Below are 72,089 nucleotides of genomic sequence, written 5' to 3' on the forward strand. Positions count from 1 at the left end.
CTATGTATGGACACGTGTTAACACTATTTTATTTCATCCGGCGTGACTTCAGGTCTTCACAGGAAGTACACCCAATTTTGATATTTTAAAAAATATTTTGGTTATTTAGCATGGAAGTAACAATTTAGTTATAAAAAATACAAGAGGTCATCCACACATGGTAAAAAAAAACCCAAAAAGATCTACTTCCGGTGAGACATCTTAAATATCTCAGGTAGCCTTCTTTTTAAAAAAAAAAAAAAAAAACTACACCCAAGATCTCAGAAACTGTGAGAGATCAATACACAAAACTTGAATGGATAATGGACATTTGAATGAACATGTGTTAAACGGGTTCCATTTGGTCGTACGTCACTTCCGGTTTTCACTCGAAGTGTTTAAGCAATAAAAGTTGTTTTTTTTTAACATTAGAATTTTTTTAACATTTTACTCAATGTGATGAATAAAAACATATCATAGGTAAATGTACTAAAATACGTATTTACAATTTCTTAATCACTTCTGTTCGTTCGTTTCCGGGCCCGAGATAAAAACCTTTTCTCAACGAGATATTATAACTAACAAAAACTTGAACATCCAAACTTTGAGGAAAGACAAGGCAATGTATGAAGATATGTTTACTATGTTTTGTATGATCCGGCGTAACTTCCGGTCGTCACAGAAAGTACTAAAAAAATGAGATTTTGTCTTTTTGTTTTGTTTATTTCTTGGGAATTCCTTAACGGTATAAATTATATCCATTTTCTGTTTACAAGAGAAATGGATCTTTTGTACAGATTTATACATGAGGAACGGAAGACCTTTTTGTTGCTATAGCAACAAGAGTCTAGTTATTATTATTTGTTTCCCCTTTTTGTCTTATGAATTTCTCAGAGATGTCTTGATGAATTCTTATAAAATTTTCAGGAATGACTGAAAATATAAACATCTAGAGGATTTTTGTAAAAGATTTTCTAAATTCACTTCCGTTCGTCTGTTTCCTGTCCCGCGAGAAAAAGCTTGTCACATCGAGATGTCAGAAACGATAAAGACTTGAACATCCAAACTTTGAGGGATGATAGACCTATAGTTGTAGATGTGTTTAAACATTTTTGTTTTGTTCGGCGTAACTTCCGGTCGTCACCGGAAGCACTTCAATTTTTTGTGTTTTTACGTATTTAATTTTTTTTCCGTAAAATAAAGATATTAGTATAGATCCTTACATATGTCATCTATGCGATGTTAAATCAACAAAAAAATTCTACTTCCGGTGAGATATCTCAATCATCTCAGGTAGCTTTATTAAAACATATTTTGTACCCGCGAGATCTCAGAAACTATAATTGATCAAGACACGAAACTTTCATGGATGATAGACATTTGATTGAAGATGTGTTTAACCGGTTTCATTTTGTCTTCCGTCACTTCCGGTCCACACCGGAAGAGTTCAAACAAATCGAGCTGTTAATCAGATTAACTGTTTTCCTTTGATATTTTTCGTTAGATAAAGGAAATCTAATGTACAAAAGGCAAGTATACAAGAAATATTTAATACATTTACATTGAACACTTCCGTTTTCCCGTTTCCTGTCCAGAGACCAAAAATCTCATTTCGACGAGATCTCAAAAACGGGAACGACTTGAACAACCAAACTTTGTGGGATGATAGACCTATGTATCTACATGTGTTAACACTATTTTGTTTTATCCGGCGTAACTTCCGGTCGTCACAGGAAGTACACCCAATTTTGATATTTTAAAAAATATTTTGGTTATTTAGCATTGAAATAACATTTTAGCTATAGAAATACAAAAAGTCATCTACCTATGGTAAAAAAAAAGTACAACTTCCGGTGAGACATCTCATACATCTTAGATAGCCTTCTTTTTTAAAAACAAAGTATAAATAAGATCTCAGAAACTGTGATAGATCAAGACACAAAACTTATATATATTATATCCATTTTCTGTTTACAAGACAACTGGATTCTTTGTGCAGATTAATACATGAGGAACGGAAGACCTTTTTGTTGCTAAAGCAACAAGAGTCTAGTTCTTTTTATTATTCTTATTTTTTTCCCCGATTTTCTCAGAGATGACTGGATATATTTCTTTGAAATTTTCAGGAATAATAGAAAATGATAAACGCTAGGGACTTTTTTTTCATTTTTTCAAAATTCATATCCAGTCGTCCGTTTCCTGTCCCGCAACAAAAAACCTTGTCACCTCGAGATCTCCGGTCGTCACCGGAAAGACCTCAAAAATAGTTTTTTCACGCAATAAATTCATTTTCCACAAATTAAAGATATAAGTATAAATCTACACATAAGTTATCAAGGCAATGTTAAATCAACAAAAAAATTCTACTTCCGGTGAGATATCTCAATTATCTCAGGTAGCTTTTTTAAAACACATTTTTTACCCACGAGATCTCAGAAACTATAAGCGATCAAGACACGAAACTTTAATGGATGATAGACATTTGATTGAAGATGTGTTTAACCGGTTTCATTTTGTCTTCCGTCACTTCCGGTCCATACCGGAAGAGTTAAAAAAATCGAGCTGTTTATCAGTTTAACTGTTTTCCTTTGATATATTTTAGTTAGATAAATGAAAAATAATGTACAAAAGGCAAGTATACAAGAAATATTGAATACAATTTACATTGAACACTTCCGTTTGCCCGTTTCCTGTCCAGAGACCAAAAACCTGATTTCGACGAGATCTCAAAAACAGTAACGACTTGAACAACCAAACTTTGTGGGATGATAGACCTATGTATGTACATCTGTTAACACTATTTTGTTTTATCCGGCGTAACTTCCGGTCGTCACTGGAAGTACACCCAATTTTGATTTTTTTAAAATATTTTGGTTATTTAGCATTGAAGTAACATTTTAGCTATAGAAATACAAAAAGTCATCTACACATTGTAAAATAAATCTACTTCCGGTGAGACATCTCAAATATCTCAGGTAGCCTTCTTTTTTAGAAACAAAGTACCCACACGATCTCAGAAACTGCGATAGATCAAGACTTATATAGATAATGGACATTGATTGAACATGTGTTTAACGGGTTTCATTGGGTCCTACGTCACTTCCGGTTAATCCTTTAAGCGTTCAAAAGCAATAGAACTTTTTAAAAAACTTTTAACTTTTAAAAAAACATTTTACTCAATACGATGAACAGTTACGTACGTAGGTAAATGAACTAACATATCTAATTTCCGTTTTTTAAATCACTTCCGTTTCTTCTTTTCCGGTCCCTAGATAAAAACCTTTTTTTTCAACGAGATATTATAACTAACGAAAACTTGAACATCCAAACTTTGAGGAAAGACAAAATGTATATGTATCCATTTTCTGTTTACAAGATAACTGGATTTTTTGTGCAGATTAATACATGAGGAACGGAAGACCTTTTTGTTGCTAAAGCAACAAGAGTCTAGTTTTTTTTTTACTATTTTATGGACTCAAACTTAAATTCATGGTGTTTATTCTATAGATTGAAATCTTAGAAAAAAGATTTGGTAAAATAAATTATATGTTGCTTTTACTTTTCACGCTATAAGCTCTAAACCAAGTAGGCCCTGACGAAAAAATCCGTAAAAATCACATTTTGCTACAGTTTTCTGCCTAGATCTGTCGACAATGTTAGATATCATTTAAATATTAATTAATTGATGATTGATTGAATTCGAAATAGCTTCTGTCTCTAAATTTAAACCGGTTTTAGTAAAAGAAAAAGAAAAATTCGGGGGGGGGGGGGGGGGGTTCAAAACAAAGAAGATATATTAAGCATACCTGAGATCCTGGTTAATCAGAAACTTCGTTTTTCATTTCACTTTAACAGAATCGAGTTTCTCAACATTAATCATTTCTATCTCTCATAGAATACATATATTACCGTTCTAATTGCTTATTATTGCCATTGTTTACAACAGCGATGTAGAGCAAAATCAATACCGGGTATCTAAAACGCGATGTAAAAGTCGAACCAATATTGTAAAATCCGTAATATGACGTAGTGCGATACTCGGACTACTTTAAGTGAACAAATTATTTTTGTTATGTAGGGATCCAAACAATGCGTCCTGCGCCCACACTAGGACTTGTGCTCATTAAGCGAGCCCAAGTTCCTTGGGGACCGGCTGTCTCCTTAAGGATTCCAGCACCAAATTGGCACTAGTGACACCGATTCCTAGCGCTAGTGCGCTGAGTAGACCTTAATTAAATGTGAACAATTGTTTCTGTTATCTTGGGATCTAAAAAAGGCGCCCTGTGCCTAAACTAGGACTTGTGCTCATTAAGTGAGCCCGAATTCCTTGGAAGACGGATGTTCCCTCAAGGATTCCGGCACCAAATCAGGCACTAGTAACACCGATTCTTGGCCCCCATGGTGCCGAATAGACCTTAAGTGATTAATTTATTTCTGTAATGTGGGGTTCTAAACAAGTCGCCCTGCACCTAAACTAGGACTTGAAATTTTAATCGACCCTTTGCATAACACGACCTTCAACAGGCCTAGCTAACCTTGTAGGAAATTTCGTACAATACAGTTAAAATGGAAAGATCTTTCAAAGGTCTGGCCAACACCCTGTATCCCATGTTTGGGGCTTTATATTCGATGAGGATGGAGCCCCGCAGAAGGTAATCGACTTTCATTAGGAGATGTGTTCATACGACCAGTAAAAAGGCAATAAATGTAGCAACTATTGGTGAGAATAAGAAATTTTGTATATAATATACAGTTGTGATCGGCATAGCTATTAGGAATGTTATCGAAGGGGCTGTCTTACGCCCTGTACTCCCTGTATCCCATATTCAGTGAGGATGGGGCCCCATGAAAGTCAAGTCGCGTCGACCTTTAAAAGAAATTAGGATAACGTGTCCAGTAACAGCTAGTGCCTGATGAGGTGCCGGAACCCTCGAGTGATCACCCTTCCCCCGTGTAATCCGGGCTGACCTAATGAGCATAGTCCTAGTTTGGGTGCAGAGCGCCAAGTTTAGATCCCTACAAAACAGAAATAATTTGTTCACTTTAGGACTACTCAGCGCACTGGGGCCAGAAATCAGTGTCACTAGTGCCTGATTTAGCACCGGAATCCTTGAGGAAAAACTCCTCTCCCGAGGAATCCGGGCTCACCTAATGAGCACAAGTCCTAGTCTGAGCGTTGGGCGCCTTGTTTATGCCCCAGCATATTAGAAATTATTTGTTTACTTAAGGTATACTCAGCGCATTGGCACCAGGAATCTGTGCCACAAGTGCCTGATTTGGCACCCGAATCCGTGAGAGAAAAACCTTCCTCCGAGGAATCCGGGCCCACTTAATGAGCACAAGTCTTAGTTTTGGCGGAGGGCGCCTTGTTTACATCCTTACCTAACAGAAAAAAAATTGTCCACTTAAGGTCTACTCAGCGCACTGGCACCAAGAATCGGTGTCATTAGTGCCTAATTTGGCGGGGGAATCCTTGAAATAACACCATCTCCACGAGGAATCCGGGCCCATCAAATGAGCACAAGTCGTAGTTAGGGCGGAGGGCGCCTTGTTTACATCCCTACAAAACAAAAATAATTTGTTCATTTAAAGTCTACTCAGCGCACTGGCACCAGGAATCTGTGTCACTAATGCCTGATTTGGCGCCGGAATCCTTCAGAGAAAACTCTTTCTCTTAGGAATCCGGGCCCACTTAATGAACACTAGTCTTAGTTTGGGCGGAGGGCGACTTGTTAACATCCCTACCTAACAGAAAAAATTGTCCACTGAAGGTCTACTCAGCGCACTGGCACCATGAATCGGTGTCACCAGTGCCTAACTTGGCGCAGGAATCCTTGAAAGAACACCATCTCCCCGAAGAATCCGGGCCCATCTAATGAGCACAAGTCGAAGTTAGGGCGGAGGGCGCCTTGTTTACATCCCTAAAAAACAGAAAAAAATTGTTCACTTAAGGTCTACTTAGCGCACTGGCGCTAGAAATCGGTGTCACTAGTGCCTGATTCGGCGCCGGAATCCTCGAGGGAACACCCCTCCTCTAAGAATTCTTGGCTCACTTAATGTGCACAAGTCTTAGTTTGAGCGCAAAGCGCCAAGTTTAGATCCCTACATAACAGAAATAATTTGTTCACTTAAGGACTTCTCAGCGCACTAACGCCAGGATTCAGTGTCACTAGTGCCCGATTTAGCGCCGGAATCCTTGAGGAAAAACCTCTTCCCCGAGAAATCTGGGCACACCTAATGAGAACAAGTCCTAGTTTGGGCGTTGGGCGCAATGTTTTGATCCAAACATATTAGAAACTAGACTCTTGTTGCAAAAGCAACAAAAAGGTCTTCCGTTTTGATATACATGTATCAATTTAACTGTAAGACATTGCTTCTCTCACATAGAAAAAAAAGTGGATATGATAATGATTGTGAATGATATATCAAGACGTACCTTACATGTAAAACAACGAGAATGAAAAAGAAATCAATTTTTGAAGTACTTTCTGTGACGACTGGAAGTAATGCTGAACTAAACAAAAATGTTAACCATTTGTACAATCATAAGTCAATCTTTCCTCAAAATTTGATTATTCACGTCTCTTCCAAATCTAAGATCTCTTTGAAACAATATTTTTTTGTCTCGGGACCGAAACGGACGAACGAAAGTGATTAATAAAAACAAAAGCTGGTATTTCTCGTACATTTGCTTAATGTACATCACTGTTTATCAGGCTTGAAGTGACAAAATTAAACCCGTTAAACACATCCCCTATCAAAATTCTAACAATCATGAAAGATTCGTGTCTCAATCACTTAAAATGACGAAAATCTCGCGGACATCAAATTTGTAAAAAGGAAAGCTACATAGAGATATTTGAGATATCTCACCGGAAGTAAAATTTATTTGCCAATTTAACATTATATAGATGACATATGTAAGATTGTATACTGATATTTTCATTTTATGTATAATGAATAAAACAAATTTTTGAAGTGCTTCCGGTGACGACCGGAAGTTACGCCGAACAAAACGAAATAGTGTATACACATGTAAATACATAGGTCTATCATCCCACAAAGTTTGATCGTTCAAGTCGTTACCGTTTTTGAGACCTCCAGGAATCAAGGTTTTTTGTCTCGGGACAGGAAACGGACAAACGGAAGTGCTCAATCTAAATTGTAATTAAAATTTTTTTTGTACTTGCCCTTTCTACTTAATTTTTCATCGACTTCACTACAAATATCAAAGGAAAACAGTTAAATTGATAAACAGTTCGATTTGTTTGAACTCTTCCTGTGTGGACCGGAAGTGACGGAAGACAAAACGAAACCGGTTAAACACATCTTCAATCAAATGTCTATCATCCATGAAAGTTTTGTGCTTTGATCACTTACAGTTTCTGAGATCTTGTTTGTACAAAATGTGTTTCAAAAAAGCTACCTGAGATATTTGAGATATCTCACCGGAAGTAGAATTTTTTTGTTGAGTTAACATCGCATAGAAAACTTATGCATACATTTATACTTATATATTTATTTTATGGAAAAGAAATTTTATGCGAAAAAATAGTTATTTTTGAAGTGCTTCCGGTGACGACCGGAAGTTACGACGAACAAAACAAAATAGTTTAAACACATCTACAGCTATAGGTCTATCATCCCACAAAGTTTTGATGTTCAAGTCTTTACCGTTTCTGAGATCTCGTTGATACAAGCTTTTTCAACGCGGGACAGGAAACGGACGACCGGAAATGATTTTTGACAAAATGAAAAAATCATCTCGAGATATTGTCATTCTCTTTTATTTTAGAAAATTTCAGATAAATCTATCCAGTCATCTCTGAGAAATCTTCTGGACAAAAACTGGGAAAAAAAAAATAATAATAACTAGACTCTTGTTGCAAAAGCAACAAAAAGGTCTTCCGTTCCTCATGTATTAATCTGCACAAAAAATCCAGTTATCTTGTAAACAGAAAATGGATATAATATATATAAGCTTTGTGTCTTGATCTATCACAGTTTCTGAGATCTTATTTATACTTTGTTTTTAAAAAAGAAGGCTATCTGAGATATATGAGATGTCTCACCGGAAGTAGAACTTTTTTTACCATGTGTAGATGACTTTTTGTATTTCTATAGCTAAAATGTTACTTCAATGCTAAATAACCAAAATAATTTAAAAAAATCTAAATTGGGTGTACTTCCTGTGATGACCGGAAGTTACGCCGGATGAAACAAAATAGTGTTAACACGTGTCCATACACAGGTCTATAATCCTACAAAGTTTGGTTGCTGAAGTCGTTACCGTTTTTGAGATCTCGTCGATATAAGGTTTTTTGTCTCGGGACAGGAAACGGACAAACGGAAGTGTTCAATGTAAATTGTATTAAATATTTCTTGTATCCTTGCCTTTTGTACATTATTTTTCTTTTATCTAACTAAAAATCTCAAAGGAAAACAGTTAAACTGATAAACAGCTTGATTTGTTTGAACTCTTCCAGTGTGGACCGGAAGTGACGGAAGACAAAATGAAACCGGTTAAACACATCTTCAATCAAATGTCTATCATCCATAAAAGTTTCGTGTCTTGATCACTTATAGGTTCTGAGATCTCGCGGGTACAAAATATGTTTTAAAAAAGCTACCTGAGATGATTGAGATGTCTCACCGGAAGTAGAATTTTTTTGTTGATTTAACATCGCATAGATGACATAAGTAAGGATCTATACTAATATCTTTATTTTACGGAAAATAAATTAAATACGTAAAAACAAAAAAATTGAGGTGCTTCCGGTGACGACCGGAAGTTACGCCGAACAAAACAAAAATGTTTAAACACATCTACAACTATAGGTCTATCATCCACCAAAGTTTGGATGTTCAAGTCTTTATCGTTTCTGACATCTCGATGTGACAAGCTTTTTCTCACGGGACAGGAAACGGACGAACGGAAGTGAATTTAGAAAATCTTTTACAAAAAACCTGTAGATGTTTATATTTTCAGTCATTCCTGAAAATTTTATAAGTATTCATCAAGACATCTCTGAGAAATTCATAAGACAAAAAGGGGAAAAAAATAATAATAATGATAACTAGACTCTTGTTGCTATAGCAACAAAAAGGTCTTCCGTTCCTCACATATAAATCTGCACAAAAGATCCGTTTATCTTGTAAACAGAAAGCGGATATAATTTATACTGTAAAGGAATTCCCAAGAAATAAACAAAACAAAAAGACAAAACGTCATTTTTTGAGTACTTTCTGTGACGACCGGAAGTTACGTCGGATCATACAAAACATAGTAAACATATCTTCATACATTGCCTTGTCTTTCCTCAAAGTTTGGATGTTCAAGTTTTTGTTAGTTATAATATCTCGTTGAGAAAAGGTTTTTGTCTCGGGACCGGAAACGAACGAACGGAAGTGATTAAGAAATTGAAAATACGTATTTTAGTACATTTACCTATGATACGTTATTGTTCATCACATTGAGTAAAATGTTTAAAAAATTCTAATGTTAAAACAAAACAAAAAATCTTTTATTGCTTGCACACTTCGAGTGAAAACCGGAAGTGACGTACGACCAAATGGAACCCGTTCAACACATGTTCATTCAAATGTCCATTATCCATACAAGTTTTGTGTCTTGATCTCTCACTGTTTGTGAGATCTTGGGGTAGTTTGTTTTTTTAAAAGAAGGCTACCTGAGATATTTGAGATGTCTCACCGGAAGTAGAACTTTTTTTGGTTTTTTTACCATGTGTGGATGACCTCCTGTATTTTTGTAACTAAAATGTTATTTCCATGCTAAATAACCAACATATTTTTTAAAAATCAGAATTTGGTGTACTTCCTGTGACGACCGGAAGTTACGCCGGTTAAAACAAAATAGTGTTAACACGTGTCCATACACAGGTCTATAATCCTACAAAGTTTGGTTGTTGAAGTCGTTACCGTTTTTGAGATCTCTTCGATATAAGGTTTTTTGTCTCGGGACAGGAAACGGACAAACGGAAGTGCTTAATGAAATTTAAATTTTTTATATCTTGTTTAATTTCCTATTTTTCATTATTATTCATCAAAGTAGCTAAAACTATCAAAATAAAAACAGTTTAACGGATAAACAGTTTGATTTGTTTGAAGTCTTCCGCTGTGGACCGGAAGTGACGGACGACAAAATAAAACTGTTTAAACACATCTTCAATCAAATGTCTATGATTAGTGAAAGTTTTGTGTCTTGATCACGTACAGTACCTGAGAACTTGCGGGTACAAAATATGTTTTAAAAAAGCTTCCTGAGATAATCGAGATATCTCACCGGAAGTAGTACTTTTTTGTTTATTAAACATTGCATAGATGACATATGTTAGGATCTATACTAATATTTTTATTCTATGGAAAATAAATTAAATACGTAAAAACAAAAAATTTTGAAGAGCTTCCGGTGACGACCGGAAGTTACGCCGAATAAAACAAAAGTGTTTAAACACATTTACAACTATAGGTCTATCATCCCTCAAAGTTTGGATGTTCAAATCTTTATCATTTCTGAGATCTCGATGTGACAAGCTTTTTGTCGCGGGACAGGAAACAGACGACAGGAAGTCGATTTTGAAAAAATGAAAAAAACGCCTCGAGATACGATCATATTCTATCACTCCTGAAAACCTGAAGTAAATCGAGCCAGCCATCTCTGAGATATCTCGTGGACAAAAAATGGGGAAAAAATAATAATAAACTAGATTCGATCTCGTTGCGAGCAACGAGTGGGTCTTCCGTTCAATATTTTATTTTCACATGATTTAAATTTTTAATAAAATTTTCAAAAAATTTAAAATTCATCCAATCAATTCGAGAAAGATGTCATTAGACGCAGAATTCAAAGCGCAACTTAGATAATAAGTTAAAAAATTAGTCTGATGTCATTTAAACACGATTTAATTTTTTTTTTAAAAAAAATTTAAATTCATCCAATCAATTCGAGAAAGTTGTCATTGGACGCAGAATTCAAAGCGCAACTTAGATATTATGTTAAAAAATTATTCTGATGTCATTTAAACACGATTTAATTAAATTTAAAATTTTCAAAAAAATTAAAAATCATCCAATCAATTCGACAAAGATGTCATTAGACGCAGAATTTAAAGCGCAATTAAGATATAATGTTCAAAAAAATTTATGATCTGATTAAACACGATTTAATTAAATTTAAATTTTTAATTTTTTTTTAAATTCATCCAATTAATTCGCGAAAGATGTCATTGGACGCAGAATTCAAAGCGCAACTTAGATATTATGTTTAAAAACTAGTCTGATGTCATTTAAACACGATTAAATTAAATTTAAAATTTTCAAAAAATTTAAAAATCATCCAATCAATTCGAGAAAGATGTCATTAGACGCAGAATTGTAAGCGCAACTTAGATATCATGTTTGAAAATTATTCTGATGTCATTTAAACACAATTCAATTAAATTTAAATTTTTAAAAAAAATTTAAATTCATCCCATCAATTCGAGAAAGATGACATTAGACGCAGAATTGTAAGCGCAACTTAGATATTATGTTTTAAAATTAGTCTGATGTCATTTAAACACGATTTAATTAAATTAAAATTTTCAAAAAATTTAAAAATCATCCAATCAGTTCGACAAAGATGTCTTTTGACGCAGAATTGTAAGCGCAACTTAGATATCATGTTCAAAAAATTTTCTGATCTCATTTAAACACGATTAAATTAAATTTAAATTTTTAAAAAAAATTTAAATTCATCCAATCAATTCGAGAAAGTTGTCATTGGACGCAAAATTCAAAGCGCAACTTAGATATTATGTTAAAAAATTATTCTGATGTCATTTAAACACTTTAATTAAATTTAAAATTTTCAAAAAAATTAAAAATCATCCAATCAATTCGACAAAGATGTCATTAGACGCAGAATTTAAAGCGCAATTAAGATATAATGTTCAAAAAATTTTATGATCTGATTAAACACGATTTAATTAAATTTAAATTTTTAATTTTTTTTTAAATTCATCCAATTAATTCGCGAAAGATGTCATTGGACGCAGAATTCAAAGCGCAACTTAGATATTATGTTTAAGAACTAGTCTGATGTCATTTAAACACGATTAAATTAAATTTAAAATTTTCAAAAAATTTAAAAATCATCCAATCAATTCGAAAAAGATGTCATTAGACGCAGAATTGTAAGCGCAACTTAGATATCATGTTTGAAAATTATTCTGATGTCATTTAAACACAATTCAATTAAATTTAAATTTTTAAAAAAAATTTAAATTCATCCCATCAATTCGAGAAAGATGTCATTAGACGCAGAATTGTAAGCGCAACTTAGATATTATGTTTTAAAATTAGTCTGATGTCATTTAAACACGATTTAATTAAATTAAAATTTTCAAAAAATTTAAAAATCATCCAATCAGTTCGACAAAGATGTCTTTTGACGCAGAATTGTAAGCGCAACTTAGATATCATGTTCAAAAAATTTTCTGATCTCATTTAAACACGATTAAATTAAATTTAATTTTTTAAAAAAAATTTAAATTCATCCAATCAATTCGAGAAAGTTGTCATTGGACGCAGAATTCAAAGCGCAACTTAGATATTATGTTAAAAAATTATTCTGATGTCATTTAAACACGATTTAATTAAATTTAAAATTTTCAAAAAAATTAAAAATCATCCAATCAATTCGACAAAGATGTCATTAGACGCAGAATTTGAAGCGCAATTAAGATGTAATGTTCAAAAAATTTTATGATCTCATTTAAACACGATTTAATTAAATTTAAATTTTTAAAAAATTTTTAAATTCATCCAATTAATTCGAGAAAGATGTCATTGGACGCAGAATTCAAAGCACAACTTAGATATTATGTTTAAGAACTAGTCTGATGTCATTTAAACACGATTAAATTAAATTTAAAATTTTCAAAAAATTTAAAAATCATCCAATCAATTCGAGAAAGATGTCATTAGACGCAGAATTGTAAGCGCAACTTAGATATCATGTTTGAAAATTATTCTGATGTCATTTAAACACGATTAAATTAAATTTAAATTTTTAAAAAAAATTTAAATTCATCCCATCAATTCGAAAAAGATGTCATTAGACGCAGAATTGTAAGCGCAACTTAGATATTATGTTTTAAAATTAGTCTGATGTCATTTAAACACGATTTAATTAAATTAAAATTTTCAAAAAATTTAAAAATCATCCAATCAGTTCGACAAAGATGTCTTTTGACGCAGAATTGTAAGCGCAACTTAGATATTATGTTTTAAAATTAGTCTGAGGTCATTTTAACGCGATTGAAATGAAATTAAAATTTTTGAAAAATTAAAAAATTATCAAATCATTTCGACAAAAATGTCATTAGACGCGAAATTCTAAGCACAACTTAGATACCATGTTTTAAAATTAGTCTGAGGTCATTTTAATGCAATTTAAATGAGTTTAAAAATTTTTAAAAATTTAAAATTCATCCAATCAATTCGAGAAAGATGTCAACACACTCAGAATTGTAAGCGTAACCTAAATATTATGTTTTGAAATTAGTCTGAGGTCATTTAAACACGATTTAATTAAATTTAAAATTTTCAAATAATTTAAAAGTCATCCAATCAATTCGAGAAAGATGTCATTAGAAGCAAAATTGTAAGCACAACTTCAATATTACATTTAAAAATTAGTCTCAGGTCAATTTATTAAGATTTAATTAAATTTAAAATTTTTTAAAAAATTATAATTTATCCAATCAATTCGAAAAAGATGTCATCAGACGCAGAATTGTAAGTGCAACTTGGATATTATGTTTTAAAATTAGTCTGAGATCATTTTAACACGATTTAATTAAATTTTAAATTTTTAAAAAAATTAAATTTCATCCAATTAATTCGAGAAAAATTTCATTGGACACAAAATTGTAAGCGCAACTTAAATATTATGTTTTAAAATTAGTCTGAGGTCATTTAATTACGATTTAATTAAATTTAAAATTTTTAAAAAATTTAAATTTCCTCCCATCAATTGGAAAAAGATTTTATTAGACGTAGAATTAAAGTGCAACTTAGATATTATGTTTTAAAAGTAGTCTGAGGTCATTATAACACATTTAATATGAGTTTTAAAATTTAGCTTCCCTACTCGGAATTTCCAGACAATGATTTTTCTCGTGATGCTAGACTATCATGTCCTCTATCATTCCTGAAATTTTCAGCTTTCTATCTTTTCTCGCTTTAAAATAGATGTGTGGACAATGAAAACTCATCGAAAGTGTGTTCTATATCTTGACCCCGGCTAGCTTCCGTTCTCCGAATTTCCGGACAATGATTTTCCTCGGGAGGCTAGACGATCATGTCCTCTATCATTCCTGAAAATGTCAGCTTTTTATCTTTGGACGTTTTTGAGGAGATGCGTGGACAAGACGTTTTCGTCAAAAACGTATCCTATATTTTGACCCAAGCTAGCTTCCGTACTCGGAATTTCCGAACAATGATTTTCCTTGTGAGGCTAAACGTTCATGTCCTCTATCATTCCTGAAAATTTCAGCTTTCTATCTTTGGACGTTTTTGAGGAGATGCGTGGACAAGATGTTTTCGTCAAAAACGTGTCCTATATTTTGACCCCAGCTAGCTTCCGTACTCGGAATTTCCTGACAATGATTTTCCTCGTGAGGCTAGACGTTCATGTCCTCTATCATTCCTGAAAATTTCAGCTTTCTATCTTTCCTCGTTTTTGAGGAGATACGTGGACAAGAACTTTTTAAAAAATGACAAAATGGCGGATAAGTCCGAACCGGAAGTGATTTTTAAAAAATAAAAAAAAGCGTATCAAGTTTATATAATAATATATCGATGCTGAAAATTTGACAAAAATCGGACCACCCTTCTCCGAGAAATCTTCTGCACAAAAATTGTAAAGAAAAGAAAAAGAAAAAAAAAAAACCTGAAAAAGAAACATTACAATAATAGAAGGGTCTTCCGCTGAAGACGGAAGACCCTAAAAACATTACAATCTCTATAAGGTCTTCCGTTGGAAACGGAAGACCTTAATGAAGACCGGAAGTTACGCCGGATGAAATAAAATAGTGTTAACACGTGTCCATACACAGGTCTATAATCCTACAAAGTTTGGTTGTTGAAGTCGTTACCGTTTTTGAGATCTCGTCGATATAAGGTTTTTTGTCTCGGGACAGGAAACGGACAAACGGAAGTGCTTAATGAAATTTAAATTTTTTATATCTTGTTACTTTCCTGTTTTACATTATTATTCATCGAAGTAGCTAAAACTATCAAATTAAAACAGTTTAACGGATAAACAGTTTGATTTGTTTGAACTCTTCCGCTGTGGACCGGAAGTGACGGAAGACAAAATGAAACTGTTTAAACACATCTTCAATCAAATGTCTATGTTTAGTAAAAGTTTCGTGTCTTGATCACGTACAGTACCTGAGAACTTGCGGGTACAATATATGTTTTAAAAAAGCTTCCTGAGATAATCGAGATATCTCACCGGAAGTAGAATTTTTTTGTTTATTCAACATTGTATAGATGGCATATGTAAGGATCTATACTAATATCTTTATTCTATGGAAAATAAATTAAATACGTAAAAACAAAAAAATTTGAAGAGCTTCCGGTGACGACCGGAAGTTACGCCGAACAAAACAAAAATGTTTAAACACATCTACAACTATAGGTCTATCATCCCTCAAAGTTTGGGTGTTCAAATCTTTATCGTTTCTGAGATCTCGATGTGACAAGCTTTTTGTCGCGGGACAGGAAACGGACGACAGGAAATGAATTTTCAAAAAATGAAAAAATCGCCTAGAGATATGATCATTTTCTATCAATCCTGAAAATTTCAAGTAAATCTATCCAGCCATTTCTGAGATATCTTGTGGACAAAAACTGGGGAAAAAATAATAATAACTAGACTCTTGTTGCTATAGCAACAAAAAGGTCTTCCGTTCCTCATGTATAAATCTGCACAAAAAATCCAGTTATCTTGTAATCAGAAAATGGATATGATGTATACATTTTGTCTTTCTTCAAAGTTTGGATGTTCAAGTTTTTGTTAGTTATAATATCCCGTTCAAAAAAGGTTTTTGCCTCGGGACCAGAAACGAACAAACGGAATTGATTTAAGAAATGGAAAGTAGATATTTTAGTTCATTTACCTACGGTACGTTACTGTTCATCACATTGAATAAATGTTAAAAAAAAAAGTTAAAAGTTTAAAAGTATTGCTTAAACGCTTCGAGTAATAACCTAATAACCGGAAGTGACGTAGGACCAAATGAAACCCGTTAAACACATGTTCAATCAATGTCCATTATATAAATAAGTTTTGTGTCTTGATCTATAACAGTTTCTGAGATCTTGAGGGTACTTTGTTTTTTTAAAAGAAGGCTACCTGAGATATTTGAGATGTCTCACCGGAAGTAGAACTTTTTTTTTTAGAATGTGTGGATGACCTTTTGTATTTCCATTGCTAAAATGTTACTTCAATGCTAAATTACAAAAATATTTCTTAAAAATCAAAATTGGGTGTACTTCCTGTGACGACCGGAAGTTACGCCGGATAAAACAAAATAGTGTTAACACATGAACATACATAGGTCTATCATCCCACAAAGTTTGGTTGTTCAAGTCGTTACCGTTTTGAGATCTCGTCGAAATAGATTTTTGGTCTCTGGACAGGAAACGGGCAAACGGAAGTGTTCAATGTAAATTGTATCAAATATTTCTTGTATACTTGCCTTTTGTACATTATTTTTCATTTATCTAACTAAAAATATCAAAGTAAAACAGTTAAACTGATAAACAGCTCGATTTTTTTAACTCTTCCGGTGTGGACCGGAAGTGACGGAAGACAAAATGAAACTGGTTAAACACATCTTCAATCAAATGTCTATCATCCATGAAAGTTTCGTGTCTTGATCACTTTTAGTTTCTGAGATCTCGCGGGTACAAAATGTGTTTTAAAAAAGCTACCTGAGATGATTGAGATATCTCACCGGAAGTAGAATTTTTTTGGTGATTTGACATCGCATAGATAACATTTGCATAGATTTATACTTATATATTTATTCTATGGAAAAGAATTTGAATACGTAAAAACAATATTTTTTGAAGTGTTTCCGGTGACGACCGGAAGTTACGACGAACAAATCAGAATAGTTTAAACACATCTGCAGCTATTGGTCTATTATCCCACAAAGTTTGGATGTTCAAATCTTTACCATATGTGAGATCTGGAGGTGACAAGCTTTTTGTCGCGGGACAGGAAACGGACGAACGGAAGTAAATTTAGAAAAACTCAAATCACAGACTTCTAGATCTTTTTCATTTCAATCATCACTAAAAAATTTATGAAAATCTATTAAGACATCTCTGAAATATTCACGATACAAAAAGGGGAAAAAAATAATAATAATAAGAAAGAAAGAAAAAACCTAACAATCACTATAAGGTCTTCCGTTGGAAACGGAAGACCTTAACTAGAGCAAAGCTCGTTGCAAAGCAACGAGTGGGTTTTCCGCTAATGTCGAAAGCAACGCTAGAAGTACGTCTAAGAAGCAGAGTTCTTAATCTAGTAACAAAGAAACCTAAGTACAAAAAGATAAAAAAAAATCGAATGATTCTTGGTACAACTTAACATAATCCGAATGTTTTTAAGTACGACTTAACCAAAAACCCTTAACCATTTCAAGAACGACTTAACAAAAAAAAAATGTGTTTAAGTACGACTTAACACATTTGACTTCATTTTAGGTACAAGTTTACTTTACCTTGAACTAACATCTTTTTTCTTAACCCAGAATGCAAAATTAAAATTTACATAAAAAATCAATTTTGTTTAAAACATAATTCTGAGCAAATTTTCCTCTTCACTGCTTTTCAAAGGGTTGACCTTTCGTACTGTGTGCTCGTTGCGTCATTAATTGTCAGAAACTTATCGATGTAAAGTTTACTTTACTATACCCCTGTGAATATTTTCTATGTAAAATTACTATGAACCAGACAACATTGAAATGGTGAACATTTCAAAAGGCCCCGCTTATGTTATTTCAGAGAATTCTGCTTTGACCTTGACCTATAACTTGAAATTTTTCCAGCTGGCATAGAACTTTTAATTCAATTTCATTCCCCCTAACATACATGCATTTTTGTTCAATCTGACCAAGATTAAGCTTAATTGGAAAATAATCTACTGTCTAAAACTAATTTTAAAAAGATCTGCTATGACCTTCACATTGACATACTTGGTTCAAGGTCACTGCACGCCATTAACCAATAAACTCTGTAAAGGTAAAATATTAGCCAAATAGGGGCTAAAAGGAGAGTATATCTATGCTCTTAAAATATGGATTTTTGTGTGGTTCTGATATGACCTTGACTCTTCATCTACAAATATCATTCGAGGTCATTGCATATATTTTGATCAAAGGCATCATGTGGGTGAAGTATGAGGCTGAATGGAGCAAAGGGAGAGAAGATATACTCCGGACAAGGATTTTTAAGAATATAATTCTGCTATGACCTTCACAGTTTCTTTTCACTGAAAATAGGTTCAAGGTCACTACACACCCTTTCACCCTTTACTCAAAAGCTCTGCTTATGTGAAGTCTGAGCCAAATAGGGGTAAGTAGAAATTTTACATGCTCTCAAAAAAGAATTTTTGCATGATCTGATATGATCTTCACTCGTTACCTAGAAATTTCATGCAAGGTCACTGCACATCGTTTAACCATAGAGACACTCTGTGAGTATTAGCCAGATTGGACCAAAGGGAAAAAAGATATGCCCCAGACAAGGATTTTATATATATAATTCTGCTATGACCTTAACCTTATACCTAAAAACATGGTTCAAGGTCACTGCACATCCTTCAACCAAAGGAACCCTGTGGATGAGGTATGAGCCAGATTGGGCCAAGGGGAGAGAAGCTATGCTCCTGTCAAGCCATTTCGGATTAACAGACGGACAAATTGATCACTAGAAGGCGCCCGCATAAACATGCCTTTTATTACAATTTAAAATAGTATCCATGCTATCTGCCCATGGTGAATAGTCATCAAAACTATTCATCAGCAGAATTTGATTTCCCTCCTTTTTAAGGTGGTATGGGACATCTGTCGATATTAATGTGGATTAAAGTACTATATAATTGAAAAATTTTCACCGGTTTAGAATTTTCAAATTTTACAATATTTAACCAAAAAATAGCTTTTAAAAATATTTGAAAAGGTAAAAATTGTAAAAACCCCAGCGGGATTCGAACTCATGACTTACAGGTTCCTAGTAAACCCTCTAACCCACTGTGCTAAGGAGTTAGGTGACCATTTTTGAAAAGAAACTACATGTACTTATATAATTACACTTTATTTTATTGTTTATTTCGATAAACAATACGTCACAACATGGAAGTGTCCCATATCACCTCGGAACTCGGAACACCTCTGACCTAATAAGATCGCCGCATTAAATACAAAGTTTGATTTAACTCTAATTTGTTTATCATCAAGAAATTCTGCATCGCTGACAAATAAAGTTTTCTTCTGTATAATGAAATACCAATTAACTGACTATTCGGACAATAGCAAGTTTATTGTCCCACTCCACAGCAACTATTTCCCTTGGCTTTGCCTCATTAAATAGTTGCTGTCTTGGGGGACAATAAACTTGCTATTGTCCTCATACCCAGTAAATACTAAATAGGCATATAATATCCCATCCACCTACATTTCATGTTATATAACCTCCCGTTTGTAACCTTCAATTTCACTGTAAAGTCAACATATCTGTCATAGCCGCAAGTTTCACAATTTATTTCTGCTTCTCATGTACTTCAAATTAGGGGCCTTAATATTGCTTACCAATTCCAACAAGAGACATCCCTCTAACTATTGATAATCATTAAAATTCATTTCATGAATCTACGCAACAATGATAAACCTTCAAGTACAGTCACTCTCAATTTTACAAAAATATTGACGGTACTTTATCCGAAACTGTTCCTTGTACCTTTAACTTAGTACACTAACATTTTTATGAAAAGACGGTTTGTCTTAGAATAAGAAAGCTAATGCAATTCTGAGAAAACGAATACCACATATTGCCAATTCCATTGAGGTTTAATAAAAATATGGCCATTTAAGTGAACCCACCATTTCCAATTTCCTTAAGTAAACACAGATTTACAGGGTTCTCCATAGTAAAACATCTTTACCTGACCTTTTAGAGGTCAACTTTTGTTCAACCACCTTTAAAAAGAAACCTTATTCAATACAACATATGCCTACTTGATATAATCATGATAAATTAAAAGCTTCACATCACTTAGAAATACCCTTACATGTATACCCCCACCCCCCAATCTTTTGATTTTCATAAAAAGTCATGGTTTGAAATGTTTTACCTAATTTTATGAAACGTGTGGCAATTTCCTTGAGTCATTTCTCACACATATTTGAAAACAATCATCAATGATTCTAAAATTTGATCTTTATTTGTTTATTGTATGATTTGTACCATTTTAATTAACAAATAGACAGCTGTCCTGCTTGTGATTTCTTGTTTTCATGAAAAAAGTAAGCTAACAATCATATTTAGTGAATATCTAATCTATTCTGATTTCTAGTCTCCTTCTAACCATGCTAAAACAGTAAGTTACAACCTACAAGTTAGACATCTGCCTTAAATTAGAATTAAATTCAAACACACCCAGGTAGCTGGAGACAGAGTTGATTTCAATGAAAAATGTTCAAATTTGACATGTTTTTCTACTTTTTTTATGCATATATACCTTAGAAAGGTAGAAATAGGTTGTTTCTTGTTCATTTCAAAAGCAATTATCATAGCAGATGTTATTTCAAAGTCAAATGTACATTTACATATCCTACATGTAATCTTAATGCAGACAATTAAATAGAGGGGGGGGGGGATTTTTCAATTATGTAAACACATCTAAATATCTTTATGAAATAAAAAATAAAGGAAACATAATTGCATACTTTTATTGAAAAACAAATTTTCACAGCAATTATGAATTTCTTTAAACAGCCTTAATTTTGTTTTCATAATTTCTTATCAAACACAAACCACAACATGGCATGATGCTTTCTTCAAGTTCCATTATTGTTCATGCATTATCGGATTTAATTTGAATTACCGGTAAATAGTCTGTAGAACACAAGGAATATGCATGTGGATAGAGGTGACAGGTTAATCTCAGGAGCTGACCCACAAGAATCAACAGGTACCGGTAAAAGCCATGTGGTAACAAGAGTCTGTTTTGAGCTGAAATAAAAAAAAAATAATTAGCTGTGTTTACATACATGTACTAGTAATAGCTGTGTTTACATTAACATATGCATAGTATTTCTGGAAAAAATACACTGACCATGCAGTGTAATAAGTATGACATATCCCAATACATGACATAACATTTAGGCAGTACAAGATCAAAAATTTGCATATCAAGTCATAATATAATATTAAAAAAATTTCATAGGTATAAACACTTATCAAATTGAGAGAGAGAGAGTTTGAGAGAGAGAGAGTTTATTACCGTACTTATAGTGCAACAGTCAATATTTCAATTCGTAAATTACAAACAAATATTACCCACCGAACAGCGTCAAAGTACATGTACTGGTATTAGCTTCTGGTATACCATTTTTTATCAATTCTACTGTGTTGTTTTTTTTGCAAATAAATTTAGCGAGGGTTTTTGTTTATTTTCTTATAAATTACATGTTTTAAAAACAATACTATGTGTAATAAGCATAAAACATGTATGAGTAAACTTAATGAAGAATTTTCAATAGATTATTTTTCACAGAATGTGGTACATTACATGTATGTCAATCTTTATAAAACTAGCGTATATTTCGTGCGCCATAAATTGCAAGTTTTTTGTAAATATCATTTACTTGCATGATAGGTATATATGGTCTAACCAAAATTTTCTTCATAAAGCTACAGCTGTATGTACCACATATATGTTTTGTTACAAGTATACATTTTATTAAAAAAATACCCAAATTCCAATAGTTGAAATTAACTCAACTCATTCTCTGATAAGTTCATTGTGTTTTGTGCGTGCATATTTTATTTGTCTGCTGCAACAGCAGCCAATAAGCGGTAAGCTGAATCCACAAAAAGAAAGTTTGTGTTTTAGGAGCGGGTAAATTGTTTATGCGACACTGTCAAGAAAACCACACCAAATAATAACAAGAAACATAAATATTCACTTAAATGTATTGTGTTGTAAAGTAAAGGTTTTTAACACTTATTGTATCTTGCAAAACATGTGATGACCCTTAATCATCTGTCATATATCTGATATACGCATGTATATGTAAAAGATTGGAGAAATAACGACGGAACAAAGTGGGATTCGAACCTGGCCCTCTGAATCTCTAGTCAAGTGCTCTACCAACTGTGCTACATGTATCTGGCACCGGTATTCAAACCAGTCTGACCGTCACATTCCTCCCCCCTTAAATGATCTTCACCCTAGAAGATCACCCCTGGCAGGAGTTAACCTGTTAGTTCCAAGGGTTGGTCACAACACCAATATTGTAACAGGATGGGAGAAATAATGAAGGACCAAACCGGGATTTGAACCTGGGCCCCCTGAATCTCTAGTCAGGTGCTCTACCAACTGAGCTATCTGGCACTGGTATTCAAACCGGTCTGATCGTCACATATAAAAAGAATTATTTTAAACAATGTTGTTCAATAAAAATTAACACTCGCAACCTTCAGTTTTTGTCTGTAATTAATCAATATTGGCGTGCGATCAGTTCTCGCTGAGTACCATTTCTCACCAGTGCATTGTTACGTCATTTTATCGGCACATAAAATTTTATACGAAAATATGATGTCACAGTGCACCAGCAAGAAATGGTCCTCGGCGAGAACTGCTTGCACGCCAGTACTGCCAGTAGTCAGATTAAAAAAAGAGAATAAAAAATCATATTTAAAACATTAACAAGGACAATTTAAGTTCACATCATAACTGATAAACAAGAAAAATTATGTGAACTGGTAGAATGGTACGCATAGTTTTAACTTGTAAACTACATGTACAAGTACATGTACCGGGTTCCCGTTGGTCTGCTAAACCTCTCTAATGATACAATGATCGGCATCATAAAGATATTAAAGTCATGTTTTAACTCATAAGTCTGAAGTTTACAATTTTATTTACTTGAAGTTATGTCTACAGGATATTCATGACTACATTTGGAGTCTTCTGTACAAGAATATATGATATGTTTCTAATTAGACCCTGCTTTGAATTTTGAGTTGAAAATTCACAATCTGTTATCTTTTTAAATAGATAAATTCAGTTACCCTTTCCAGTCCCCCATGAACCTCGAGCGAGTCTAAACATCCATGAAACATGTAAAAATTACACGTAAGTAAACAAACACCATAACAAAAACATCTAACAGTGTGCACGTACTTACATGTACATCTATACTATATACTAAATTTTAACCAGTTAACAAGAACCTTTAAAAGGAGTAAAAGCCTCACCTTCTTCAGTAACATCCACATAAATCACACACTTTAATGTCCATCTTTTCTCCTTTATCACTCGTAGCTTATCAACGGCTGATCGTCGACAGAAGTGTGGCTGTCAGAATTTCCTCGTAAACGATTCACACGAGAAAAATATCCTCCTTAAACAAATATGTAGTATTGTTCCCTGTGCATGTTCATATGTTTCACAGTAAATTGAAAATGCATGTGTACACCGAAAGAATACACAACTTCTCTTCTGCATTACGGCTCTCTCTTTTCTACAATGCCGTTCGTTACTGTTTACATTCGGCGCGCGCGCGGGGGTTACAAACAGGGGCGCCCCGACAAATAGTTGCACATAGAACCTTTAGATGATGTGTGCTCATTGAATTCATAAATGATATAGATGAAAAAAATGAAATTGAATCACAACAATTTATCTAAGACGCAACACAACGTAATGCAGTAAATGCCTGGGCCTTAAAGTGGCATTTGTTCGCTTGTGTGTCTATGTAGACATATTAACTCGTTCATGTACGATTCTCGCATATTTGTTTTATGAAATTTGAAAAGAAATATAGCACAGAACTTGTTTAATTTGATACCAAATGACATTATTTAATATATTAACAATAACTGAATTAATTTTTTTTCATAAAATGATAACGATTTTTGCTATCAGAAAAATACGTGCAGGAGCTGCTGACCCCTAATTATAGGGGCCAGCCCTTTTTTCTTAATTTTTAATGAAAGCTCTCGTTATTATAAACAACTTTTGTTCTATATGTATTAACAAAATATTTTTAGTTTAAAGGTGATTATACAAAAAGCAACAAAATTTCAGACCCCCCAAAACCTTAAACTTTACCGGCAAATTGCTTAAAAACTAAAACACATTTTGCCAAAATTTTCATGCCAGCAAAACTATAAAATGTTACCAACAATTCTGCTAAATTTCATGCAACTATCTTTTGTAGTTCCCGAGATCAACTCTGGACAAAAGACCCCCCAATTTTCAATTAAAGGGCAATAACTCATAACCGGAAGTGAATTTTAAAAATTTGAAAAAAACGTCTAGAGATATTAATATCATCTACATACCCTTAAAGTTTCATAGCAATCAGACAAAAAATGTTCGAGAAATCTCGTGCACAAAATTTGCGGGAAAAAAAAAAAATAATAATAAGAAACAGTAGAATAACAGAAGGGGTTTCCGTTGAAAAACGGAAAACCCTAATAATAATAATAAAAAACATTACAATCACTAGAAGGTCTTCCGTTGTAACGGAAGACCTTAATAAAAAACATTACAATCACTATAAGGTCTTCCGTTGGAAACGGAAGACCTTAATAATTTGTTCACTTAAAGTCTACTCAGCGGACTGGCACCAGCAATCTGTGTCCCTAGTGCCTGATTTGGCGCTGGAATCTTTGAAAGAACACCCTTTCCCCGAGGAATCCGGGCCCATCTAATGAGAACAAGTCGTAGTTAGAGCTGAGGGTGCCTTGTTTAGATCCCTACATAATATCAATAATTTGTTCACTTAAGGTCTACTCAGCGCACTGGTGCCAAGAATCGGTGTCCGTAGTTCCTTTTTTGCACCGGAATCCTCGAGGAAGCACCACTCTCTCGAAGATTCCGAGCTCACCTGATGTGCACAAGTCCTAGTTTGGGCGCAGAGCACTAAGTTTAGATCCCTACATAACAGAAATAACTTGCTTACTTAAGGATTACTCAGCGCACGGGCGCCAGGAAATGGTGTCACTAGTGCCTGATTTGGCGCCGGAATCCTAGAAAGAACACCCTTTCATCGAGAAATCCGGGCCCATCTAATGAGCACAGGTCGTAGTTTGGGCGGAGGGCGCCTTGTTTACATCCGTACATAACAAAAAACATTTGTTCATTTAAGATCTGACTCAGTGTCACTAGTGCCTGATTTGGCGCCGAGGGAACACCCCTCCTCCGAGGAATCCGGGCTCACTGAATGAGAACAAGTCTTAGTTTGGGTGCAGGGCGCCTTGTTTAAATCCCTACATCACAGAAATAATTTGTTCACTTAAAGGTCTACTCAGCGCATTGGCGCCAGGAATCGGTGTTACTAGTGCCTGATTCGGCGCCGGAATCCTTGAGAAAAGAACTCCTTCCCCGAGGAATTCGGGCTCACCCTTATTAGCACAAGTCCTACTTTGGCTGCATGGCGCCTTGTTTAGATCCCTACATAACAGATATAATTTGTTCACTTAAGGACGTTCGATCCTGCGATCAAAAGTCTTAAAGTTTTTTCCTAAAGTATTTTTTTTAGAAATCTACACAATAGCTTAACCAAAATTCAAAACAAAATTGTGGGGTCTATATGCTTCATTTGGCGCTACGGTATATCTAATATGACCTTTCTGCACTGAAAGTGCAGATTGCACAAAAATCATTTTCCTTCTATATTTTATAATCGGAATAAACCATGGCACCAAATTCAAATTTATACTATTTAAAATAAATAAAATTAAAATTATCATAAAGAAGAATGTTACAATTTCTTCCCCTAATTGATATTTTGACCTTTTTGCACTGATAAAACGCTATTTTTATCAATTATAAATTCAACATGTAATGAAATTATTCAACAGTCTCAAACTTTTTGTCAAACTATGATAAACTTGTTAGAAAAAACTTAAAATTTCAGAAAATAAAACAAAAAGTATGGGTCTATTATGTAAAATTTGAGATATGGCATGAAATAAGCTGATTTTAGGCAAAATTTGGGATTCATTTTTCCTTGACTTTTATGAAATATAAGTTAAATTTACCAATATATGTCGATAGAAATATTGAAACATTGTACAATTTTGTTTTTCAAAACAAAATGAAGATATCCTAATGCACAAACTATCTGGAAATTTTGTTTGAACAGAAAAGAAGGACGATAAAATGACGGTACTCTAAACAACTGAGTTATGAAAAATGTTCATTTTCTTCTTAAGAACCTTCCGCCACAAAATATAGTCCCATACTAAACTCTGTAAATATGTAATTTTTCCATTACAATTTCATTTTAAAAAGTTTAATCGGCATTATAAAATTTGAATTTATGGGTAGAATCAATATATGATGCATAATTTCTAGAATAGAGGTGACCCAAAAAGGCTACCTAAAAAACAGAGGAACGAAACTCTTTAAGGTCTACTCAGCGCACAGGCACAGGCACCAGGAATCGGTGTCCCTAGTACCTGATTTGGCGCCAGAATCCTTGAAAAAACATCCTTTTTCCGAAGGATCTGGGCCCACCTAATGGGCACAAGTCAAAGATTGGGCGGAGGGCGCCTTGTTAACATCACTACATAACAGAAATAATTTGTTCAGTTAAGGTCTTCTCAGTGTACTGCACCATGAATCGGTGTCACTAGAGCCTGATTAGGTGCCAAAATCCTCGAGGGAACACCCCTCCCCCGCAGAATCCGGGCTCACCTAATGAGAACAAGTCCTAGTATGGGTGAAGAGCGCCAAGTTTAGATCCTCTATAACAAAAATAATTTGTTCACTTAAGGTCTACTCAGCGCACTGGCGACATGAATCGGTGTCACTAGTGCCTGATTTGGCGATGGAATCCTTGAAAAAAACCTATTCCCCGAGGAATTCGGACTAACCTAATGAACAGAAGTCCTAGTTTGGGCGTTGGGAGCCATGTTAAATCCCTTTATATCAGAAATAATTTGTTCACTTCAGGTCTACTCAGCGCACTGGAACAATTAATCGATGTCACTAGTCCCTGATTTGGCGCCAGAATCCTTGAAAGAACACCTTTTTCCTGAGGAATCTAGGCCCACTTAATGAGCACAAGTCGTAGATTGGGCGGAGGGCACCTTGTTTACATCCCTACATAACTGAAATAATTTGTTCACTTAAGGTCCTTCAGCGCACTGCACCATGAATCGGTGTCACTAGTGCCTGATTAGGTGCCGAAATCCTCGAGGGAACACCCCTCTCCCGAGGAACCCGGGCTCACCTAATGAGAACAAGTCCTAGTTTGGGTGCATGGCGCCTTGTTTAGATTCTCCACAACAAAAAAAAATTATTCACTAATAGTCTACTCAGCGTTCTGGCGACATGAATCGGTGTCACTGGTGCCTTATTTCGCACCGGAATCATCGAGCAAACACCCCTCCTCCGCGGAATCTGGACTAACCTAATGTGCACAGGTCTTAGTTTGGCGCAGGGTGCATTGTTTAGATCCCTACATAACAGAAATGATTAGTTCACTTAAGGTCTTCTCAGCGCACTACACCAGGAATCAATGTCACTAGTGCCTGATTATGTCTCAAAATACTATAGGGAACACTTCCCCGAGGATTTCGGGCTTACCTAATGAGCACAAGTCATAGTTTAGGCGTTTGGCGCCTCGTTTTCATTCTTACAGGAATTGATGTCCCTAGTGCCTTATTTTGCATCGGAATCCTCGAGGGAACACCCCTCCCTCGAGGATTCCGGGCTCACCTAATGTGCACAAGTCCCAGTTTGGGCGCAGAGCACCAATTTTAGATCCCTACAAAACAGGAATTAGTTGTTCACTTAAGGTCTACTAAGCGGACTGGCGCTAGGAATCGGTGTCCCTTGTGCCTGATTTGGCGCATGAATCCTCGAGGGAACAACCCTCCCACGAGGATTCTGGGGTCACCTAATGAGCGCAAGTCCCAATTTACGTGCAGGACGCTTTGTTTACATTCCTACAAGAATCGGTGTCCTTAGTGCCTTATTTTGCACCGGAATCCCCGAGAGAACACCCCTCCTCCGAGGAATCCAGGCTGACCTAATGTGCACAAGTTCTAGTTTGGGCGCAGAGCACCAAGTTTAGATCCCTACAAAACAGAAATAATTTGTCCACTTAAGGTCTACTCAGCGCACTGGCGCTAGGAATCGGTATCACTATTGCCCGATTTGGCACATGAATCCTTGAGAAAAACACTTTCATCGAAGAATCCGGGCTGACCTAATTAGCACAAGTCCTAGTTTTGGCAGAGGGTGCCATGATTAAAACGCAACAAAACAGAAATTATCACTTCACTTAAGGTCTACTCAGCACACTAGCGCCATGAATCGGTGTCACTAGTGCCTTATTTTGAACCGGAGTCATCAAGCAAACACCCTCCCTCCGAGGATTCCGGGCTGACCAAATGAGCACAAGACCTATTTAGGGTGCAGGGCGTTTTGTTTACATTCCTACAGGAATCGGTGTCCCTAGTGCCTGATTTGGCGCTGGAATCCTTAAGAGAAAACCCCTCCCCCGAGGAATCCGGGCACACCTTATAAGCACAAATCCTAGATTGGGCGTTTGGCCATGTTTAGATCCCTACATAACAGAAATAATTTTTTCACTTAAAGTCTACTCAGCGCACTGGCACCAGGATTCGGTTTCACTAGTGCCTGATTAGGTGCCTGAATCCTCGAGAGATCACCCTTCCCCCGAGGAATCCGGGATCACCTAATGTGCACAAGTCATAGTTTGGGCGAAGAGCACCAAGTTTAGATCCCTTCATAACAGAAATAATTTGTTCACTTAAGACTACTCAGGGCATTGGCGCCATGAAAATGGTGTCACTAGTGCATGCTTTGGTTCTTGAATCCTTTAGAGAAAACCCCTCCCCTGAGCAATCCGGGCTCACCTAATAAGCACAAGTCTTAGACTGGACGTTGTTGGTGCCATGTTTAGATCCCTAAATAACAGAAATAATTTGTTCACTTAAGTTCTACTCAGCGCACTCCCCCGCGGAATCTTTGCTGACCTAATGAGCATAAGTCCTAGTTTGGGCGCAGAGCGCAAGGTTTAGATCCCTACATAACGGATATGATTTGTTCCCTTAAGGTCTACACAGCGCACTCGCGCCAGGAATCAATGTCACTAGTGCCTGTTTTTTGCCGGAATCCTTGAGAGATTACGCTTCCCCCGCGGAGTCAGGGCCCACCTATTGAGGACAAGTCGTCGTTTTGGCGAAGTGAGCCTTTTTCACATCCCTACCTTACAGAAATAATTTGTTCACCCAAGGTCTACTCAGCACATTGGCGCCAGGAATCGGTATCCTTAGTGCCTTATTTTGCACCGGAATCTTAGAGGGTAGACCCCTCCTCCGAGCAATCTGGGCTCACCTAATAAGCACAAGTCCTAGTTTGGGTGCCCTGTTTAAATCCCTACAAAACAGAAACAATTAGTTCACTTAAGGTCTACTAAGCGGACTGGCGCTATGAGTCGGTATCACTAGTGCCTTATTTGTCACCGGAATGATCGAGCAAATACCCCTCCCCAGAGGAATATGTGCTCACCTTTTGAGCACAAGTCTTAGTTTGGGCACAGGGTGCATTGTTTAGATCCATATATAACAGAAATAATTTGTTCACTTAAGGTCTGCTCAGCACACTGCACCAGGAATCGTTGTCACTAGTGCCTAATTAGGTGACAAAATCTTCGAGTGTTGACCCCTCCGCCGAGGAATTCGGGCTCACCTAATGAGCACAAGTCCTAGTTTGGGTGCAGGGTGCCTTGTTTACTTTCCTACAGAAATCGGTGTCCCTAGTGCCTTTTTTTTGCATTGGAATTCTCGAGGGACGCTCCTCCCCCGAGGATTCCAGGCTCACCTAATGTGAGCAAGCCCTAGTTTGGGTGCAAAGCACCAAGTTAAGGACTACTCAGCGCACTGCACCAGGAATTTGTGTCACTGATTATGTGCCGAAATCCTCGGGGGAACACCCCTCCCCCGAGGATTTCGGTTTCCCTAATGTGCACAAGTCTTGGTTTTGGTGCAGGGCGTATGCAGTAACAAGCTTTAGTCTTGAGATGTTTTATTGCCTCCTTGGAGAGGGTGAAAAACTACAAAAGTTACAACATTTATAAGTACATGTACATACATCAACATGACAATCCACATTTCACATTATGCCAAATTTAGAAAATTCGAGCGTGACTCATCTACATAAATGTAAGCTGTAAAATCTTACAACCATAACATGCCAAACTTACTATTAAAGAGTTCTGGAAAGTTATCGAGACAGCAAATTATAAAATATATGGAATAAAATCACGTTAGAGAAATAATGAGATAGTCCAATCTATGTTTTACTTAATGCTAACGTCCTGCCAATTCACAAATCTCTATTTCTGCTGTTAATATGATGTGACATGTAAAAATAACTGATGCACTTAAAATGTAACATAATTATTCGACACTATAATCAATGCAAAGACATGACACTTACAGTTTATAAACATCCAAGCCGTGTTTAGTCGGTAAACAGAAAACCATGATGTGTGGCGCGAAGCCTTTCTCGTTATAAAAACATCCATCCGGATATTAGATAAACCCAAACAATCTGAAACGGGATAAAATTGGAAAATTATCAAAACAAGTAACAACACACTCCCCTTCTGATTTTGATTAGAAATCACAATTAAAACAAACTACATTAATATTTAGAAATATAAAAAAAATTGACAAAATATTCTGATACTAATCTGGTATAGATATCAAGTAAAAGTACCTAATACAATAAATCCGATCGCACACACGAATACAAACGTTTATGTCATATTTCGGTGGCACACTCACTTAACCTAAAGGAGCTTAACAAGTTGGGTGATCGGACAAACATAGGTAGTGGACGTATCCCCTCGCATAACCCGCACTTTGATGAACGAGTTCATCTTGGCTTTTGAAGGCATCTTCAATTACTCCCATCGGCCAATGGTTTCTCGGAGATTCACTGTCTTGCAGAAGCACAATGTCACCTTTATTGAAGTGGATTCCTGGCGATTTCCATTTTGGTCGGGTCTGAAGAAGGTGAAGGTACTCCGAGCGCCAGCGGGTCCAAAAGTTGTCGGCAAGATACTGCACTCTCTTCCACTGGTTCTTGGTAGCATCTTTCTGGTCGGTATTTAGAATGGCACAAACTTCAAGCATAAACGTTAATAGAACGTCATGTGTTAGATCATGTTTGTTTTGTAGTAACAAGGCATCTAGGATACGTCTACAACAACCAATCATATGATCCCAAACTCCTCCGAAGTGCGAGGCATGGGGTGGGTTGAAGATCCAAGAGATTCTGTTATTCTTCAAGTAATTTGCTACAGGGCCCTTCTCAATCAATTGGGCATCCAACTCTAGCTCTTTCACACCACCAACAAAATTGGTGCCTCTGTCCGACCTGAAATGTTTAACTGGTCCACGAATGGCCATAAACCTGCGAAATGAAGGACTGCTTAACTTCTCAATGAGCTCGACATGGACAGCTCTGGACAACATGCACGTGAATAGAATGGCCCTGGTTTCTTTGCATGTCTCGTGTCTTCCAGTAAACAATAGGCCAGGGTCCAAAGGTGTCGATGCCAACAAATGTGAATGGTGGCCCGATCTGAAACGGTCTCTAGGTAAGTCTGCTATTTTTGTTCATCCAAAGCTGTCTCTAAGTTTCTTGCATGTGACGCAACTTCTAAGCACAGAAATGATAAGTCGCCTTTCACCCACAAGCCAAAAGCCAGCTACTCGTATAGCACATTCTGTTAAGTGTCGTCCTTGATGTTGTATGTTACTGTGAAAATGACGTACTAGGAGAAGTGCAATATGATCGCCTTTGGGTATGATGATAGGTATCTTCACAATGTCAAGGTTTTGTGATTACGGAACTCCACACAAACCCTTGACATAAGTCGCTATCTAAAAGTCGGGCTCACGCTCAACATTACGTAATAATTCTAAAAATATATTGTCCAAAGAAATAACTCCTTTTAAAACGTAGTTTGGGTTTTGTACAAAGATGGCGGATCAAGAAAAGAGAATTTGCGAAAAATTCAATATTAATTGTCTTACTGAAAATTAAAGGCTGGCTATATTATGTTTGAAAGAAAACCGGGATGTATTCGTTGGAACTAAGACAGGAAGTGGCAAATCCTTGACTTATGAATGTGTACCACTTGTGTTCGGTGAAACTGCGGTAACAGTTGTTGCTCAGCTCCGTTAGTAAAAACAGGACAAGTAGAACGGTTGTCCAGCTAAGGATATAAAGCAGTATACGTTGAAGTGTCAACCGATGTTGAGAGAGTTACAAGCGGTTACTACAACTTCGTTTTTGTTAGCCCGGAGGTCCTAGTTGGAGAAGCTAAATGGAGGGATGCTCTGAAGAACCCAGAGTTTCAAAAGAGACATCGTATGATAGTTGAGGCGCATACCATCATTCATTGGTAAGATAATACAGTTAACAAATAATTTACACACATGTTTAAAAACCAAATTATGATCTAAAGTCAGATACAAACAAATCTACATGATATTTCAATAATTTTCTTCAATGTGAGATTAAATAAAGGTAACAACAAAAAGTGAGATTTTTTTGACTGTAATAAAATAATTCGAATTCTTTCAAAATAGTGTGATCAAAATCATATCCCAACAGTTATCTTTAAAACATTCATAAGTGATAAATGTTTGGAACTTTTGAGCCAGAAAGGTTTTCATCAGGCATTTTTCCATCCAACTTAATATGAAATCAAGTTATAAATCAAAGTTGAAACACCCAAAGAAGATTTGGAAGACCTCAGAGGTCCATTTATCATAATCCATATCTTTTATTTTCAGGGGTGAGGGAAAAAATCAGGAAGCTGCATTCTGCGAGTGGTTTGGTCACATAGATGAAGTGCGTTCTCTGTTTAAAAGTTCCTTGTTTGGCACTGACTGCTACTGCGTGCCCAAGTCACAGAAGAAAAATCATGACAAAATTGTGCTTTGGAAAAAATGCTTGTGTGATATCTGACATCCCTGATAGAAAGAACATTAAAATGAGTGTTATTAAAGTGAAACAAAACGAAGACTCTGATGTCATTTTTTCATGGATTATTTAAGAATTTGATTCACTCTCAGTTTCAATCGGAAGTGATGGATTTTCATTTTCAGCCTTATTACAGACGATATAAACATGTAAAATGACAAATGGATATCGATCCAAAGAAATTTTCAAGTTGAAACTTTATCCGAAGATTTTTTTTCTTCAAACAAGCATCATGGAATTTGTTGTCCCTATAAGGATTTGAACAAGTTGGGAAATCTCTGTTGGAATCTCAATAAATACAAATATTTATGAATATATTAATTTTTCTTTGACAATGAAGACTACTGTGGAATCATTACAATTCGTGGTGGCTCAATTTTTGTGGTATTCGTGGGAAGCCCCTCCCCACGAATTTACATCCTCAACAAAAACAAATTTAGAAAGAGTTATCTTTGTAACTGAAACTGAAAACCTGCGCATCCACGAAATTACATACCAACGAATAAGCCAAAAACCCACAATCGGAAAAGTGGCTCCCACGAATTTAAATGATTCCACAGTAAATCAATTTCTGATTATGCTAAAAAATAAAACACATGGTTGATTAAGAATCTTATTTTATTGCAAAGTACCGGTATGAGTTAATGGGCAGTTATGTTGGGAAGAGTGTTTTTACTCTAATTATCAAAAGGAAGAGTTATAGATGCGCATTAAACATTGTGTTATATTGGTCCATGCAGTTTCAAAGACTCACAGAGAACCTTTCATTTTAAACAAGTTTTAAAACATTTCATAACTTGCTCTGAACTTTTGATCTGAAATCCATTTGTGCAGTTCTTCAGCTTTAACTCTGGAAAATATATCACTAAATCCCCTGAAAGCATGGAATTCCCTTCCCTGGATAACATCAAAAACTTCACCATCCAGCAGTTCTGTCATCAAAAGATTAAGCTCAGAGTCTCTGTTAACAGTTGGTTTTGAACGTCCCTTTTCCTTACTTGTGAAGTGTCGTAATATATTTTCTTTCAATTCTTGCTGAATTTGAATAGAAAGAGCTATTCTCTGTGCACTGTTGTGGGTTATGTTAGATCCCTGTTCTCTTAATTTCTTCTTAATTTTCTGCACAAGAGTCTCTACCAGATTGTCATTGGGAACATTTTTACCTTTCCCACCATGTGTATTGGCTGTGCAGTTCCATTTATATTCAACTGCTTGTCTTGGACTCAAGATGGCAGTTTCGTATGCTTGCATACGCCACAACCATAAACGATATTTAGTATGGTAGGCTGCATCGGCACAAAGCATCTCGAATTTGGCATTTCGGAAAATACGATCACCATCACCGTATTGATAGGCATCTTCTGTGTCTGTGAGCAGCAAAGACAGTTTCATGAATGACGCTCGCCATACTGCAACATGATCCTCCTTTGAAAGCATTGCTGAATTTGTTGTATCCTGATTTAAAGCAAAGTCCCATTCATGTTCTTTTTCAAGGTGTCTTTTAAAATGACCCTTAGTTTTGTAAGTTTTGTTGCATGTACAGCTGTATCGATTAATCCGAGAGTCGTACATTTCTGCCAACAGTAATTCTTGATCATCCATCTCCGATACCAGATCAGTCATTTGAATGTTGATAAGGCTGTCTATAATATATTTAAATAAATTGCAAGTAACTATCGGGTAAATTTATCTTATAGATAATTTCCATAAAAAAATAACGATACCATGAATCTTTACACTGGATATATGTAACAAAATTTACCTTCGTTTAGTTTTATGTACGTTTTAAACAGCTGTTCAACCAGTTCTTTGAGCCAAGCATACTGTTCCTCAATGGATGCCAGATGTAAGAAATGAGGAATCTCAACATTAACTGGGACACCGTCTAAAGAGTCCATTCCAAACATGTGAAGACAAGCTCCTAACACAAAGGAATCCAAGCAGTCCTGAACGAAGTTCATATGTGATCTAAAACAAATAATTACATAAAATATTAAAACTAAATGCTGATATGTATTTCAGGGAAATTACTGGTAATGTCTTTGCAGTTCATTTACCTATATGAACTTGTTACTCCCTCTGGACCTTGAACATCAACTCTCCTGACAACATTTCTCAACTGGTACAAACTTCCTTGGTCTGCAGCAGACTTTAGGCTGTAAAATTGCTTGTATATGATCTAAAATAAAAAATAAAAATATCCCTTGTCAACAAACTTTAAGAAAGTGTACCATTTAAATTTTTGTAAATTATTATTAATTAGCTAAAAACTTTAAGTCTTTAATATTGTCCACAGTTAAATTTGTCTTTTAAACTGACAGATCCAAAGTTAAACAGGAAGTACATAAGTGTGAAGGGGGAGATGTTATCATGGATGGGTGGGGTGTAAGTGGTATTGTCGGTAATTTTAGAGATATATACAGTATAACATCAATTTGTACATTTATCAATTTAAGTTAGAATCAGAAAACCTTTAGAACAACTGAAGTTTATTACCATAATTATGTAACTATAATTTAAAGAATGGTCAACAAATCTCGATAGCATGATTACAAAAAAAAACAAACAAAATAATTTGATAGAAAACTACAATACACTACTATTCTAGATTTCTACATAAGCACATGCTGTAACCTCAAAATGCTGAATGACTGGTTAGTAAAAAATAACTCATTCCAAAATAGAACTCACTCTGAACAATAAAATTTTAGTAAGAAAAGATATTCCAAATGGAGGTCATCATCTGGTCAACTGGCAACAAAACCAAACAAGGAACTGTAACTGCTGACAAGAAATACCCCAAGGAAGTTCATCATCCGATGCAAACCCTCGGGTCTGTGTACAACACCAGCCAAACCATTAAAGTCACACTCAGCATTCATCATGGCTAACTGGGCACTGTAGGCTCTCTCGTTGGTCAACACATCACCCCCAAATACAATCTTTTCAATGACCTTCGTTAGGTTTTCTTCAGAGTGAGCTACACAGTGTTTATGTATATGTTGTAGGATACTAATCATGTCCTCTGACTTGTTCTCACTTTTGTCAAGCAAATCAATTATTCTGTACTCAGATTTTTTGCACATTTCATCCATATATGGGTGCTGAATACAGTCTGGGATAGAGGCCTGAAATTGCTTCAAACACTTTACATGCTTGCACAGGATCTTTATTATATGATATATCATATCATTTTCTAGGGCTTGGCAATCACCTGTATTTGGTATGAAAACACTATTTGGGACTTTCATTATCTCGGCTTTGGTGCACTCATCAGGAAGGTCTGACAGTACTCTCTTACACAACGCAATGTTCAAAAACCAATGAATGCTCTTCCTCTGTCTTTCTTTTGTCATCGACGTAGGTGATATTGTTAAATCCAGATTGTCTCCAATCACTTCAAATCTTGGGATTGATTGGGCTAGGAAACTAGAGTGTTTGGATATGAAATTCAGTGATAAGGTTCGTGTTTTCTTGTTTTCTGCTTGCGCAAAACAGGGGTTAGTTTTGGGCTGTACACAAAAAAGAGGACTAACAGCTGGGAATTCTATTGCTAATGTCTTATCTTGTGTTTTCAAAGGCAATGCACTTAATCCTGTAGTAGCTGGGTATTTAGGAATTGAATAACAGTTGGCTTGTACTAAACAATCTTCATATGATCCAGCTACTGAATAAGATGTTGGACAGTGTACAAATGACATACCTGTTTGGTATACGGTAGTTGTCAAACTCTGTGGCAAGACCACTGGTGGAATCGTAGTCTGATATTTGTCAGATATGATTGTATCTGATTCTGGAAGTGCCTCCAAACTTTTCTTAACTTTTTGTGTCATGTCTTCCATTTGGCACTGCTTCACATGGTCTTGGACAATGTGTTTAATTTTCTGTCTCTGACTGATTTCAAATTCATTCCTCTTAAGACCCATGGACTGGGGTCCAATACACAATCCCATAATAGAGAGTAATTTAATGACCTATGAAAAAGAAACGTTATAAGCATTATAAATGATGTACAGATGTTTTGTTTTCCTAACAAATGATTTGATTAATCTCAATGATACAAAATATACTACAGTTTTTGTATACAGACACACTTGGATCATTTTAAATCTAGCTATACGGTACTTAATATTTTTTGAATTGGGTTATAAAATAAATTCTATTAATATTCATACCTCATCGGTTGCTCCCCCGTGATCTAATATTTGACCTATTACATGATGGACTGCAGACATATGTGTATTTCTGTTTCTTAGCAGCAATGCTACGGCCACTGCAAGTTTGTTTTCAGTTGGCTGATTCATCACACATGCCAAGGTCTCAAGTAAAAGAGGAGCATACAGTTGGCAGTCGTTAATGATACTCTTGAAAGATAATGATTCCAGATTTTTTGGAGAAATGTTACGCAGCACTGATTTATTTTTCACTTGACAAAGAGTTTTGCATTGCTCTTCAAGTTCTTTTAGAACACACCTCTGCAATCCAGGCTTTAAAGATTCAATAGAGTATAATTTCCTGGAAATACTCGGTCCTTTGTCTCCCCTCACAATTGATTTCACAACTGATTGCCATACTCCATCTTTAATTATTCGTGTTCGGACTTTATGGTCTTGTCTGCCTCTAAATGATACCTAATAACAATAGAAATTAGATTTCAAGTGGTATTAATACTGAAAGCAAAAAATTGCAAAAGGGATTACCTGGTAGTTAATGTGTAAAGGTGTGTAAGTGTACATGAAAAGGTTTCAAAGATAAAACCATTTGACATTTGTTAGAATATCAGTTTATTATTACATGTAATTCATTTTTTTCCAAAATGATTTTCATGAACTTACAATAATACCCGGTAGATGAATTATTTATAGTATGGATTTCAGTGTATTAACAGTTTTCATATAAATTTTCTTCTGAAATATTTAGCCAGTTCACAAATATTTAGTATACTGCCATATTAATAAAAAAAATAATTTTGTCATTGATAAATATTTATACATTAGTTTAAAAAGTGAATTGGATTGAGCAGTAGTCATAGCCTTCTTTTAGTCTCTTCCTATATAAAAAAATTAGACATAAAAATAAATATAAGTATTGAGTGTTAAAGTGTCAAAATGGTTATCACCACAGACTCTGAATTTTGTCTTATATGTTCTTCTTAATAGAATTATTTTTAATACATGTGCAGATCCATATGTTTTAGTGTAAGGGTGTCCACTAAAAGTAAAAATTAAAAATTGACAATCTCATACCTTGGCTTTTCCTGGAGACAAATCAACATTAAGTCTTTTCTTGGTCCCTGAAGGTAGTTTACAGATCCGACGGGGAGAACATATCTTCAGCAAACATTTTTTTGCTTTTCTGGGCGTTGGGGAGTGTAAAATCAATCTCTTAGAGGTGTGAGATCTTTTAGGGGTCTGTACATTTGAATCTGCATGAACATATTCAGTTTCTGGCCAGGCTGCCTCTACAGCTTTAACGGGAGTGTTTACAGGGGCAACATCTACTGTATTAACGATGACATTTGCACGTAGATTACTTAGAATTTCAGATTTTTCTATTTTTAACTGGTCAACTTTATGCTTCAACTCGAAGTCTATCTTGTAAATTTTGTTCAGTGTGTTAAAGCACATCTGACACACGAACGGTGAATTTCCGTCATTTTCTTTCGGCTGGCACCGTAAAACTTCTGCAAGCTGTTCTGACACAGTGAATGATTTCCCAAAAATCAATCGGCGATATTTATTTAAACTAGAAAACTGACCAGTCAGGAAGGGCCCCGCTATGACAATTAATATAGAGAAGTGAAAAAAACTTTGAATTCCATCCTCTTTATATTAACAATGATGAAAAATAAATGCCCGGCATAAGATGTAAAGAACTGCAATATATATAAGGTGGTAAAAAAGAAATATGAAAATTATAAGTAAGAACTGTATTTTTAAAATTTCAAGATAATTCCTGAATGTCCAAAAACTCAAAATAGTAACCTTGTATCTGCATAAAACAGGGATAACCTCATGTCTTGTAAAAAAACTAAATTAAATGTGTATTTAAAAAAGATTTAAACAGGTGTTTTATAAAATGCAAGCCTTCAGTGAATGCAAATACATTGTATCACCCAGGGTTGACCTCAACTTCAAAACAAACATCAGTTGCAGACAAAGGTGTTCATTAATCTTCATATGACAGATAGAGATAAGCCTCTAAATTTTCTGCAGCAGGCAAGATAATTAATCCCAGGGGATTAATTGTTCTGCTCTCTCATCCTTTTCTTCTAAATTTACAATAAGATTTTTTTTTCAGAAATGACAGAATGGGGTTATTATCTGATTACCTGTTAAAATTAACAGCATAAAGGCAGAAAAAAATAATATTAATAATTAAAAAATAAAATAGTGAAAAAGGATATCTTAATATATATTTTGATTTTAGAATTCAATAAAATTATCATAAATCATTGTGTACGGTATTTTAACCAAAATAAAGTATGAATATTATATATTTTAAATCCATATTTCAAAGAATGTACACAATACTACACATCATTCAAAATTGACCTTAACTTCAATACAAAGTTCATTTTGAAGACACAGGCAGTGCAGTAATTAATCTCAATGATTTTCTTCCTGTGGAAGGTTAATTAATCCCAAAGGACAAATATTGCACAGCCTTCCAAGTACTGTATACAATGGTTGCATTCTCAGCAGTTATCTCTCTTTGCCCATTATCATTATGCATAGTTAAGGAATTTACCCCACCACCCCAGCTCCAAAGAAGAAGACATAGAGAACCAAACTTAGCATCAAAATATGTATTTCTGCCTACTGAACTACCATACCAAATTTGAACTTGATTGGGCAACCATGAAAAAAGTTATTAGAAAAAAAAAGAAAATTTGTGGACGGAAGAGTGACAGACGGACGGACAGAAGGACGGACGGACAGAGTGATTACTATAGGGCACCCGCAAATCCTTGCGGGGCCCTAATTATTGTCCTTACAAATACGACAAAAAGATAGAGAGTTTGCCATTTTCTTCGATGAACATGGGCGCGGCCATATTTGTTTACATCATTTCTTCTCTGTATGAGAACCGCATTCTGATTGGCTCCAAATTAAGTTTTGGAACCAATGAAATACGACGACCTGAGCCCGACTTTTAGATAGCGACTTATGTCAAGGGTTTGTGTGGAGTTCCGTAATCACAAAACCTTGACGTTGTGAAGATGGATGATAGGATGATGATCGTCTCCATAAGGTCGATTAGTGGAGATGTGCTGCAGGCGTCTTCCAACTCGAAGGATTCCGTTTGAATCTAAGACAGGATTTAGGGGAAGAAGTGAGCTTGTTTTGGTGGCTTACTCCCCTTTATGATTGATTGCACCTCTTCTTGATACACTTCATTTTGGACTTCCTTTATGATGATCTGCTCTACAGGCAAGTGATGATTTTGATTTTTCTTTGGAAACGCACAGCAATCTTCCTTAAGTTTTTCATAGCTCTCGTCAGACTATTCCAAGATGGGAATTTTGTAAATCTGTCAGTCAAGGATAAAACTTTCTCTAGATGATCTGATGTCTCGGTCTTCATGTTCACAACTTCTTTCCTGATCTCTATATCGTCATCTGCCTCAAATTCTGGTCCTTGTAGCCATACACTATGCGGAAGACTGGAAGTCTTAAATCTTCTGGTGGCGATATCAGTTGGGTTGGATTCAGTAGATATATAGCCCCACTGCTCAGGTCCACAAAATGATCTTATGCGACTCCCACGATTGCACACATTGACATGAAATCGTCTAACCTCAGCTGAGATGTAGCTTAGAACTACTCTGCTGTCTAAATAAAAGCGGAATGCACTCTTTGCAATGTTCAATTCTTCTTTAACAGTTTCTGCCAATTTAATAGCAAGGAATCCCGCGCATAACTCCAAACGGGGAATGTTGTGACCGTGTGTCGGAGCCACCTTTGCTTTTCCCACTTAAACTCCTACATCTGTAACATTGCTTGCACTGACTCTAAGATAGGCTACGGCTGCAATGGCTTCTTTTGAAGCATCGCAGAAGATATGGACACTGACATCGTCTGCTGAAGTCACCGAGGTCTTGCCATACATGCAGGGAATTCTGATGTCCTCTAAACACTGAAGCGAGTTTACCCAGTTTTCCCAACGGATAAGGAAGTTTTCTTGAAGTGGTTCATCCCAACCTACTTATTTCACTGTTGACATTACCTCCCGAAAAAAACAGCTTTCCTTGCAATGTGACAGGAGCCATGAATCCTATCGGGTCAAATAGACTGTTGATTGTCGACAGTACTCCTCTGCGGGTAAAGGGTTTCAGGTCCTTTGACACTTGGAATATGATAGAATCGGTTTCAGTGTTCAAGGAAACACCTAGACTTTTATGGACTGGTAGTGTCACATCTGAAATCAAGGTGTTTAAGGTCTTTGAAGAGATCATAGCTAACAAACTGCTGCAAAATGGCCTTTGAGTTGGAAGCAATCTTATGCTGTCGAAGTCGTCCTCCTATGCTAAGCGCCTGTTGTGTTCTTCTCATCAGACTGACGGCCTTTTCCTCACTGGTACAGCTCGCCAGACCGTCGTCAGCATAAACGTTCCTGTTGACAAAATCGTGTACATCTGTATCTGCATGTTGAACAGCCTTGCGTAGTCCTTACGTCGCAATTGAGGGAGAAGGTGTATTTCCAGATACGTGTACAGTCATTCTGTATTCCATGAGTGGTGTATCAAGATCACCATCGGGGTGCCAAAGGAATCTCAAAAAGTCCCTGTCCTTCTCTGTAACGTTGAAATTATAAAACATCTGCTTTATGTCTCCAGTGATGGCTATTTCATCCTTGCGGAACCGCAGAAGAACTCCTAAGAGAATGTTGGTTAGGTCTGGCCCCTTTAAAAGAACACCATTCAGTGCTAATCCCTCATGCCTGGCCAAAGAGTCGAAGACCATACCTATGGAGTCAGGGTTTTTAGGGTGATGTGGTGTTTGTGGAATCTTTTCCCGTACGGGCTATCCAGTAACCCATGACGTCACATGGCGGGAAAGGCATTCTGGAAGTTGACAGCAACAGATAGAGATGTTCAGGTGAGTTCGGGGCAACCCACGGTTAATATTATAGGTAGTGTTAGGTATATAAAAACCATATTGGCGCCCAACTCGCGGCCCTGAACTCACGGTATATACATGTATAAGACAGGAAAAAAAAATCCCTCAAAGTGTCAAAGCTGTTTATTAGGTGATTTCTTTTTTCTGTAGATATACGGGTGTAGCCGCCATTTTGGGGGCCACCACGTGCTTAGGACTGTAGGGTTAATTCGTGAATTTCTTTTCACCTCTGCATATTTTGTGCATAGTTTTCCCCATTTAAAGTTTTCATTCCATTGTTGATAGGTATTTTTGTTGCATTTAGCACATATTTTTGCATTTTCTCGCATAGTCTGTGTTGATTTTGACTTCGACCGTTTTTGTGCATTGTACCATTCGCTCGTCATGAATGTTTCATTTGAAGAGGCTTTTCAAGCGTTGAGGTTAGACGACATTTTAACACCCGATGAGGAGTTTGAGTATATTAGTGGCAGACATCATGGCCCAGATACAGAAGGTGTAAGAACTCCGGGCAATATGGGTTACTGTGCTCATAGCACTGTTAGGGTAGGTCAGGCTGCCGGCCCATCCCGCTTTCCAGGGGGACAGGCAGGCTATCCCCAGTGTGGGAGGGGGGTTGGCAGGGTACAGTAAGGGAGCCAGAAGTCAATGTGGCACACTCTGTCGTACCTGGGCCAGCCAGTAGTATTCAGCCGGGGTGTCCCTCGGCTCTTCGGTAAGATGCAGTTCACCAGTTGGTTATAAGGAATTTGTCCCGCCCAGCGATTATGTAGAGGTCCCCATGTCACGTCGTTCCCGTGTGGCTCTTACCCGTAAGTGCGACCCAACTGTTAGAGATGTTCCTGTCAATCGAGGCCTGAGGATACCAATGGAGTCACCCCGCTGCATCCGCCTAATGTTCAAGGGGACCTGAGACCCCACCTGCTAGACCTTGATCCCCCCATCACCCGTCCCCCTCCAACACCATGCACGTCGGGCCTGTCAGGCCCTCATACCAGCCCACGACCTAGCCCTGTAGCTATTGCCCCACTAGTTCCACTAACCAACCCCAGGATCCTGCTACTGTAAGCCAAGGGCAGCTTGTTGATTTGCCACATGCACCCCAGGTTGTTGATTTTCGACCCAAAGCTTCATTTGCTCAGCCTACCCCTGTCCCAGGGAAAAGTAACTCAATGTCAGGTAGTAGTAAAAAGTAACTCAATGTCAGGTAGTAGGCCCCCTCATGGGGTGCCTCGCCATCCTCCCCCTGGGGGGTGGAGAACATTGCCACTAGGGTCCAGAATTCCTTGGTCCATACCTCACAGGGATCCTTTGGTCTGCGTATGTGCACTGCTGTAACCCAGCCGGTCGCACCCAGCTGTTATTACCCCGCACCCCAGCCCCGGGATGATCAGTATGTTACTGCGCAGGGGGGGGGATGTCGGGACGCCACCAGTATTTTACTGGTGATGCGGTCCAAACGCCTGTGGCCTCCTCCCAGCCCTACAATCCAGGGGGAGAGGGAGGTAGACTAGCGCAAGTCTAGCCACAGTATCATGAACCCTTGTCTGGGTAACCCCATCCCCCGGGTGACCATTCATATGTCCCAGTACCCCGTGCATATGAGCCCCCGGATAGAAATGTACCTCCCCATGCAAGTCACGCGCGGACTCCCGCTGCGTCTTGCAGTCCCCCTGAATACGAGCGGATATCCGAAGCGTCTCACCATCTCCATGAACATGTGCGGTTATCCGCAGCGCCTCATCATCCCCATGCAAGTCATGCGCGGATAAACTTGTGTGGGGGAAGAGATGCAGATGACCTATGGTAGAGGTGAGACGGAGAGCGTTGCTCGCATGACGCTAGTGCGCGAGGTCTGCGTTCGAGCCGGCTCAGCTGTATTGTGCCCCTTCAAGCTGGACAGGAGTCTGTCTGAATTCATGACCATTCCGGGAATAGAGAAGTTGTCAGAGGCGTTGCTTATGCCCCATACTTACCATGCCGCCTGAGATGCCTCTGTGGCTTGCCTGGTGAACGCCTCGGAAAAGGATATTCAGAGGGAAGGAGGGGAGCTTCCTGGGAGAGCCAGTTGAGGCTGATTTGCATGTGCCTGCGCCCTACCCTGAGATAGCGGCCCGAAGTTTGGCTGAGGGTGAGCCTGGGAGATCCCACCCTAAGGTGCCCGCCCATTTGCAGGATCTGCTAGAACGATCCTCTGCGGAGCTGAGTGAAGAGGAGCAGTCTCAGCTCGCTGAATTGTTGTCAGAATTTCAGGATGTATTTACCCGGAGCGAGTTTGACTTTGGAAACTTTACTGCTCTAGAGCATGTGATCGATCCTGGCAACGCAGCGCCTATCAAGGAGAGGATGCCGCGTACACAAGCATTCTGTGTGGATGAAGAAGAGGCGCATCTCAAGAAAATGCTGGACGCTGGAGTGATTTAGCCCTCTATGTCTGAGTGGACGTCAGCGCCGGTGCTCATCCGTAAGAAGGATGGACAAGTCCGATGGTGCCTGGACTACCGCCGGCTGAACAACGTTACCAGGAAGGATGTATTCCCTCTCCCATTGATCGACGAGTGTTTGGTCACTTTGTCAGGGAATATTTGGTTTTCCAAATGTTGATACAAACTCCGCTTTCTATCAAGTCATGATAAGCCCTAATTAAGGACAGGAAGAAGACTGCCTTCGTCACCCGATATGGCCTGTTCCGAGTTCCGGCGGATGGGTTTCGGCTTGTGTAACGCTCTGGCAACCTATTCCCGAGCCATGAACTAAGTTTTGCGGGGGCGTACATGGAGTATAGTCCTGGCATTCCTGGACGATGTCTTGGTGCTTGCGCGTGACTTTGAGGATCACCTAGCCAATCTGAGGACAGTACAGTATTTCAGCACTTCCGTGAATACGACTTAAAGTTTAAGCCCAAGAAATGCGAGCTGTTCCGTAGAGGAGTGGAGGTTTTGGGGAGACAGGTGAGCGGGACTGGAGTATAACAACAGGGGATTCATTGCTGGCTTTGCCCAGATTGCCCAACCGTTGTACAGTGTCACCGGGAAGAAGCCTTTTTGTATGGGGACCGGAGCAGCGAACTGCTTTTGAGGCCCTCCGGAAAGCTGTCAATTCACCCTCAGTCCTAGCCCTCCCTACTGCGGAGTGCGAGTTTGTACTGGACACTGACGGGTCAGCGAAGGCGATAGGTGCTGGGCTCTTACAGATCCAGGAAGGGCAAGAAAAGCCGATAGCCTACGGTAGTCTCAGCCTGTCAGCAGAACAGAGGAGGTATTGCACTACTTGGAAGGAGCTCCTAGCACTTGTCAAATATACGCGCATGTACAGACATTACTTGCTAGGCCTTAAATTAATCGTTCGCACAGATCACCATAGCCTCATTTGGTTGCTCAACTTCAAGTACTCTCAAGATCAGCTTGCTCGCTGTCTCGAGGAGCTTAGTACGATATGGTGATCCAGCATAGACCGGGTAGACGCCATGTGAACGCCGATGCATTGTACAGACCGTCACCCCCATCCAGATGTAGAAGGTAGATTTCACCGTTAACCTTAGTGATTTGCCTTGTTGGGGCTGCCCTAAGTGTACCAGAGTCCACCAGTCCTGGATTGCTTTTGCGGACGAGGTTGACGATGTGGCCCCTCTGGCTAGGCCTGGTAGTTGGACATATTCCCCCTTCTTGGGGGAAGAATCTAGCCTTACGGAGGATTAGAGCCCCATCATTGGTGACTGAGAAGAAGCCCAGCCCTCTATCAGCGAGGCAGCACTGGACTATGTCTCCTTCTGGGCCGGATCAGTGAAGACGACTGTGAGGGTCAGAGCAGTCCAGATGGATCATGCCAGTCTCAGATCCAGATAAGTCATTACCACCAGTTTGCCTGTGTCATGGGAATTTCCTCGGAGGGCTTGGTTGGCCCGCCCTCCTTGGTGGGCCTCATCCCCAGGGAGATGAGCCGTGGCCAGTTAAGCGACCCAGAGCTAATTCTAATCTTGGATTGGCTAAAGGGAGATGTGGAGCCGGAAGAAGGCAAATTGTTCCTAGCCATTCCGGCTGTCAAACAATACTATATCAACAGGAGTTTGTTGCAGTTGGACAAAGACGGGGTCCTTTGGAAAGAGACAGAGGAGGGGGAGAGAAAAGGAAGAGTTTTGGTCGTCCCCATAGAGCTGAGGAGAGAGGTTTTTTTGCGACTCCGCCACGATGTACCGGCGGCCGGACATCAAGGGATCGAGCACACCAAGGCCCGTCTGAGAGAGCATTTCTCCTGGTACGGGATGATGCGGGAGGCCGAGATGTTTGTTAGCACTTTTGGCCCCTGCATAGAAGCAAGCGCTTACAACGCCACGCCAGGACAGAAATGATTAAGTATCATGCCGGGGCACCCATGGAGAGGGTGCACCTTGACTTCCGTGACCGCTCCTTAAGACATAGAAGGAAAATGAGTATGTCCTAGTCATGGTGGACCAGTTTACTAGGTGGGTGGAGTGTGTCCCCCTCCCCTCACAGACAGCCGAGATTACTGCCACAGCGGCAGTGGACGAATTCTTTGTAAGGTTCGACTGCCCCCTTCAGATATTTACAGATCAGGGGTACAACTTTGAAAGTAAGCTGCTGTGTGCGACCTCCTGGAAATACATAAGGCCCGCACCACCCCCTACTGTCCGTCTGCCAGTTGGAGCGCTACAATAGAACCCTTATGGATGCAGTTAGGTGTTATATCTATAAGGCCAAGGACTGTTGGGACGAGCATCTGGCCCAGATAGCGGGGACCTTGCGCTCCGCAGTCAATCGTTATTCAAGGTTCACCGCCAACAAACTCATGCTGGGTAGAGAGGTCAATACGCCAGCTAGCATTATATACAGGTCTTCCCTCCAGGAGGGCCCTGCGGATATCGAGACGTACGTGAGGGACCTTGAAGACAAAATACTGACTGCTCACGAGACAGCCAGGCGCCTGCACACCTCTGAGGAGAGGATGAAGAGATATTATGACATCAATGCCGCTACCCGCCCCTTTGAGGAAGGAGATGTTGTGTATGTGCTGGACACCGCGACGGTGAAAGGGAAGTGTCGCAAGCTTAGCCCGTCCTGGAAGGGCCCTGGTATCATAGTCAAGAAGCTGACACCCCACCTGTACCGAGTATAGACCAAGTCGGCAGTCACGGTGGCCAATCACGACCGCTTGAAAAAGTGTGTTGACAAGGACATCCCCCCATGGTTGGTTCGGTTTAGGGAGAACTTTGAAAACTCTGGAAGTGCCAAGAAGGAGACCGGGAGCGACTTGGCTTCCAGTCCCCCTGCAAGCTTTCCGAATCTCTGGACTCCACCCCAGGCAGCTGCCACGCCGAGGTCGGCCCCCAAAACGCCCTCCTGCTGCCAGGGGGGCTCCTGACAGTTCCCCCTGCCCCCCAGACGTCGGGGGAGTCCCTGTAACCGACCTAACCTAGCCTCCCCTGCGTACCCCTCGTCTCCGGGCCCCTCTAATGAGATTGGGTTTTGTACCTGTCGGCGCCCGGACGACGGGAAGTAATGGTATAGTGCGATCATTGTGACGAATGGTTTCACGGTCTGTGTGTGGGTGTCACCCCTGAGGAGGCCTCATCAATTTGTTTGCCCAAACTGTGTGGGGGGGGGTTGTTATTCGTCTTGTTTTCTTTTACGGAGATTCTGACAGCGACGAAGACTGCGCCTCCTCCCGCTGGGAGTGGCGGAATGAGAGAACACCAATGGCAGCCCCCCCCCCCCCCGAGGGACCACCATTATGGTATAAGTGCGTCGCTGGGGCGCTTACCGAACAGGCCGGCAGAGACAGAGGAGACCCGATGGCTGTTCCCCCTATGGAGCCTATTGTTTGTGTTAACGACTTCTGAGACATGAGTGTTATTTAAACATACTCTGCCAAGTATAACCCATCCTAGTGGAAGCTTCTGTGCAAATGGTAAGGAAACTTTTCCTATTTTCTGTTCCATCACGTGGTGGACCTCCAAAAGATCTCTGCCGATCAACAGTTCTATCTGCACTTTGTTGTCTATCAGTGGTATACAAGACGCAATATCTTGCAGGTATGTGAATTGACGTGCTATATTGGGGGTCGGAATTTCATGTCTGTTGTTTGGAATTTCATCACATTCCGGAAAGGTATGAAGTTCAAATGAGCAAGTCTTGTCCATAGATTGCACAATATATCCTACGCCTTGTCATGAAAAAAGTCAAACAGTGTAGAAGTTGCCAGAGTTTGATTACTCTGATCATCCACTATGGCATTAACAACCCGAACTTCTTCCGATTTGTTTTTAGGTGTACATGAACCTTCAGTATCTTGGCACATGATCTGTTGGTGGAATGGGTAGTTCCACAAATCTGTGTACAGTATGTTGATACCTTGGAATTGCTCGACTCCCCTTCATCCTGGATCGAGTTGGGTTGTAATGCTGTGGGATGTGAATAAGCATTACAGATGCTGCATTGTACCTTGGATTTGCAGTTTTTGGCAAGGTGACGCTGGTCTGAGCAACACTTAAAACAATTCTGTTTCATGCGAATGAACTTCATCCTTTCTTGTAGAGGTTTCTGTCGAAAGGCTCTGCATTCATTTAGGGAGTGTTTTTTTTTCATGCAATGGACAGATTGTCACATCTGACTGACACACAGCTACTTCTGTCTTTCTAGATGACACATTTCTCGGAGGGGGGTTTCTTTGGTATACACTTCGTCCACCATTTCTCTATGTTTGCATCTGATTATCCGACTCGTATGCGAATCCTGAGTCATTTTTCAATTTTGCAATGTTTTGAAGGAAAAAGTGAAGTAAGTAAATGGTGGAAACTTTCCGTTATAGAGCAATTTATAGTCACTGGCTTTATGAGTCTATTTTTCATGTAGATTGAATGACAGTTTAGACACAAGTTTGTTTACACCGTAGGAAGAGTCAAAATAGGCTAGTGTGACTGCATTCATCACTCTTGATTCCTTCAATTTCAGTTGCAAGATCTGCTAGATCAAAGAATTCTTTCCTCTGGTGATTTTGAAGTTTTGGAAAATCTAAGATCCTTTGTTGAAGTGTGTGTTGACTTATTTCTGGACTTCCGAAACGTGTGTCAAGGCGTTCCCATGCAAGTTTTAATGCCTTTTCTGGGTCCTGTACGTTCGCTGAGCGGATGCTTGTACTTGCTTGGTGGAATCTGGTCCCAGCCATTTGACGAGCAAATCAAGATGCTCTAGAGGTGATGCCTGTACTTCTGTGACTTTGTTTTGGAATGTCGCTTTCCATGATGAGTAGTGGGTTGGATTATCATCATAAGTAGAAAAACGTGAAGCTATCAGGTCCTTTTGGCAATATACCTCGTGAGATGATCAAGCCCATATGGGGAGAATGGCTGGGCTGAAGGGTTCAGATTAGATGGAAGATCCTGATTCTTCTCACACGGTGTGGAATGTTTTAGGTTACAAAAATTCTTGAAGCTTCTTATGGAAGAAACACTAGCATGGTCTTCCCGATTTTCTTTTAAGTTACGTACGTACTGTTTTGTCCGCTCTAAGGTGTCCTGTTGACAATGCTCCTTCTCTGCACACTCTTCGAGGATATCGCCATTTTCTGTGTCATTAGTGAGTGTTTCTTATGCTTCAAATGTAGTTTGGGATGCAGCAACTGCCTTGCGGCTTTCAAGAATCTTTTGCTTTGCTTCGATGGCTGCCTGCTTCTTTAGAAGCTCCGCTTCCTCTTCTGCACACTTCAGGTCCATTTTCGCAGTTTGCAGGCCCACTTTAGCAACTTGACGATGATAGAGGTTTGAGCCAGTTGTTGAGGGGACTTGAGATGTAACGCTACGCTTACGCTTTCCTACAGATGATTCTTTGTTAGCATGAAGAATAATTCAAGTTTCTCATCACTTCTTCTTTAACACGGAGTGGTAATCCTTAAGTTTGACCGTCACTTTTTACAAATTGTGTGTAGGATGGAACATTATCCGTAAGTCTACTTTCAATCTCAGTTATCATGTAGTCAACTTTACCACGAACTGATGATGCAACTAGCCTGTGTGAGGCCTCTTCCCTTAAGCTAGCTGCTGTTCTTGTTCCTTTTAAGTATGACACATATTCATTGAACATACTGTTATACTGATTAGCAAAGTGGATAAGGTCAGACTTCATAGCTCGTAGAGCATTATTACTCCGTTGGACGGACATCTTCAAATTCTAGAATCACCGTTTCAATGTCTCTTCTTAAATCTCGGAGTCTGTCATTATATTTCTCTACTTTGTACTCGAACAGCATTAGAGCTTGTTGAGTAAGCGTCCTCACTGATCGTAGATGTCGATCTAGTAGACTGCATGTACCGATATCCATGGCGTGTGACAATCCACATTTCACATTATGCCAAATTTAGAAAAGCGTGACTCACGTACATTAATGTAAGCTGTATAATCCCACAATTATAACATTTCAAACTTACTACTAAAGAGTTCTGGAAAGTTATCGCGACAGCAAATTTTAAAATGTATGGAATAAAATCACGTTAGAGAAATAATGAGATAGTCCAATCTATGTTTTACTTAATGCTTACGTCCTGCCAATACACAGATCTCTATTTCTGCTGTAAATATGATGTGACATGTAAAAATAACTGAGGCACTTAAAATGTAACGTAATTATCTGACACTAAAATCAATGCAAAAGCATGACACTTACAGTTTATAAACATCCAAGCCGTGTTTGGTTGGTAAACAGAAAACCATGATGTGTGGCGCGAAGCCTTTCTCGTTATAAAAATATCCCTCCGGATGTTAGATAAACCAAAACAATCTCAAACCGGATTAAATTGGAAAATTGTCAAAACAAGTAACAACACAGGGCGCCTTGTTTACATTCCTACAGGAATCGGTGTCCCTAGTGCCTTATTTTGCACCAGAATCCTCGAGGGAACACCCCTTCCCCGAAGAATCCGGGCTGACCTTATGAGCATAATCCTAGTTTTGGCACAGCGCGCCAGGTATAGATCCCTACATAACGGATATAATTTGTTCCCTTAAGGTCTACACAGCACACTGGCGCCAGAATTCAATGTCCCTAGTGCCTGATTTGGCGCCGGAATCCTCAAGAAAAAACCGCTCCTCCAAAGAATCCAAGCTGTGATGAGCACACGTCATAGTTTGGGCGCAGGTCGCCCTGTTTAAATTCCAACATGGGAAAAATAATTAGTTCACATAAAGTCTACTCAGCGCACTGGCACCATGAATCGGTGTCACTTGTGTCTTGTTTGGCACCATAATCATCGAGCAAACAACCCTCTTCCGAAGAATCGGACTTACGTAATGAGCACAAGTCCTAATTTGGGCGCAAGGCGCCCTGTTTTAATCCCTACACAACAGAAATAATTAGTTCATTTAAAGTCTACTCAGCGCACTGGCGCCATGAATCGGTGTCACTAGTGCCTTATTTGGCACCGGAATCATCGAGCAAACACCCCTCCTCCGAAGAATCCGGACTTATCTAATGAGCACAAGTCTTAGTTTTGGCGCAGGGTGCATTGTTTAGATAGCTACATAACAAAAATCATTTGTTCACTTAAGGTCTTTGCAGCGCACTGCACCAGCAATTGGTGTCACTAGTGCCGTATTTGGCGCCGGAATCCTTAAAGGAACACCCCTCACCCGAAGAATCTGGGCTCACCTAATGAGGACCTAATGAGTCCTAGTTTTGGCGTTGGGGTCTTGTTTAGATCCCTACATAACAGAAATAATTTGTTCACTTAAGGACTACTAAGCTCACTGGTGCCAGGAATTGGGGTCACTAGTGCCCGATTTGGCGCTGGAATCCTTGAGAAAAAACCCCTTCCCCGAGAAATCCTGGCTCACCTTATAAGCACAAGTCCCAGTTTGGGCGTTGGTCGCCATGTTTAGATCTCTACATAACAGAAATAATTTGTCTACTTAAAGTCTACTCAGCGCACTGGCACCAGGAATCGGTGTCACCAGTGCCTGATTTGGCGCCAGAATCCTTGAGAGAACACCCGTCCCCTGTGGAATCCGGGCTCACCCTAATTAGCACATGTCCTACTTTGGCTGCATAGCGCCTTGTTTAGATCCCTACATAACAGAAATAATTCGTTTACATAAGGTCTACTCAGCGCATTGTCGCCAGGAATCGGTGTGCCTAGTGCCTTATCTGGCTCCGGAATCTACGCGGAAGCATCCCTCCCCCGAGGAATCCGGGCCCACTTAATAAGCAAAAGGCATAGTTTGTGAGCAGGGTGCATTTTTTGGATCCCTACATAGCAAAAATAATTTGTTCACTTAAGGACTACTCAGCGCACTTGTGACAGAAATCAGTGTCTCTAGTGCCTTATTTTGCACCGGATTCCTCGAGGAAACACCCCTCCCCGGAGGAGTCTGGGCTCACCTATTAAGCACAAGTCCTAGGTTAGGCACAGAGCGCCCAGTTTATATCCCTACATAACAGAAATAATTCGTTCACCTAAGTTCTATTCAGCGCTCAGGCGCCAGGAATCAGTGTCACTAGTTCCTGATTTGGAACCGGCATTCTTGAGGGAACACCTCTTTTCCGAGGAATCCGGGCTCACATAATAAGCACAAGTCGTAGTTTGGGCGCAGGGTGCATTGTTTAGATCCCTACATAACAAAAAAAATTTGTTAATTTAAGGTCTACTCAGCATACTGCCGCCATGAATTAGTGTCACAAGTGCCGTATTTGGTGCTGGAATCCTTTGGATAACACCCGTCCCCGAGGATCCCGGGCTCACCTAATGAGCACAAGTCCTTGTTTGGGCGCAGGGTGCCTTGTTTACATCTCTACATAGCATAACTTATATGTTCAATAAATGTCCACTCAGCGCACTGGCGCCAGGAATCGGCGTCTCTCGTGCCTAAATTGGTGCCGGAATCCTCCAGGGAACACCCCTTTCCCAAGAAATCTGGGCTTTTTTTATGAGCACAAGTCCCAGTTTGTGCGCAGAGCGCCCAGTTTAGATCCCTACATTACAGAAATAGTTTGTTCACTTAAGGTCTACTCAGCGTACTGGCGCCATGAAACGGTGTCACTAGTGCCTAATTTGGTTCCGGAATCCTTGAGAGAAAACCCATCCCCCAATGAATCCGGGCTCACCTAATGAGCGCAAGTCCTGGTTTGGGCGTAGGGCGATCTTTTAATTTCTGGTGTTTTACATCGGAGATCGGAAAACACTTGAGAAATAGATGATAATTTGAATTAAAATTTTGTTTGGTGCGTTGGGGTTAGTACTGGCTATCTTGATTCCCCATTGATGCCCCACCCTTCCCCCGGGGTCATAATTTTCACAACTTTGTATCTACTCTACCTGAGGATGCTTCCACACAAGTTTCAGCTTACCTGACTGATTAGTTTCTGAGAGGAAGATTTTTAAAGATTACCTCTTTATATTCCTATGTTAAACTTTGACTCCCCATTGTGGCCCCACCATACCCCTGGGGATTATGATTTTCACAACTTTAAATCTACACTACCTGAGGATACTTCCACACAAGTTCCAACTTTCCTGGCTGAATAAATTCTGAGAAGAAGATTTTTAAAGATTAACTCTATATATTCCAATGTTAAACTTTGACCCCCCATTGTGGCACACCTTCGGGGATTATGATTTTTACAACTTTGAATCTACACTACCTGAGGATGCTTCCACACAAGTTTCAGCTTTCCGGGCTGATTAGTTTCTGAGAAGAAGATTTTTAAAGATTATCTCTAAATATTCCTAAAACTTCGACCCCCCATTGTTGTCCCACCCTACCCCTAGGGGTCATGATTTTCACAACTTTGAATCTACACAACCTGAGGATTCTTTCACACAAGTATCAGTTTTCCGGGCTTAATGGTTCTTGAGAAGAAGATTTTTGAAATTTTCTTAACATTTGTCATTAAAGTCTAATTATCTCCCCTTAATTTTCACAACTTTGAATTCCCTTTGCCTTTGGATGCTTTGTGCCAAGTTTGGTTGAAATTGGCCCAGTAGTTCTTGAGAAGATGTTGAAAATATGAAAATATGAAAAGTTTACGGACACAAAACGGACAGACGGACAGATGGACGACAGACTAGATGTGATCAGAAAAGCTCACGTGAGCTTTCAACTCAGGTGAGCTAAAAACAATTAAGAAAAATGCTATGTATGTCTGCCAAAGAACCATCAAAGTCAGTTGGCGTGGTCAAAGCAGAGCACGGTTCATAATTAGTTTGTTTCCTTTCACAATATTTGCTGTTTTTACTTTTAACCTTAAAAGATGAAGTCCTATGCAATTAACAGTTTTTCCTAATTCATAATTTTCATCACAGATCGCTAGATTTTTTACAGACACCACTTAATAATTTTAAAGCTTGACCGAAAGTTCAATGCAACCGGATGTGTTGAAGACTCGCCATGAAGACCAAAATATGTAACGACACGTCAGCGTTCCGATAGACACCGGACAGCACGTGCAACTGCACAGCACATTTTAGACCAAATCAATGGCCTTTATGAGCGGATCGAAATAAATCCAAGAGTGAGAAAGTTCCTCAGCATCCGAAGTTCGCAGGAATTGACCTCATAAACATATGGAATAACCTTACACAAAGGTTTCTTGTTATTCAATCATGGGATCTCTATGAGATGATATTATTAGTGCAAATTGGGAACGTATCAGGTATTAATGTTGTGATTTTAATATCTTATGGTACCTGTACCTTCTTGAATTTCAAAAAGCCTAAAAATAAATTGTGATTGATTTTTTTAATAAAATGTTTTGTTATTCTTTATTCTTTATATTTTATTATTAGCTCACCTGAACCGAAGGTTCAAGTGAGCTTTTCTGATCACCCGTTGTCCGTCGTCCGTCCGTCCGTCCGTCCGTCCGTCTGTCCGTCCGTCTGTAAACTTTTCACATTTTCAACTTCTTCTCAAAAACCACTGGGCCAAATTTAACCAAATTTGGTACAAAGCATCCTTATGGAAAGGGGATTATAAATTGTTAAAATAAAGGGCACAGCCCTTTTCAAAAGGGAGATAATTGCGAAACAGTGAGTATAGGGTGCATGTCTTTAAAAATCTTCTTCTCAAGAACCACTGCACCAGAAATGCCAATATTTACACAAAAGCTTGTATATATAGTGAAGATTCTAAATTGTAAAAATCGTGACCCTCGGACCAAAACTGGGGCCCCAGGCGGGGTTCAAAATTTAACATATATAGAAATACATAGGAAAATGTTTAAAAAATCTTCTTCTCAAGAACCACTGCACCAGAAATGCCAATATTTACACAAAAGCTTGTATACATAGTGAAGATTCTAAATTATAAAAATCGTGACCCTCGGACCAAAACTGGGGCCCCAGGCGGGGTTCAAAGTTTAACATAGAAATACATAGGAAAATGTTTAAAAAATCTTCTTCTCAAGAACCACTGCACCAGAAATGCCAATATTTACACAAAAGCTTGTATACAAAGTGAAGATTCTAAATTGTAAAAATCGTGACCCTCGGACCAAAACTGGGGCCCCAGGGGGGGTTCAAAGTTTAACATATATAGAAATACATAGGAAAATGTTTAAAAAATCTTCTTCTCAAGAACCACTGCACCAGATATGCCAATATTTACACAAAAGCTTGTATACATAGTGAAGATTCTAAATTATAAAAATCGTGACCCTCGGACCAAAACTGGGGCCCCAGGCGGGGTTCAAAGTTTAACATAGAAATACATAGGAAAATGTTTAAAAAATCTTCTTCTCAAGAACCACTGCACCAGGAATGCCAATATTTACACAAAAGCTTGTATACAAAGTGAAGATTATAAATTGTAAAAATCGTGACCCTCGGACCAAAACTGGGGCCCCAGGCGGGGTTCAAAGTTTAACATAGAAATACATAGGAAAATGTTTAAAAAATCTTCTTCTCAAGAACCACTGCACCAGAAATGCCAATATTTACACAAAAGCTTGTATATATAGTGAAGATTCTAAATTGTAAAAATCGTGACCCTCGGACCAAAACTGGGGCCCCAGGCGGGGTTCAAAGTTTAACATAGAAATACATAGGAAAATGTTTAAAAAATCTTCTTCTCAAGAACCACTGCACCAGAAATGCCAATATTTACACAAAAGCTTGTATATATAGTGAAGATTCTAAATTGTAAAAATCGTGACCCTCGGACCAAAACTGGGGCCCCAGGCGGGGTTCAAAGTTTAACATAGAAATACATAGGAAAATGTTTAAAAAATCTTCTTCTCAAGAACCACTGCACCAGAAATGCCAATATTTACACAAAAGCTTGTATGTATAATGAAGATTCTAAATTGTAAAAATCGTGACCCTCGGACCAAAACTGGGGCCCCAGGCGGGGATCAAAATTTAACATAGAACTACATATGAAAAATGTTTAAAAATTTTCTTCTCAAGAACCACTTCACCAAAAATAACAATACATACACAAAAGGTTGTATATATAGTGAAGATTGTAAAAATCGTGACCCCCGAACAAAACTGGGGCCCCAGGAGGGGTTTAGATTTTAACATATATAGGAAAATGTTTTAAAATCTTCTCAAGAACCATCGTGCAACTGTTTGGGATATTACTATGCATACATGTACATCCTTAAATAATGTAGATTCAAAAAATTGTAACTCCCGGACAATTGATGGGCACCAAGAGGGGTTCAAAATTTAAACATTTTAAAAAACAAAGGAAAAGTTTAAAAATTTTCTTCTCAAGAACTACAATGTTTTAGTTAGTGGAATATCTATGCATGCATCCTTCGCTTATGTAGATTCCTAATTCGTAAAATCGTGACCCCCGGACCAATAATGGGGCCCCAAGATGGGGTCAAAGTTTATTATAGAAATATAAAGGTAACAGGTTGAAAACTCTTCTTCTCGAGAACTACAATGCTTCAATTTGTGAGATTACTATCATGCATACAACCTTGGATAATGAAGGTTCGACAGTTTTAAAATAGTGACCCCTGGACTAATACTAGGGACCCAAGATGGGTTTAAAGTTAAATGTAGAAGTACCGGTATATATGGAAAATGTTTAAAAATCTTCTTTTCGAGAACTACAATGCATCAATTTGTCAGATAACTACGTAAGCACCCTCAAATAGTGTAGATTCGAAATTATAAAAGCCGTGACCTCAATCTAATACTGGGGCCCCAAGAGGTGTTCAAAGTTTAGCATAGGAATATAGAGGGAAAATGTTGAAAAATCTTTTTCTAGGGAACTATAATGCTTCAGCTTGTGAGATAACTATGAAAGCATCCTTAAATAATGTAGATTCCAAATAATTAAAACTTTAGCACTGGACTAATACTGTGGCCCCAAAAGGGGTTCAAAGTTTAACATAGAAAGATATATTGAAAATGTTTTTAAAAAGTTCTTCTCGAGAACTATAATGCTACAGTTTGTGAGATTACTATGCAAGGATCCTCAAATTGTGTAAACTCTAATGTAGTGGAACCAAGAGTTATCTTTCTTAATGTTCTGTACAGTCTGAGAGTTATTCCTCTTGAAGTGGAACTCTTCTACGTTCAGTTTTTCAGGTTGTGTACGTGCGGTCCCACCGCAGTGCTACACATTTTCATTCCTATGTTACTATTTATGTTGTTCAAGCCAACCATAAACCTCGGACCATTACTGGGTCCCCAGAAAGGGGTTCAATGTTTAAAATAGAAAAAGCATATGCTACGAAATGTAATGTTACAAGGAACTGCTGTTCAGGTGAGCGATGTGGCCCATGGGCCTCTTGTTGTCATGGTCAAAATAATTAGAATTACGAACGGTATTATACAAACACTTGCCTGGGGCGTCAGAAATTTTGACTAGTTTAGTTATTTTCTGACCAGAACCTCCACAGTATAGTAAAACAACTTAAAATTTTAATTCATATTTTTGAATTATATTTTATGTAAGGAAAAAATAATTTTGGAAATGAAAAATAAAAATAAAGATTATTATACAATTCAAACAATCTTGACATTTTTTGTAATTCGATTGTTTACATGTTTACTTTCTCTAGAATTTTAAGTTAATATCTCTTGCACGTGCACTTTGAAAGCTAATAAATATAGGACTAATGAAAATGAATAGAAGTCTTTATTTTAAAGCGATAACCCTGTGATAACGATTTAATTTTTGTAAAACTGTGCAAACAGAACATCTATGTACCACCATGAAGGTACACATTCAGTATTTTGAAGCGTATACAGTAGTAATTAAAGAATTATCCTTAACATGCAGAAAAATGCGCATTAGCCTGCTACTAATGCAATGTTATTTACTCAAGTCTATAGAACAATTAACATAAATAACATACTTTGAAATTAGTAAAATGTGCTAGTTGTTTAACAGTTTTTAGGGCACCTGATTTTGTGGATTAGCGTTTATGAATAAGGAATAAAGATCAAGTTTCATAGTTCGTTGGGGATTAGAAATTGGGCAAGGGGTACCCACAACAATTGAACAATTAATAACATCATTCTTTCTTTACATATAAATTGGATTATCATTTTGCACGAAATTCTCGTACATTTTAACCTTATTGATTTTAGAAGGCATTTGGCAAACTTAAATAATCAGTGGTATTGAAAATATCTCGTGCAATATATGATAAGGATTTGTTCACATCTTACTATAAATATTTTCTTAGTCAGAGACTTATATGAGCCCGATTGCGACAGATCGTATAATATCAATAATGAAAATATTGCTACGACAAAATCGAACAAACATAGCATTATTGAGATGGCGATCACTTCAACGGACCTCGGTTTACTAACGGGCATTACAAAACAGTTTAAAACGTATTTCTTACTTTGCACTTGCCTTATCCTCTCAATGAGAAATTAAATTTAAGATCAGAGCACATCCTTTGTCCAACAAACTAGGCTGTAGAAGGGCTCAAACATGAGTTTTAGTCATATGTTTGCTATGACCTTGAACTCAAACGCTTTCGTACAGCCAGCCAGGATAAAGTAATGGTTCAGAACTAGATTTTAAAAGATAGGTACATGTAATGACCTTTACCTTCCTCATAGAAACATAGAACAATGTCACTGCACACCTCTTTTAATGCAAAATATTTCTCAGGTAGGGTCAAAGAAATCAATAATTTGTCCAGATAAAGATTAATAAAAATATGGTGTGACATGTCTCTGACCTTTAACCTACACACATAAATGCTTTTTCGCGATCACTGTACGTTTTTTACCCCCCGGCATTCTGTGGGCGAAGTATAAGGCATATTTGGCAAAAAGGATAGAATAAAGACCTGACGAGGAGTTAACAGATATGTGGTCTATGATCTGAACATTTGACCTAGAAATTTTGATCAAGGTCATTGCAAACTTTTTATTAAAAAAAACCTCTGTAGGTGACGTATGAGCCAGATTTGGTCAAAGGGAAGATATGAAATAATATGAACTAGACAAGTGATGTCAGACGGACAGAGGGACGGACAATTTTATAAGTTTAGGACGCTTACAGATGGAAGCCGTAATAAATGCAAGTAGAAAAAGTAGCAGGCTTTAATTTATAGAAATGCCATATCATTTTTGTCACATTATTTTCCATGAAAAATCGTTTTTTTTAAATTCTATTTTTAATGTTTTATTTAATCAATGTTATGATTTTGAGTGTAAAGCTAGTGAATCAATAACATATGCAGACCAACAACGAATGGTTTTAATATATTACAGGCATTGAAGGCACATAATACTTTGTATACATGTAGTATTGTTTTTGTAAACATGGTCACATCCTTTGGATTAATGGATGTAAAGTGGCTTAATATAGTTAATACATTATATGTGTACTTTATACTACGCATTGCACACTGAAGTATAAAATTCATTATATTTGCCATTTGTTAATATAGTACGCGTTTTGGAGCTAAACAATTGAGACTTCATAATATTGCAACAAAAAGTTGTACGTCAGTAACTAATAATGGAAAGCTGTTCTCTTCATTAGAGATCAATCCATTACATAGCTTTGTAACGTGCAAGGGGGTCAAAGCCCGTGTTCCCCCGCGGGCCCGTACCGGATAGCCCTGATCGCTGCCAATATTTACAAGTGCAGACTTTAATCACCGCTCCTGCACAAATATAGGGACTCAACGTTACGCAGGTAGGGATGACCGGACACCTACGCAACTCAACAAGTATCAATGTTAACGCAAGCAGGGATGACCGCACACTTGCGCCAACAGCTCAACTTAACGCAGGCAGGGATGACCACACACTAGTGCTCCGCCGCAACCACCACCATTACGAGCAGGGATGACCGCACACTGTTATTGATGCGATACAGAGCAGGGATGACCGCACACTCTTTATCGTAGATTAAATCACACGAATATTAGTTAAAGCAGGGATGTTCACACACTCAATCTAACCGTACCTGTCTAAGTTTTACCCCAAACAGTCGTTCTCCCTAACACAATAGACACTGTTCCTATATATGTGCCGGCCTCGAATAATTTGTAGTATCTGAAAACGGGAAATCAAAAAGAAACAAACTAATCCAACCTAATCTGAAACTACCTGTGTAAAACACCTTATTTTTATATACTATTTATTATTGTATAAAAACAATTATCACAATGATTGGTTAACAGTGGATGCATTTAATTAAATATTCAAGAATCGATAAATCAAGGGCAATAACTCAATACAGTAATAAAAAAAAAATAATACAAACGAAAAATATAGCAGCCTGTTTCATTACCCCCACCCAGCTTTATGCGTCCCCGCAAAGGAATGTTATTGCAGAAACACAGGCTATCAGTCTATGTGAAAAGAAAAGATCAGTCTTGTCCTGGATTTAGCAGTCTCCGTCCGTGTACCATGAGTCCTGGTTGGTCTCTTTCACCTTACGATAAGTGGTAACTTTAGTCCGTACGCGGTGGACCCTTCTTCGTGGCGACGTTTGAATGCCGAATCCACACAGCTCCGGTTGTTCAGTCTGCGTACAAACGTTTATCTTCTTCCCGTCGCTTGCTGACAAGGAGTCGCTTTAAAAGGCCGCAGAGATTCTAAATACCTTCTTTGGCGGGGCAAACTCTGGCGCTTCGGCTTTCTTCTTCTAAGGAACGCTTGCCTTGGTACTTGGTTCCTTCAGCCTCATTAATTCAAAAAGATCCCCAGGGTCTTTTCCAAAATCGTTGGATTCCTTTTGGCCGAGATGTGCGTCTCCGAGTGGTGCTTTAAGTCCTTTTCACGTCTGGTAGCGTTTTCACATTCCAGACACTCATAATTCAATTCATCCCCTTTTTCCCCCCACAGGACAGCGATTTCACTCATTCTCCGTGGGGTACCGCTTTCCGCATAAAATACATCTGCGCCCGGGCTCACCTGGAGGAACTTTGGTGTTCAGCATTCTATAAAAAAAAAACAACAATGAAACAAAGCCCATAGATAATCTCAAATACATCACACTAACAAATCCACGCTTTAAAAATGCGCATCATCCCCGAGACTGCGTCGATGGTGGTGTTTGCAGTATGCACACATTTAAGCGGACTTATAACACAAAATCATCTTGCAAGCGCGGCGCGAGGCGCTTGTGTGCTGTGCCCAGACTTTCTTCTTTGTCGGTAACAGGGTACTTCTCATCCTGATCATTTAGATCATCTGTCGATTCAAGTTTTGTCTCATCAAAACTTTCCGCATCTAACGTCATGTACTAATTCTCAGACAATGAAACTGCGTCTTCGGCTTAATCATATAAATTCTGTATAAGCTGTAAGCGTATTCGATACGTACTTCATAGAGGAGATCGGAGATTGGTTTTAAGATTGAATAAGGCCCTCTACAGTACGTCGTCAGCTTCGAGGAATGACACACTTTGCGCTGGGGAAAATAGGCTTACACAGCGTTGCCTTTTGCAAATGTCTGCCAATGTAGTTTGGTATCATAGTAGCGTTTCTGACGACACATTTCCCCATCTACATGATCTCATACTGCAGAATTTTCCTCCTGCATCCTTTCTTTTAATTCCCATGCCCATTTATGCTGAGGAATGTCTGTGATACTGCTTTGCGTTTCGTACATAATGTCTAACGGAGTCGCAACTTCACGTCCTAGCATAAGTAGGTTCGGCGTACATCCAGTTGTCTCAAGTTCGGCAGATCGATATGCCATCATCAGGTACGGGAGGTGAGTATCCTAATCCCGCTGATGATCGTCAACATATGCACGCAGCATGCTGGCCAGTGTCTTATTGGATATTTCCACTATGCCATCCGACTGGGGGTGGTATGGCGTCGTGCACGTCTTCTTGATACCCAAGAGTTTGCACATTTCTCTGAAAAGCTGACTCGTACTGAGCACCCTGGTCTGAGTAAATTACGTATGGGAATCCCAAGTGAGTGATGACTTGTCCCACGATGATGCGCGCCACTTTCTCTGCCTCCATGTTACGCAAAGGAAATCACTCCGTCCACTTGGAAAAATAATCAGAGATGACAAGTATATACTTGTTACCCTTGGCTGTCATTGGCAACTTTTCAAGGATATCAGTGGCAATGCGCTCCATAAGATATCCAGCTTTGGCAATCTGAATTGGTGCTCTTTTATGCTTCAATGGTCCCTTCGTTCGGGTTTATTAGTTGCATCCTGCTATGTACGTTCTCACATCCTCCTGCAAACCAGGCCAGTAGTACCTCTGTCGAAGTTTTGATAGTGTTTTACGCACTCCTTAATGTCCCGAAGACCGGTTATCATGACTCAGGAACAGGGCATTTCTCCTCTCTGAGTAGGGAAATATTGCTTGCATTGTAGACGTTTTGGACTACTAGGGACAAGAACTGTGTGTAAAAAGACCTGAAAAATCTACCCTCTCCGCTGACTACGTCAAAGTCAGGCTTGGCGAGATTGGTCAGCCAGTCTTTGATTTGTTTGATTTGCAGGTCATAGTCTTGTAAGATACGCAGAGTGTCACCTCCTGATTCGGCTTTTACAACGGCGATGTCAGTGGATCGCTCCCAATCGCTGGTAAAACCACGCTGCTCGCACGGAATACGGCTGAGCGCATCTGCATTTCGATGCTGGCTTCCATGCAGATGCTCAATCTGCATGTCAAACACACTCAACACTTCTATCCAGCGTGCGAGTTGCCCCTCCTGATTTTAAATCGCATCAGCCAGCGAAGGGATCCATGGTCTGTGCGCACTGTAAATTGCTTGCCATATAGATAATGCTTAAGGTATTTACAAAAATGCACCACTGCCAGGAGTTCATTCCTTGTTACACAATATTGTTTTTCGGCCTTCGTTAGAGTGCGGCTGGCTTAGGCAATTGGACGTTCTTTGCCATCAATAACCTGTGAAAACACGGCACTAATGGCAAAGTTGCTGGCATCTGTATCCAGGCTAAATGGTTTGGTAAAGTCAACCATAGCTATAATGGGTGCGTTGCATAATCGACCCTTCAGCTCGGCGAAAGCTTCTTGGCATTCTTTAGTCCACACGAACGCGTTGCCCTTCTCTGTTATTTTCGTCAATGGCTTTGCCTTTTCTGCGAACTTGTCTATAAATCTCCGATAATATCCGCAGATGCCGAGAATCGAACGGACCTCCGTTACGTTACAGGGTTCTGGCCAGTCTATGACTGCTTGCACCTTCTCTGGATCAGTGGAGATACCATGCTCTGTGATTTCATGCCCAAGGTATAGGACCCTGCGCGAAAACAGAACACATTTTTCGGCTTGAGCTTCAGACCTGCAGGTTATGCGGTCGAATACCCTTGTAGGGTTTTCTATCATGTGTTCAAACGTTTTCCCAATTACTATGACATCGCTCAAGTATGTATAACATATCTTCCATTGTAATCATGACATAACTCTCTCCATTAATCGTTGGAAATTCGCTGGCGCGCAGCTGAGCCCATATGGCATCTTTCTGAATTGAAAAAGATCTTTGCTGGTAACGAAAGCGGTCTTTGGACGGTCCTCCTCTTGAACGGATACATGCAAGTACCCCGAGCACAGACTTAAAGTTGAAAACCAAGCATTCCCAGAGAGATTGTCGAGAGACTCGTCGATGCGCGGCAAAAGGTAAGCATCTTTGATAGTCACACTGTTTAGTTTCCTGTAGCTCCCGTCCTTTTTCTTCACGAGCACTACTCCCGCTGCCCATGGATTCTATCACTCCGTCCTGAAGCATTTTCTCTACATGTTTGTTCATTTCTTCAGCTGCATGAAAGGGAACCCGTCGTAATTGTTCTTTGATAAAGTGAGCGCCGCCAACATCAATTTCATGCTCAACGATGCTGGCTGTCCCAAGAACCGAATCTGTTAAAGCAAATGCGTGCGTGTATGACAGAGATTTTTACGCACTAGTAGCCGCTGGTCATCCGTCTGATCAACACTACATCTTCTGAGGAGTTCCTCCAATTGTTCGTCGAGTCTGGTATTATGCGCTTGTTTCTTTACACTTTGCACAGGACGACAAAGGGCAATTCAGCCACATGTGTTCCACTGTATATGATGCGCTGCTCTGGTCCTATGTTTAATACGCGAATTGGCACAATGCTGTTTCCTTTCACTAAGGTTCTTCCAACTAGTGTACCTGAGGCAACAAATTTCTCGTTAGGCTCAACCAAGTAGTCCTGACTCCCAATGTTTTGGCCTTCCTGAATGCATACCTTTTCTCCAATAAGCACCTCTTTTTTGCCGGAATGGTGACTGTGTTCACTACGATAACGTGATAACATCCAAATATTCCCTCCTTCAAGAGAGTGTGGGTAAAACCATCAATGGTCAAGATGCTTCGCTGTATATCTAATCAATAGCTGTGTTGTTAAAAAAAGTCGAGGCCTAAAATCCCATCTGGACCTACATCAGCTACGACAGCTTTAATTCTTGAGTTAAGTGTATTGCATTCTGCTGGGAAGTTGCCTCTAACTGCAAAGGCAGTTACCACCTGCATCAAGAATATGTCGCTTCATGTTCTTTAACACTGGTTTATCATCATCTGAAATCTTGGAAAGCAAGTTCGTAGATATAATGGTCAGGGTAGCTCCAGTATTTACCAATAGTTTGGTCACTACACCGCATATCTTCATCTTTAGAAGCAAGAACGCGTCTGAACCCACGGTGTTTGCGCCAATGGAGGCTGTCCCATTAGTCTTGTTGTGCATCTGATTAGAATTTGCCTCAGCTCTCTTTCCATGTCTTCGATTACCGCTTTCACTACTGATGGCAGAATTCTCTTAGTCTGTTATCTCTGTAAGCCTAACCGTCTTTCCGAATATGTCCTGGCTTTCTGCAATAATAGCACAATTTCTGCTGCTCCTGTACTCTGGGTCTTAACTGCGCATTGCCCCACCTGGACTTTTTATTTGAAGTTGAACAATCAAATGCATTTGTATACAATAAAGTGATAACAGCTTTGAGAAAATTTACTTCAAAACAACATTTTTCCTTGGAAGAGAGAGATAGAGAGAGAGAGAGAGAGAGAGAGAGAGAGAGAGAATTGTTGTTGAACATGAGTAAGTAATTGATTTATAGTTTTATATCATCTCTATACAGTCAGAGTCTGCTATAATTGTTCAGTGAAGTCTATTAAGAAGAAAAAGCCAAGTTTTCCATCTCTTATAAAAATCATCTAATCAGCAATTTCGGATAGCTATATATCTTAGAGTTGATATATGTGTTTTAATATCTATAAGTAATTCATGAATTGTTAGTGCTTCATTAAGACATCTTTTCCTATAGATATAGGATTTCATAACCAAGAAGATAGAATAAATGTCTGTAGAAATAGGGTCAGAGTGTAGCCTGAATATAAAAATTAAAGGATCTCTTTGGATTGTAATTCTCTTTGATTGACAGAATTCAAAAAATTCCTGAAAGAGTTCTTGAACATTAGGACACTCCCATAGTACATGAAAAATTGTCTCATCATGTTGTTTACAAAAGTTACACAACTTACTACATTCTTTCCTATTTTAAATAGATATCTATTAGTTTTTAGAATGTGGTGATTAATTGGTATATGGTTTTCCACTGTAAGTCTGACAACATAAAAAATAATCCCCATTTTGATTTATTGAAAGATGTGACATTTTCCATGTTTAGAATATTATACATGATCTTAGATCCTTTTCGAGGTGAGCAAAATAATTTAATGTGGAAAGGTATAAAAGGCCTTGGGTTATCATCTTCTTTTGAGATTCCATGATAATGTAAACTAGTTAAAATAGATTTCTGTAAACCAAGATAAGTAAGGAAGTTTGACTTGACATCAAACTTACTATGAAGGTCTTGTAAACTTAAAAAGACCCATTTTCATCCAGCAAATCATTGATATAAACAATATTCTTATTGAACCAATCAATAAAGAAAATTGATTCCCCCCCCCCCCCCCCCCCCCCCATTGTAATGTTCTTATTGTGCCATATGGGTTGTGTAATAAATTCATGCCATGTAAGAAATTTCATTCTATCTTGTATATTTTTAAAAGCAATAAATGTATCCTTCCAAAAGGAGTTTCTAACTAAATTAGTTAATATACAGGATATGAAGTCTGACCCAGTCTTCAGCACTATGTCCGTATTAATTGATTTATTTAATAATATATTCCATTTTGAATTTGGGCTATTTATCAATCTTCTGATCCAGAATGACTTTAGACTTTGGATGTAATTATTTATTTCAATCATTTTGAGACCACCATTTGAGTATTCTTGTGTAATTTGTTTTCTTTTTATTTTGTCCACCTTAGATTTCCAAAGAAAATTAAACAATATTTCATTTAAGTCTTTAATAAATTTACTTGATGGTGTTGGGAGTGAAATAAACAAATGATTCATTTTTGATATAATAAGAGATTTGATCAAAGTAATCCTACCAATAGGAATTGTATATCTTTTGTTCCACTGATTGATAATTTCTTTAATTTTAACTTACTTTTTATCATAATTCAGTTTTGGAATATTTGCTAGATCTACGTCAAATTGGATGCCTAGTAATTTAAATTATGTTGTCCAATGAAAATTCATTTCATGACATAATTTTTCAGTAGAATATTTTTTGCTGCCTATCCAGACTTATTGTGTTTTTGAAAAATTAATCTTGAGTCCAGAGATTGTATTAAAATTATTCAATTCATCAATAGTTGTTTTGAGGGATTTTTCTGAGCCATTTAAAATTAGTAGAGTGTCATCAGCATATTGAGATATAAGATATTCAGTATCATCTATTACTATTCCTTGTATATTCTTATTACTTTTTATCTTATAGGCCAAAATTTCTGCACACAGTAGGAATAAATAGGGAGAGATCGGGTCGCTTGGCGACATCCTCTGCTAGGTTTGAAAAATTTTGAAAGATATCCAGCTTGTGTGACCGATGATTCTATATTACATTGAAAAGTAGATATCCAAGATTGAATGGATACTCCAAAGTTTAAAAAATCTAAACATTTGTGAATAAACTTCCAGAAAACAGTATCAAAGGCTTTTTCAAAATCAATCATTAACAATACACCAGGGATGTCATTTTCCTTTGTATATTGCATAAGATCATATATCGGTCTAGTATTTTCACCAATATATCTCCCTGGTATGAAACCTGTTTGATCTGGACTAATAATAGTATCAAGCATCAACCACCTGGACTTTTTAAAGACTCTACCTCTAACTGTAGTTAGTCTATCTTTGCGTAAAGAGTATCTATCGTCTTGGCCAATGTATCTTTTCCTGGATCTGGGGCAGCGGGACGAGCATAGCCTTTTCTCTCAGCTTTATTGTATGCCTCTAGCTCCATGGCCAGTAGAATTGCATCATTCAGGTGTCTGGGGCGGGACTGTTTTATGCGAATATGCATCTCTGAGTCTACCATTGCGTCTACGAATTGGTCTTTAGCCAACGTTTCCCGAATCTCAGCAAAGGCGGTAGGGTATGCCAAATAGGCGGGCCGCTAAATGGCTTGGCCTAGCTCGGGAAGAGTCTCACCCGCTCTCTTTCTCTCATCTGGACTCTATGAAGCTCGGTTTAGCTTGGCGGCGCATAATATTGGCATAATTCCAGCCGTTGATGTCGGCGCATGGTAATCAAGTCAAGGACCACTTCCAACATATGTAGCTGGCTTAATAGATTGCTTGGCAATGGCATTGTCTGTCTTATTTCCTCTTGCAGGGCTTACAAATCTCACCCGAGATCGTTTGCGCGTCACGCTGGGTAATAGCGAGTCTGCCTGCCAATTAATACCTGGCTTGTGCGCGGAACCAGAGCTGCTAACAAATGGCTTATGCCCTATGTTGCTTTCCACTTTCCTCTCTGACTCGTCGTAGTACAAAACTTTCATTCAAGGTGGCCAAAAGAAATTTCCGCCATATATTCAGTATTAACTTCCATCATATATATTCATCAATGTTGAACACCGTTAACATTTTCACATTTATACTGGATTGCTTCTGCTGCGTATGAGATGGGGGCTTATTCAGGACTTCGCTCAACAAGAGAACAGAAGCGCACCCGCGCAGCAAGTTTTGTAAGAATTAGGGTTATTTTGCATTTAACATATTCAATGTACTTACTTTCATGGAACCAGATTATTGATGTTGACAACTTGACAGTTTAGTAGATTAAAATATACAAATTTATGAATGTAAAATGTATTGTAGGGTACACATAATACTCTATATAGAGGTACAGAGCAATTGCAAGCAGTCTTATCAAGAGACTTGTACGAGATGGTGAACGACCCTAACTGCAGTAAAATTTCTTGATTTATATTAGTGGGACTTTTTGTTAAAATTGTAATCTGGGACATTTTTCAAGGTTATTTTAAAAAGATAAACATAGTTAAAATGTAATCAAATAAATTAAAGGCCAAACTGCCTTATAGGATTTAATTATGTTTTGACTGTGTTTATACAAAAAATGACTTGAAAAATGAATTTGGTTCATTTCTGAGACATTGAAAATAAAAATATCTGATTAATTTATGCTGAATAAGTACTGTAAATGTATTTATATGCCTCTGCTTTCATAACTTTGTACAAAACCATTAAAACGAATCTTTTTTTAGCTTTCAATTAATTCATAATTTGAATTGTTAATATACAGAAAATTGCTCTAGACTAGAGTCTATACTTTATTATTTTTACATAAATATTTCTTCACATTATAGACCCAAATCTTAAGGAGCAGGTATATAAAGCTGCGGTTAACAACACAACGTCAAGTGACACAAGTAGACCAAGTACAAGGAGCGGTAGTTGCTCTTCCCCAGTAAACGGACCTGAAAAGGTAAAGAAATAACCATGCATTCCATATTACTTGTGTAATTCCTACGGACACTTAATGAATAAATACATGTTAAAAAATGTACAGTCGTATTAAAGAGAAAATGATGATTCATATTTTAATTCAACCAATTTGATTCTTAAAGCTGTATGGTCTGATTTTACATCAAATTTTATGACCGCTTTTAAATGATGGTTATGCTAGGTATTTGTATAAAAAAATAGACTTTGCGATAGTTTTCCCATCAAATTTTAGTGATATTTAGATAAAAAAAATCATTTCAAAATATTTGACTTAAAAACAAACGACACAAAAGGGTATCATGTTATTTCGCCTCATATTGAAATTCGCCCCTGAGGTTGAGGCGTCTATAATGGTATTAAAACATTGACATTGATATAAATAAAGGTCATAATGTTTTAGCAAATCAAAAAAACCTGTGTACATTTTGTTCACTAATATTTCTGAAGTTTAATTATTTACAATCGATGCATAACATGCGGTTTGAATAAATCTAATAATTTGGGTGACGAAACTAAACGGTTTCTTTTTCTAAACATTCCCATTATGCAGTTTGTTTGTTTGTTGTTTTTTTTTGTATGCCCATAAATAATATTGTATTTACTTTGAATATTTCTAACACTTTGAAGGGACGCCAATTCTGCTGGTGTAAATAGGCAAACGTCTATAACTGTCTAAGATAATTGGTTTCGATGGAAAATTATTTGATACAGTTATAATGAAACAATCGGACTATGCACCTTAAACACATAAATTGGGATACAGCATTCTTCAAATAAATTATTTCCTTGAGTTATGTTAGTAATAAGTTTTATATTTTTTGGTAGGTTCATACATGTATTTGGAAGGAGTGTGAAGAGAAAGAATTGATCTCCATCAGATCTGACATGGAAGAAGAGTTTGAAAAAGTTAAATACCATGATGTTTTGAGGACTGAGATAACAAAAACATTAAATAACCACAAAGTCCCTGTTACCTGCAACCAAGTCAAAAACAAGTGACAAAACTTGAAGAAAACCTACAAAAAATAGTTGATGATAATCAAAAAACGGCAAACAAGAAAACTACATGGAAGTATTTTGAAGAATTTAATTAACTGTATGGAAATAGAGCTTCAACAACTGCTAAGGTAACATATGACAGTTTAAAGGGGACACTGAACAGTCCGCAGTCAGAAGAAAGTTCTGATGAACATGGTGAAGGAGCAACTGCGTGTTCTGCATCCACATCTTCACATAAGAATACTGGTAAAAGAAAACCATCAAAAAGTGTAACTAGTGATCATGAATTAGAGTCAAAAAACCAAAAAAAAGCAAACTTGGCAAATGTTGTTGACAAATTAACTGCACAGGGCGATGAAATGATCCAAGAAATGCGAAAACAACATGAAGCAAAGATGAATCGCTTTGACAAGTTACTGGAAAAATAAATTAAATATGCGTTACTGTATTTCTCATTCAATTACTGCATTCATTTTTGCCCAGCAAATTTTTTATTATTTAATGGTTGTCAAAGGTACATATTTTGTAGTTCAATAGTGAATTCTTTTGTTTTATAAAATGACATCAGACTTTGTCCATCATTTTTGTGAATTTTTCTTGATGGAAAAAAATGAAAGCTCTTTGGAAGTTTTTCTTTAAAGGTATATTCATTCAATGTTGCCTAGCATATGTTTTGTATATTTAATGAATGGTTTATATTTATACTCCGTTTCAAGTTACAAGTTTCAGGGGGTATATAGGAATCACCTTGTCCATCTGTCTGTCTGTCTGTGCAATCGTGTCTGGTTCATAGCTCTCTTATAGAGAAATATTGGGTTTTCCTACTTTACATAAAGATCGTTTATGTCTTTTTAAAGAAAAATGCATAATTCCTTTCTAGTTTATACATTGTAATGGAATTGATTGGATCTGAAGCTAAAGTTGACACGAAGAATTCTTGTGATCTGTAAATAAGTATTAATTGTGAACTTTGGTCATTTTTGCCAGTTCAAGGTCAATAAGAAAAATGGAGCTTCCATTACTTTCTAAAAGAGAAAATTATTGAATTAATATATTTTCTAAGGGGTGGTATCATTGTTGAGTTTGCTCATAGTATCTCTAATTTATATTTTGCAATTCAATGGTGGACTGTTTTGTTTTATGAAATGGCTTAAGACGTGATAATTATTTTTCAGGATGAATTCCAAAAATGAATTGAAATCAGCATTATTGTTTCTTTAATTCTCAGTCATCAATAAGGTATATCATTCAATTTTGTCATACAAATATTTGTTTTTTTATGTTTGCCAAATGTTCCTATTTATGTTTTTATTTCAGTAGAAGATGGTTTTGTTTTTAAAAATGACCTATGATCAT

The 72,089-nt window shown here is 37.9% G+C and overlaps 3 long non-coding RNA genes across 3 annotated transcripts; 1 reads left to right on the plus strand and 2 right to left on the minus strand.

Moving 5' to 3' along the window:
- Positions 1-20,997: 20,997 nt before the first annotated feature.
- LOC136275824 (uncharacterized) lies at positions 20,998-24,123 on the minus strand. The gene is made up of 2 exons (XR_010714317.1): positions 23,545-24,123; positions 20,998-21,294 (listed from the first exon to the last, which is right to left on the minus strand). It is a non-coding gene; the product is annotated as an uncharacterized lncRNA (long non-coding RNA).
- Positions 24,124-32,572: 8,449 nt separating this feature from the next.
- Positions 32,573-33,374, plus strand: LOC136275791 (uncharacterized). Its single transcript, XR_010714285.1, has 2 exons — positions 32,573-32,750; positions 33,145-33,374. It is a non-coding gene; the product is annotated as an uncharacterized lncRNA (long non-coding RNA).
- Positions 33,375-34,794: 1,420 nt separating this feature from the next.
- Positions 34,795-38,242, minus strand: LOC136275413 (uncharacterized). Its single transcript, XR_010713953.1, has 5 exons — positions 37,510-38,242; positions 37,038-37,308; positions 35,392-35,513; positions 35,097-35,302; positions 34,795-34,977 (listed from the first exon to the last, which is right to left on the minus strand). It is a non-coding gene; the product is annotated as an uncharacterized lncRNA (long non-coding RNA).
- Positions 38,243-72,089: the final 33,847 nt, after the last annotated feature.

This window comes from Magallana gigas, chromosome 5 (assembly GCF_963853765.1).
Source record: "Magallana gigas chromosome 5, xbMagGiga1.1, whole genome shotgun sequence".
In the NCBI taxonomy this organism is placed as follows: Eukaryota; Metazoa; Mollusca; class Bivalvia; order Ostreida; family Ostreidae; genus Magallana; species Magallana gigas.